This window comes from Hordeum vulgare, chromosome 3H, assembly GCF_904849725.1.
Source record: "Hordeum vulgare subsp. vulgare chromosome 3H, MorexV3_pseudomolecules_assembly, whole genome shotgun sequence".
Taxonomy (NCBI): domain Eukaryota; kingdom Viridiplantae; phylum Streptophyta; class Magnoliopsida; order Poales; family Poaceae; genus Hordeum; species Hordeum vulgare.
In genome coordinates, this window is record NC_058520.1 from 387,979,821 (window position 1) to 388,051,909 (window position 72,089).

Consider the following 72,089-nt stretch of genomic DNA (forward strand, 5'->3'; position numbering starts at 1 on the left):
TCAAAGTATCCCAAATCTCTTTTCCATTCTCAAGGCGGCTGATTTTGTTGAATTCTTCGAGGCTGAGACAGTTGAAGATGATGTCGCAGGCTTGTGCATTAAGTTCCAACATCTTTAGTTCATTAGTTGTCACATCACGATCAGGTTCATGCCCTTCTCCAAATAAGTTACCTTGCACACCAACACGAATAACAACCCAAACATGAGGATTAAAGCCAAGAATATGCATTTTCATCTTATGCTTCCAACTAGCAAAATTAGTGCCATCGAAGTATGGACCTCTATGGTGATAATTTCCCTCACTAGATGCCATACTATCCTATGTTATTAACCAATGAAATGGAGGACAAAGCTCTAATGCCACTTGTAGGATCGAAAGTATGTTTAGAGGGGGGTGATTAGACTACTTGAAAAGATAAAAAAATTTGCCTTTTCCCAATTTTAGTTGGGAGGAAGCTATGGCAATTATAGCAAGTCAAGTACACCCTACACATGCATTTCTAAGAGTGTAGCACCGGAAAGTAAAACATGCAAGTATAAAGTAAAGGAGTAAGGTAGGGAGATCAAACGCATGAGGTTGTCACATCGATTTTTGACATGGTTCCGATAGGTGGCGCTATCGTACGTCCATGTTAGTGGAGACTTTAACCCACGGAGAGTAATGACATGCAATCTCTGGCGTTAGCTAGACGATTGCTTATGACAACAAACCTTCTCCTGCAACGGCACCAGAAGAATGCTGATAGCACTCCCCAGTAATGAAACTAGAAGAATGTTGTTGACGGCCCACCAACGCGTGGGTTTGCAGCAGTTTTCGAGGGTAGAGTATTCGACCCAAATTTGTTGATTCGCACGACGGGAGGTGAGAGAATACTCTCAAGTATTAGCAGCTGAATTTGTCGGATTCAACCACACCTGAAAGATTAGTATCTGCAAGCACAGTAGTAATAGCAAAGTAGCGAGTAATGGCAGTGTCACGAGTAATAGTAGTGGCAAGGAACAGCAATGGTGACAGCAGTAGCAAGTAGCAACAGTAGCAAGCAATAGTAGTAGCAGCAGAGCAGGACAAGTAACAGCAGTAGCAACAGTAGTAGTAGCAGCAGCAGGGCAAGACAAGTAACAGCAGTAGGAACAGTAGTAGCAGCAGCAGCAGAGCAAGACAAGTAATAGCAGTAGTAGGACAAACTCGTAGGCAATGGGTCGGTGATTTGTTTGGATGATATTCATCATGCAACAGCTATAACACGAAGAGATATGTGGCTAGCTCTCGTTCGTCAATGTGATGTAGGCATGCATTCCGTGTGTCGTCATACGTGCTTAGGGAAAAGAACTTGCATGACATCTATTGTCCATCCCTCCCGTGGCAGCGGGGTCCAAAAGGAAACTACGGGATATTAAGGTTCTCCTTTTAATAAAGAACCGGACCAACGCATTAGGACTTGGTGAACACATGAACTCCTCAAACTATGGTCATCACCGGGAGTGGTTCCGGTTATTGTCACTCCGGGGTTGCCGGATCATAACACATAGTAGGTAACTACAACTTGCAAGATCGGATCTAAAACACACATATATTGGTGACAACATAATAATTTCAGATCTGAAATCATGGACTCGGGCCCTAGTGACAAGCATTAAGCATGGAAAAGTAGTAGCAACATCAATCTCAGAATATAGTGGATACTAGGGATCAATCCCCATCAAAACTAACTCGATTACATGATAGATCTCATCCTACTCATCACTGCCCAGCGAGCCTACGAATAGATTACTCACGAACAACGAAGAGCTTCATGGAATTGGAGAGGGAAGAAGGTTGATGATGACGATGGTGACGATTTCCCCTCTCCGGAGCCCAAGACGGACTCCAGATCTGCCCTCCAGATGAAGAACAGGTGGTGGCGGCGCCTCCGCATCGAAAACGCGACGAAAACTTCTCTTTTTATTTTTTCTGGGACGAAAGGGATCTTATAGACGTGAGATTGGGGGCGGCAAAGCCGTGTGGTCCCCACAAGCCTACACCACGCCACGAGGGGGGTAGTGGCAGAGCAAGGGCTTGTGGCCCACTGGCCCACCCCCTGAGGTGGAACTTGGCGCAGATATTTTTGATATTTTCCAAAACTGCTCCCCGTAAATTTTTAGGACGTTTGGAGAACTTTGATTTCTGCACAAAAATAACACCAAGGCAATTCTGCTGAAAACGGAGTCAGTCCAGGTTAGTTCCATTCAAATCATGCAAATTAGAGTCCAAAACAAGGGCAAAAGAGTTTGGAAAAGTAGATACAATGGAGGCGTATCAACTCCCCCAAGCTTAAAACCTTGCTTGTCCTCAAGCAACTCAGTTGACAAACTGAGAGAGAAAGAAAAACTTTGACAAACTCTGTTTGATCTTGTTGTTGCAACTATGTCTAACTCATAACCAGAATTTCAGCAAGATCACAAGTTAACCACAAAAGCAAATGACACAAAGGTCTCACGGCAAACTAATATCAATGGCATAATCAGCTAACGAGCAAATAATAATGATTTTCAAATACCAACCCTTCAATCAAAACAAGCATGAAGCAATATGAATAGGTGGTATCTCGCTAGCACTTTCTGAGACAGCAAAACATAAATGCAGAGCACTTTCAAAGATCAAGGGCTGACTAAACATTGTAATTCATAGCAACGAAGATCCAGTCATAGTCATACTCAATATCAATCAAAAGCAAAGCATAAAAATGACAGAGGTCCTCTCTAATTGGTGCTTATATAAGAGGAGGATGACTCAACAGGAAAACAAATAGACAGGCCCTTCGCAGAGGGAAGCATTGATTTGCAGAGGTGCCAGAGCTCAAGCTTTAAAAACAGAGATAATAATTTTGGGTGGCATGCTTTCATTGTCAACGCAATGACCAAGAGTTCTCAATATCTTCCATGCTACTCATGCTATAGGCGGTTCCCAAACAGAAAAGTAAAGTTTTAACTCCCCCACCACCAATCAATCACACTCCACGGCTAGCCGAATCCTCGGGTACCGTCCAGACTAACATCAATCCGGGGGGAGTCTTGTTTTACAGTTCTGCTTTTGATTTAAGCGTGGAACTGGGCATCCCAAATACCGGCCCCTTTCTCGTGAATGACTGTGAATAAACACATGTCGAGGATAACACTCCTAGCATGGAAGATATCAATAGCCCCCTATCACCACATGAGCGGTTCGGGCATGCAAAACAGATTTATTTCTTGAAGGTTTCGAGAATGCCACATGCAAATTTACTTGGAACGGCAGGTAGATACCGCAAATAGGTAGGTATGGTGGACTCTCATGAAAAAAAATTGGGTTTATGGAAGTGGATGCACAAGAAGTATTCCCGCTTAGAACATGTGAAGGCTAGCAAAAGACTGGGAAGCGACCAACTAGAGAACGACAACAGTCATCAAGATGCAATGAGTTTGACTAACATTGAATGCACGCATGAACAGGATATAAATCACCATGAACACGAACATCATAGAGGCTATGTTTATTTTGTTTCAACTACATGCATGAACATGCGCCAAGTCAAGCCACTTGAAACATTCAAAGGAGAATACCATCCTATCATACTACATCATAGTCATCTCAAAATCTATGTTGGCATTCAAGACAAACCATTATAAGCTCTCAGCTAAATAAACATGGCATCAGAAACTATGATCTCTAAGTTGTCATTGCAAACATGGTTCTCTCAAAACAAAGCTAAATCTGGGTCGACAAGCTAGTCATATTTACAAAAACAAAATAGATAGAGTTCATACCAGCCTTTCAGTTTCACTCACGTCATCATATATCATCATTGTTGCCTTTCATTTGCATGATCGAATGATGAAAACGATAATAAGCGCATTGGACTAAGCTGAATCTGCAGTCAAACTCAAAGGAGAAGACAAAATAATATGGTTCTTTGAAAGCTAAATAGGTAAGCATGCAAGAACCAATAAACATTGTAACCAATATCTTCTACCTTGACACAAAGAAAAAAGAAAACTATTTACACGGGAAAGCTCCCAACAAGCAAAAGAAGAACGGAAAATCTTTTTGGGTTTTCTCAAAAGGACACAAAACAAGAAAACAAGAAAACAAAAAATAAAGTAGCATGAATGATACAGTGGCAAAGTGTAAACACCGGCTAACAAAGTGAAAGCATAAGCATGAATGTAAAGTTGGTGAGAACACGTACTCCCCCAAGCTTAGGCTTTTGGCCTAGCTTGATCTACTCCCAAGGATGATCCTGGCGAAACCCAAAGTCATAATGGGTGTTATACGGGAGTGCTGCAACCACTGCCTGAATAGCTGCCTCACGAAGTCGAGCAGCAGTCGCCTCCCTCTCATACTCCTCTGCCTCTCCTATGGTTATGTAGTATCTTCGTTTTACTTGAAAGTCAAAGAAAGCAGGAGCAGGAAGGGTAATATGGAAAACACGCTGCCGGTTAAATATCAAGCGGTATATGAGGGATCCATGATCTCTCTCAAGGAACTGGTAGCGTGTTAGAGCGACACGATCAAGGTAGGCTGTACGGAGAGGAGGGTCTTCTGGACGGATGGATACTCCAAGAAAATTTGCTAAGCATGTAGCATAAACTCCACCAAAGAAATCCCCCTCAGTGGCATTTTTATTCAGCCTCCTTGCTATAATAGCTCCCATATTGAAGCTCCTGTCACCTGTTACTGCGCTCTTAAGGATACTAAGGTCGGAAGCGCATAGGTGACCATGTGCACCCTTGCCGTTAATGCACGTACCTATGAAGAGGGCAAGGTAGTGCAAGGCAGGGAAATGGATGCTTCCTATGGTGGCTTGCGTGAAATCTCTGGTTTCTCCAACAGTTATACTGGAGACAAAGTCTCTGACCGAAGACTTAGGAGGATCATTAACACTACCCCAATCGGGTATCTTGCAAATCCTATTGAAATCCTCCACATCCACGGTATATGATTTATCGTATAGGTCAAACAGTATGGATGATTCACGGCCAGCTAAAAATTTTAATCTACGCACGAAAGTGGCAGTGAGCATAGCATACTGTTCACCTTTATCTGAGTGAAATTCTTCTAACCCGGCATTGCGGACAAGTGCATCAAACACATCCTTGAAGCCTGCTTCGATCATGAACTCGTCGGAAGGACATTCACATGGTTGCACCAGTGCGTCCCTTAGTTGAAAAGGTTTGGGCTCCCGAAAGGAGAGATGAGGACCCTTCTTACTTGAGGAACCACCATGAAACTTCCTCCTGAACATAATTTCCTTATGCTGAAATTTTTGAAGTTCAAGAGAAAAGTGAATAAAGACCCACCACACCTTGTGGCAACTACTCCTACAAGTGCCTAGAGACCGTATCACGCGCTAAAACTACTTGGGACCAGCTAAAATCAACATTTCTAGCTCAAGAACAGGGTTACCAAGGTAGCAAGAATACGCGAAGGATAAAGCACTAGAGCAAAAACTAATTGGACCAATGGAGGAGTCACTTACCAAGGAGCAATTTCCCCAAAACGGTTCGAATAATGGTGCTTTGAGCAAGGAGATCGAAAATCACAGCCAAATGAGCAAGAACACGGGTTTGAGCTGCGAAACAATTTTTTCTGGAGGTGGAAGAAGAGGCTGGGAGCTGGAATGAGTGGAGGAGGTGCCTGTGGGCCCCACAAGCTTGCACCACGCCACCAGGGGGTGGTGGCGGAGCAAGGGCTTGTGGCCCACTGGTCAGGGGCCCAGGCCAGCTCTCAGGCCCAGAAATTTTCAACAATTCCAGAAAAAATCATACTAAATTTTCAGGACCATTGGAGAACTTTTATTTTCGAGGTATTTTTCTCCAAGAAGTTAAAACAGAAAACAGGAAAAACTAAACTAATTCTATCATTTTTCTTCTAAGCAAAAGAAAATAAATCTCAAAACAGAGGTATGTGACTCTTTGATTCATCCGTTTCATGGTCATCGAAAGAAATCTGTCAATGGGATTGATCAAGTCTTTATGACAAAACCTTCTCGAATCGCAAGAGAGAATGGAGAATTTTAGAATAGCCACTAAGTCACCTCAATGGGGATATGTATCTCCCCAACAAGCAAATCATACTTCATCTTGACACGAGGAATAGGGCATTCAAAGCTCCCAATGAGAATCGATGAAGTCTATTCTATAGCATTGATGCAATGTACTGGATATCGTTTCTTCAGAAAGTGCATTGTGTGCTCATTACCGTTGACATGGAAAGTGACATTGCCTTTGTTGCAATCTATAATAGCCCCTGCAGTGTTTAAAAAGGGTCTTCCGAGGATGAAAGCCATGGCATCGTCCTCGGGAATATCCAAGATAATAAAGTCTGTTAAGATAATGGTATTAGCAACCACAATAGGCACATCCTCGCAAATGCCGATAGGGAAAGCAGTTGATTTGTCGGCCATTTGCACAGAAATTTCAGTGGGTGTCAACTTATCCAATTCAAGTCTACGATAAAGAGAGAGCGGCATAACACTAACACCGGCTCCAAGGTCACATAAGGCAGGTCTTACGTAGTTTCCTTTAATTGAGCAAGGTATAGTGGGCACTCTAGGATCACCAAGTTTCTTAGAAGTTCCACCTTTGAAAGTGTAATTGGCAAGTATATCAGTTAACCGCATCTGCAGAAAGACGGGTCTTATCATCTCAACGAAGCGCTCAAAATCCTCATCATCCTTTTTCTTGGATGGCTTAGGAGAAAAGTGTTGGAGAACGTAGCATAAATTCAAAAAAATTCCTACGCATATTCAGATCTTCCTATGGAGAGACCAGCTGTCGTGGGTATAAGTCTGACAGTAGATGTGTAGGGTACGAAAGGATGGGCAGAGCCTTAGCTACGGCGAGGTTGTATGAGTTCAGGCCCCTCTATGGTGGAGGTAAAAGCCCTACGTCTCAGTGCTCTTGGGAGGTTAGTGTCGAGTGGAATATAGGATTACAGTAAATGCCAACCCCTGCACCAGTGGGGAAGAGCGGCTTATATAGAGTGCACTGCCCTCCACAACGGCCTGGTGGACAAGGGTGGAATAGTGGCGAATAAATGCCTACGTTACAGGTAACGTATGCCTTAAACGCTAATAATGGTGTATGAAAGCGTATGACCGTTGCCCTCCTGGGAGGTTACGATGTACAGAGTGAAATTCAGTCGGTACGATAAATACGCTCCGAATGCTCGTCACCGACTGGATGATGGGGGGTCCTTAGTTCAGTCGGAACTATCTAAGGGCCTTGCCCTCTATGAAGGGTAGTCCTTGGGTAGGACCTATAGGGCAGGCCTATGACCCTACCCTGGGACTATAACCCCATCACTAGTCCCCGAATGGATCGGGGTTGGAATGACGAAGTGGTCCGTGGAGTACGGATCCGACTGGTATGGATGTGACTTTGGCGTTGTTTGCCTCGATCCATTTTATCCTTTCGACCAGTGATCCGAGTGAATATACCAGTGAAACGAACCGTCAGGGACCGAGTGCTTTTGCGGAATCTTTCGATGTGACCGGTCACACTGACAGCGGCGGATTTCCTGGGATCTTCAAATTTCGGTTGCCGCGCGCTCAGCGGGGATGTCGACATCGTCATCGAGTAGTTTCTGCCGCCTCGATTACCGCGCCTTTATCTTCTCCACTAATGTCGCAGCAGCCGGTCGGGGGATAAGATTTCGGGGCCACCTGGTAGTGACCTAGTCGGAACCTTATTTAAGCCTCTCCGGTGGGGGTTTCTTGTTGCGCTGCCCTTGTTACTCGCACTCGCCCCGCTTCTCCCGTAGCTCCCTGCGCGTTCCAAGCCTTCTCCTTCCTCTTCTCCTCTGCGGATCTACTGCCTTCACCATGACGAAGGGGCAGACGAGCAAGCTCGAGTCGCAGAAGAAGAAGAAGAAGAAGAAGGCGGCCCCTGCTCAGAGGCGACAGCGAGCACTATCGGCGGGTTGGATCCAGGGGGATTTCCTCCCCTCCACGGTGAAGGCGGACGACGTGCTGGAGCTGGTGGAGCAAGGCATGATTGCCAACAAGTCGTGGAGGCTGCCAGCAGAGGGCGAGACGGAGCCGGCGCCGCAGGAGGGAGAGCGCGTCTTGCTGCTCAGCCACGTGTACAAGGGCTTTTCCTTGCCTCCCCACCCCTTCTTTAGAGGTATTATGAATCACTTCGGGGCGCAGCTCCATCATTTTCCTCCCAACGCGATAGCCCATCTCGCCGCATTCGTCACTCTGTGAGAGTGCTTTATTGGATGTCCCCCCCATTGGGGGCTCTTTAAGTACATCTTCTCCGCTAGGTCTCAGACTATCAAAAAGCTTAGCCAGTCGGACGATAAAACCCATCTCCGCCAGCTCTGCGGGGGCTTAGGCTTCCAAAAGAAAACGAAGAGTAGCTACCCCCCTCTCCAGTTGTCCGAGTCAGTTAGGAACTGGCAGTCGACCTGGTTCTACTGCCAGGACATAGCTTGTCCGAATGCTTCGACTGGGTTGCCGCCTTTTAGCCTAGACCATCCGGCTCCTCCCAGGCAACTTGCGCTCTCAAAGTTGGAAAAGATCCAGATCCAGCCTCTGGTCGACGCGCTGATAGCCGTCGTCCGCAAGGGAGTCACCGGCACGGACTTGCTGGAGACTTTTCTGGGTCGGCGCATCCAGCCGCTGCAAGCCCGACACCACGCCATGTGGCACTTTGTGGGGCCTGAGGATTCCACTCGGACTCACCCAGAGTGCGTGACCGGGGAGACGGTGACAGCATGGGTCCGCGGCATCACAGGCGCATGCGACAACCCCCAAGGAGCCCGGCGAGTGAGGCCCTTCGGCGCTGACAACCCTCCTCCGAATGAGGTGAGCGCATCTTGTCGAGTGCTTTCAATCTTCTTAGATTTATCGCTTTTCTTGTGTCGCCGCTTGGTGTCTAACGTTGTCGACTGTATTTTGTGCAGGAGTGGACCAACTGGCATTCTCCCGTCTCGAACGGGAATCCCGCTGAGGAAGAGGAGGGCAGCCAGGAGGGCAGCGTGGATAGCGTCGAGTACGTATCCGACAGTGGGGAGACGGAGGAGGAGTCTGAAGAGGAGGAGGGGGAGGTTGGGGAACAGAGCTCGCCACCTCCACCATTAGAGCCTCGAACTAAGCGCTGTCACGAACCCGCGTCTCCGCCGGCTCCTCTGGCAGCTCCGAGTGCTCCGCCTGCTTCTCCCGTGGCTCCGAGTGCTCCGCCAGCTCCTCCCGTGGCTCCGAGTGCTCGGAGCGTGAAGAGGACCAGGGACGCTGCTGCCGAGCCCACGGACCAACCGTCCAAGGTGGCCAAACCAAGTGGGTCCAAGCCTCGGAAAGCTTTGCCTCAGATGAGGATCGCTATTCCAGTTGCCTCAGCGTAAGTGTCTTGTTCTCCCATCTTCTTTCAATATTTGATTGAACTCATGCTTATCGGTCGAGTGGATTTTACTCGACAGAGCTGCTACCTCCGCCACCTCTCTATCGCGCCAGGACGATGATCCCATGGATACGGATAACGCTGCCACATCCCAGCAAGGTACGTTGTGACGACTCCGAGAGTTTGCATCATTGTTCCACGAGTGTTGTCTTTAATCTTGCCCTTTTTCTGCAACCTCATGTTGTTCAGTCAGGCTTCCTTCGGAGGTGATTCATCTGGAGGAGGACGACCAAAGGGGATCAGGGCCAACTTTGGTGCCTGTCCTTGAGGTTGTTCCATCTGCTGCTGCTCCCACCATGGACGCGCCGCTGACCGAGTCGATGCCGTCGACTGAGGCGGTGCCCCTCGTAGCAGAACCGACTGGAGCGGGACTTGGGATGCCCAAGGAGTCTTCTGTTGTGCCAGGTCCATCGACCGTCCAGTACGACGCCCGACACCTCCCGGAAGACCAAGTGGGAGCCGCCAAGGAGGCCATGGTGCAGGTGGAGTTGATGGTGGGTAATGCCAAGGGAGCGTACGACTTCATCGCATCTTTGTACAACAGAAGCTTGGAGCTCTGAGACGATATCCGAGTAAGTGCGCTAGTAAGTGTTTACCTCCCTCTTGTAACCCACTGGGGGTTTAAGTGATATACTCGGATACAGTAGGATTATTTTGCAGTGGGTTCACTCAGAGTGAACCCAGTGGGTGTAGTCCCCGAGACTTCTGTCGAGTGCTTGCACCGGCAGTTGTCTTTATATGTATTTCCCGTTATCTGAACAGATCAGAGCTGGTCTGCCCAAATATTACCAGTGGGGGCACACGGAGTGCATCCACTGGATGTAGTCCCCGAGAGTAGTGTTACTCAGGTCGGGTAATAGCATTCTCGTACATTTGTCTGTTTGTCATGGAGCTCAATAGGGCCGACCTGTTCGAGCTTCATGCTAGTGGGGTCACTCTTAGTGAACCCACTGGGTGTAGTCCCCGAGACCGCTGTCGAGTGCTTGCATCGGCAGGGGTCTGAAGAACTTTGAGCTTTGTTTGTTTTCCTTGTTGAATGTGTCTGAGCTTCCCTTTGCGCTGATTTGGCAGAAGACTTGCGAAATGGGATCCGCGTACAATGCTCTGAAGGCTGAAAAGGTTCAGCTTGCTGTGGAATTGGAGGCGGCTGTGAATGACTTGGCTGGTGTGAAGGGGGCTCTTGCTGACCGAGAGAAGTCTTTGGAGGAGTCCTGGGAGACCAACAAGGCATTGGTGGCCGAAATTGAGAAAATGGGCAAGCATAGAACTGAACTGATGGGTCAGATGAAGATGATGAACCGTCGATGCATTTCGCAGGAGAAGTATGTCAACGACTTGGCAAGGAAGATGATTGCACTGCTCGGTGGTAAGCTTTTTGCCGAGTGCTTCTTGACTTTGTAATTCATTCTGCGCTTACTTTCTGCTCGTCTTTTCTTTGCAGATTTTTGTCTGGACGCTGAGGCTAAAGTAGCCAACATTGAACGGTCGGTTGTTCCGAACGTTCCACTCGGCGATGAAGCCAATCGGGACATGCTCCGAGCACATATTCGCCTTGGTAGAGTGGGACCTTTCATCGGCCGGATCGATAAGGAGCTGTGGCCTGAAGACGATTCCCGGCAGGAAATAGAAGGGTTGATGACTCGGCTGGAGGACGTCCCGAACAGAGTGCAGGCATGGAAGAAGTCTGCCGCTCGTTGTGGTGCGGACGTGGCGCTATCGCTGGTCCGAGTGCACTACAAGGAGGCTCGCGAAGAAAAGATGAAGGCGTTGCAGGTCGCCAACACCAAGAAGCTTCGATTCAAAGATTTCATGGAGACCTTCCTGGAGACAGCCACTCGTATCGCGGACGATATCGACCTTGAGACCTTTGTGGAGCCTGCCATTCCTAGTGCCAGTCCTGATGACGCTTGGAAAACTTTACCTCGGTATGCCGAGTGGTATCTGTATCAAACTTGGGCCACTGCTGTTGGCCGTCACATTCGTGGTTCGGTGTGGATAAGCTTGATCCACACCGAGCCGACTATCGTAGATCCAACTTTGAATTCGAATCGAATATTTTGCTCTTCTTTCGCCAAGTTTTTTTTGACACAATTTAGGCTCGTGGTTTTTGTTTGGCGTTCCTTGGTGAAGCCAATGGCAAACATGCGGAGCATGTAATTGTCAGTTGTCTTCACATCCACATGAGCCTCAATGAGGGTCTGCTAAGCCTCCGAGTGGATCTCGAGGATACACTCGAAGGAAGCTTTTTACTTAGGCGATTCTGGATCGCAGCTAAGTCCCCGAGTGCGGCATCTCGTGCGCACTTAGAGTGAGTTGATACTCATGTAGTTGTCAGTTGTCTTCACATCCACATGAGCCTCAATGAGGGTCTGCTAAGCCTCCGAGTGGATCTCGAGGATACACTCGAAGGAAGCTTTTTACTTAGGCGATTCTGGATCACAGCTAAGTCCCCGAGTGCGGCTTTTAGTGCGGACTCGGAGCGAGTTTTGTACTTAGGTGATTCTGAATCGCAGCTAAGTCCCCGAGTGCGGCTGTTAGTGCACACTCGGAGCGAGTTTTGTACTTAGGCGATTCTGAATCATAGCGAAGTCCCCGAGTGCGGCTGTTAGTGCACACTCGGAGCGAGTTTGTAATTAGGAGATTCTGGATCGCAGCTAAGTCCCCGAGTGCGGTTGTTAGTGCACACTCGGAGCGAGTTTGTACTTAGGCGATTCTGGATCACACCTAAGTCCCCGAATGCGACTTTTAGTGCACACTCGGAGAGAGTTTGTACTTAGGCGATTTTGGATCGCAGCTAAGTCCCAGAGTGCGGCTGTTAGGACACACTCGGAGAAAGTTTTTTACTTAGGCGACTCTGGGTCGCAGCTAAGTCCCAGAGTGTGGCTGTTAGCGCACACTCGGCGAGAGTTTTTACTTAGGCGACTCTGGGTCACAGCTAAGTCCCCGAGTGCGGCTGTTAGCGCACACTCGGAGAGAGTTTTTACTTAGGCGACTCTGGGTCGCAGCTAAGTCCCCGAGTGCGGCTGTTAGCGCACACTCGGAGAGAGTTTTTTACTTAGGCGACTCTGGGTCGCAGCTAAGTCCCCGAGTACGGCTGTTTAGCGCACACTCGGAGAGAGTTTTTACTTAGGCGACTCTGGGTCGCAGCTAAGTCCCCGAGTGCGGCTGTTAGTGCACACTCGGAGAGAGTTTTTTTACTTAGGCGACTCTGGGTCGCAGCTAAGTCCCCGAGTGTGGATGTTAGCGCACATTCGGAGAGAGTTTTTACTTAGGCGACTCTGGGTCGCAGCTAAGTCCCCGAGTGCGGCTGTTAGCGCACACTCGGAGAGAGTTTTTACTTAGGCGACTCTGGGTCGCAGCTAAGTCCCCGAGCGCGGCTGTTAGCGCACACTCGGAGAGAGTTTTTTTACTTAGGCGACTCTGGGTCGCAGCTAAGTCCCCGAGTGCGGATGTTAGCGCACACTCGGAGAGAGTTTTTACTTAGGCGACTCTGGGTCGCAGCTAAGTCCCCGAGTGCGGCTGTTAGCGCACACTCGGAGAGAGTTTTTTAGACCGGTGTCTACAAACGCGGAAGAATTTTGGACCTGCAAAAAATCAGTCTGCTTTGTATTACTTCCATCATACTTGTTCTTTACATTGCCTCCATCGGCGGTCACGTGTAGAAGCGCTTCAAGAGATCTCCGTTCCATGCTTGCGGCTCGTCCGTTTCCCTGTCGAGGTTGTAGAATTGATATGCTCCGTTGTTCAGCACCTTAGAGATGATGAAGGGTCCTTCCCAGGCGGGAGCCAACTTGTGAGGCCTCTGCTGGTCCACTCGGAGCACCAGGTCGCCTGCTTGGAATGTGCGACTCCTGACGTGCCACGCGTGAAAACGCGGCAGATCTTGTTGATAAATTGTTGAGCGAGTCAGTGCCATCTCGCGCTCTTCTTCTAGTAGATCCACTCCGTCTTGCCTGTCCTGCTCCGCTTCGGCTTCGGAGAAGAGTTCGACTCGTGGAGAGTTGTTAAGCAAGTCACTCGGAAGTACTGCCTCTGCTCCAAAAACGAGGAAGAACGGGGATCGCCCTGTAGATCTATTCGGAGTTGTGCGGAGGCCCCACAACACCGAAGGCAGCTCGGTGACCCATGCGCCGGCGGCATGTCCAACTTCTCGCAGGAGTCGAGGCTTCAACCCTTGAAGAATAAGTCCGTTCGCCCGCTCAGCTTGCCCGTTGGTTTGAGGATGCGCCACAGATGCAAAATCCACTCGGATACCTTGGCCTATGCAAAAACCGTTGAATCTGTCCAAGTCAAAGTTTGTGCCATTGTCAGTGATTATGTTGTGCGGGACTCCGAATCTGGAGATGATGTCTCTGACAAATTTGATGGTCGTAAGGGCGTCGAGCTTCTTGATGGGCTTGGCTTCAATCCACTTGGTGAACTTATCGAATGCTACCAACAGATGGGTGAATCCCCCTTGGCCTGTTCTGAATGGACCGACGGTATCCAATCCCCACACTGCGAACGGCCAAACAAGAGGGATTGTCTTCAGCACAGACGTTGGCTTGTGGGATTTGTTCGAATAGAACTGACAGCCTTCGCACCGGTCGACCATATCCTTTGCCATTTCATTTGCCTGCAACCAGAAGAAGCCAGCTCTGAATGCTTTGGCGACGATTGCTCTTGAGGAGGCATGATGGCCGCAGGTTCCCGAGTGAATTTCTTCCAGGATTAACTGTCCCTCCTCAGGGGAGATGCATCACTAAAGGACTCCTGAAACACTTTCCTTGTACAACTGGCCATCAATGACGGTGAAGGACTTCGACCTGCAGACAATCTGCCTCGCTTGGACTTCGCCCTCTAGTAATTCTTGCCTCAGGATGTATGCACTGAACGACACAGTCCAATCGGGGATGATAGCAAGAATCTCCATGATTAAATCAACCACACCGGGGACCTCGACTTCAGTCGGATCTGTTGAACTCTTCGGTTGTACCGGTTCCTGTGTAAAAGGATCTTCTTTCACCGAAGGGAGATGTAGGTGCTCGAGGCATACATCACTCGGGACTGGTCTCCGAGTGGATCCGAGTTTTGCCAACTCATCAGCTGCTTGGTTTTTCAGTCGCGGAACATGGTGAAGTTCCAGACCTTCAAACTTCTTCTCGAGCTTCCTTACTGCGTTGCAGTATGCAGTCATGGTGGGGTTCCTGACATCCCACTCCTTCATCACTTGATTAACCACCAAATCTGAATCGCCATAGACCATCAGGCGACGGACGCCGAGTGAGATGGCCATGCGCAATCCATAAAGGAGAGCTTCATACTCTGCCTCATTGTTGGAGGAATAGAAATGTATCTGCAACACATACTTAAGTTTATCACCTTTTGGTGATATGATTACTACGCCAACGCCGGAGCCATTCAACATCTTGGACCCATCGAAGAACATAGTCCAATGAGCCGAGTAGATGTGAGTCGGTTGCTGCTGTTCTACCCATTCTGCTATGAAGTCAGCCAGAGCTTGAGACTTTATAGCCTTCTTGGCTTCGAAATTGATGTCGCAATATAACATCTCCATAGCCCACTTCGCCACTCGGCCTGATGCGTCTCGATTGTGGAGGATTTCCGACAACGGAGCATCAGAAACGACAGACACCGAGTGGTCTTGGAAATAGTGAGACACCTTCTTTGCAGTCATGTAGATCCCATAAATAAGCTTTTGATAATGGGGATACCTCTGCTTGGAAGGAGTCAGGACTTCGGAGACATAATATACTGGTCGCTGAACCTTGTACGCTTTGCCTTCTTCTTCACGTTCGACTGTGAGAACAGTGCTCACGACTTGATTTGTAGTCGCGATGTACAGAAGAAGGGGTTCTTTACTGAGCACGGCAGTAAGAACCGGCTGGGTGGAAAGCAGGGCTTTGAGGTCGTCGAATGCAATCTGGGCTTCGTCTGTCCACTCGAAAGTATCTGATTTCTTGTTGAGTCGATACAGAGGCAATGCCTTCTCGCCGAGTCGAGCGATAAACCTTCTCAAAGCCGGTAGGCAACCTGTTAGCCTTTGAACATCATGTATTCTGGGCCGCTCCATTCGGACGATGGTCCCGATCTTTTCGGGGTTGACATCGATTCCTCGTTCGGAAACGAAGAAACCGAGTAACTTTGCGCTGGGAACACCGAATGAACACTTAGGGTTGAGCTTGATATCGTACCTATGAAGGTTGGCGAATGTTTCTGCCAAGTCAGTCAGCAGGTCGGAACCTTTGCGTGACTTGACTATGATATCGTCCATATATGCCTCCACATTTCGACCGATCTGGTCAAGGAGGCATTTATGGATCATGCGCATAAAAGTTGCTCCTGCATTCTTCAAACCGAATGGCATAGTGATGTAGCAGAAACACCCGAATGGGGTGATGAAGGTTGTTTTTAATTCATCCGGACCATACAGACGGATCTGATGATAGCCCGAATAGGCATCAAGGAATGATAAATGCTCGCAACCCCTAGTCGAATCGACAATTTGATCAATGCGGGGGAGCGGGAAATGATCTTTCGGGCAGACCTTATTGAGATGCTTGAAGTCGATGCACATACGGAGGGACTTGTCCTTCTTGGGCACCATGACAACATTGGCGAGCCACTCGGAGTGGTGTACATCGCGAATGAAGTTCGCTGCCAAAAGTTTAGCCACCTCCTCTTCGATTGCCTGCCTTTTGTGCGCGGCGGACCGACGCAGGTGTTCTCGGACGGGCTGAGCAGCAGGATCCACATGCCGTCGGTGCTCAGCCAACTCCCTGGGTACACCTGGCATGTCAGCGGGCTTCCATTCGAAAATGTCCCAGTTCTCACGGAGGAATTGAATGAGCTCGGCTTCCTATTTTGGATCCATGGTGGTGGAGATGTTCGTCGGGGCGGCGGTGTCGTCCGTCGGGTGGATGCTGACTTTCTTCGTGTCGCCCGCCGACTAGAATGCGGACTCCGAAGCTGGCTTCTTCGAACGCATCAAGTCAGCGGGGTCGGCTGTCTTCTTGTACTCATCCAGCTCGAGGATAGCCATCTGCTGATCGGCAATCCGCGACCCCTGCTGTAGACACTCTTCGGCCCGCTACCGATTGCCTGTGATCGTGATCACACCTTTGGGACCCGGCATCTTCAGCTTCAAATACACGTAACATGGACGGGCCATGAAACGCGCATACGCCGGACGGCCCAGAATTGCATGGTATGCACTCTGGAAGTCCACCACCTCGAATGTCAGCTTTTCCTTGCGGAAGTTCTTGTCGGAGCCGAAAACGAAGTCCAACGCGATTTGGCCGAGTGACTTGGCCTTTCGTCCTGGGACGACTCCGTGGAACTGCATGCTGCTCTCGCTAAGTTTGGACATCAGAATGCCCATCCCCTTGAGAGTGTCAGCGTACATGATGTTCAAGCCACTGCCGCCGTCCATGAGGACTTTGCGCAGTCGGACTCCTTACACCACCGGGTCGACGACCAGAGCCTGCCTCCCTGGGGTGGGCACATGTGCTGGATGGTCCGACTGGTCAAAGGTGATCGCAGTCTGAGACCATTTGAGGAACGTGGGGTTGGTTGGCGTTGCCATGTTCACCTCTCTATTCACCAGCTTCAATCGACTCTTGCTTTCCACGTCAGCAAAAATCATCAATGTTGCATGGACTTGGGGGAACGGATCCTCCTTGTCCTCGTCATCCTGCTCGTTGTCCTTTTCACTCGGTTGCCCTTCACCGAACCCTTGGATCAGGAGGCGACATTGCCGAGTGGTGTGCTTCGGGAATATGGCGTTGCCTTCTTCATCCATCCTCGTGTGGATTGGACATGGCTGATCCAGGATGGAGTTCCTGAACTACTTCTTCTTGGGGGTGTACTGAGCTTTCCCCTTGCCCTTGAACTTGGCATTTGTAACGGCAGCTGCCTCTGCCTGCGGAGTGGACGGAGCTTTCTGCTTTTGCTTCCGGTTGATGTTCACATCTCCGTCGGCGACTGCCTTGTGCTTGCCGCTACGTATGCGGTCCTCTTCTTCGCCATTCGCATAGCGTGCGGCTATCTCCATCATCTTGCTCATGGAGATGTCGCCTGTCCGACCGAACTTCAGGTACAGATCTCTGTACCGCACGCCTGCCTTGAAGGCGTAGACTGCTTGATGCTCCGTGACGTTCTCCACCGTGTGGTAGAGGGTCGTCCAGCGCTGGATGAAATCGTGCAGGGGCTCATTCTGCTTCTGGACGCAGTGCTGGAGCTCCACGAGACTAGTAGGGCATTTGCACGTGCCCTCGAAGGTCCTGATGAACACTCGGGACAGATCTGCCCAGCTGTAGATGCTTGATGGAGCCAACTAGTTCAGCCACGCTCGTGTCGAGCCATCGAGCATCAGGGGGAGATGTTTCATGGCGACCTGGTCATCTCCGCCACCGATCTGGACCGCCACTCGGTAGTCGTCCAGCCACGTTTCTGGCTTGGATTCTCCTGTGAACTTGCTGATCCCCGTCGCCAATCGGAAGTTGGGAGGGATGTCAGCTGAACGGATGGCCCGACTGAAGCACTCGGGGCCAGAGACGATGGTCCTGCTGCCACTCGGACGGTCTCTATCGTGACCATCACGGTGGGCTCGACTCCTGTCGACCTTCCTCTCGGCGATGTACCCTCTTGCGTCGGGCCTTAGATCATACGTGTCACCGACTGAACGCCGATCATCGTGATGTCGGGGCCCGTAAGGCCCACCCCGCGGAGGGGTGCATGAACAGCGACGATCTTTGGGATTCGTGGAACGGCTGCCCCCTCTGCGTCGCTGATGAGAGTGGGGGCTGTAAACCGACCGATGCGATTTCGCGTGAACACAACTATTGTGGATCATGTTGTGCGACTGGGAGACCGCCGAATTCTGCTGTTGCGCCGTGTGCAACAGGGCACGAATCTGCTCGATCCCTCTACCAGCCTCTGAATCAGTCGGTTGGAGGGAATCGGCTATCTTGGCAGCTGCAGCTAGGTTGAGGACGGGTGTGCGGAACACCTCGACGTTGCTCTGACGAGTGCGTCGACTGGCAGAACGGTGGGGTTGGCGGCGAGCGCCGAATGACTCGCCGACCTCGTGCTCGTTCCGACCAGTCCGGCGGGGACTTTCATGGGAATTGGCCATGACAACTTCGGCTGTAGGTCCGCGACCCAAGTACTCGGAAGGTAACTCAGTCGGAACTGAGTCCAAGCACTGGGACGGCGGCGCGACCACAACTGACTCGAGGACCGCCACTTGAAAAGACGCGCTCTGTCGCGCCTGGGCGTGTCGCACCCAACGCTGAAGCCGCAGACGGCGGGACCGCTTGTTGCGGCGCGTGACGGGGGCAAAGGTCGACACCGGGGCCGACTACTGGAGAAGAAGGACGCCGTGGGCACCGGCACGGAAGTACGTAGCCCCGCGACTGGGGAGCTCCTCGACGTCGAGAGATGCATCCCGAAGCCATGCCGAATCGTCGACGATGAAGGAGAGTGCGTCGAAGAGGATCTGACGACCCATGCAAAATCTGCGCCGAACGACATGATGAAAAGGTGAAGTTGCAAACTCGCAGGAAGTCGCTTAGACGCCTGCCTCACGGTGGGCGCCAACTGTCGTGGGTATAAGTCTGACAGTAGATGTGTACGGTACGAAAGGATGGGCAGAGCCTTAGCTACGGCGAGGTTGTATGAGTTCAGGCCCCTCTACGGTGGAGGTAAAAGCCCTACGTCTCAGTGCTCTTGGGAGCTTAGTGTCGAGTGGAATATAGGATTACAGTAAATGCCAACCCGTGCACCAGTGGGGAAGAGCGACTTATATAGAGTGCGCTACCCTCCACAACGGCCCAGTGGACAGGGGTGGAATAGTGGCGAATAAATGCCTACGTTACAGGTAACGTATGGCTTAAATGCTAATAATGGTGTATGAAAACGTATGGCCGTTTCCCTCCTGGGAGGTTACGATGTACATAGTGGAATTCAGTGGGTATGATAAATACGCTCCGAATGCTCGTCACCGACTGGATGATGGGGGGGTCCTTAGTTTAGTCGGAACTGTCTAAGGGCCTTGCCCTCTATGAAGGGTAGTCTTTGGGTAGGACCTATAGGGCAGGCCTATGACCCTACCCTGGGACTATAACCCCATCACTAGCAACGAGAGAGGGGTGAGTGCATCTTCATACCTTTGAAGATCGCTAAGTGGAAGCATTGCTAGAACGCGGTTGATGGAGTCGTACTCGCGGCGATTCAGATCGTAGTGTGATTCCGATCTAGTGCCGAACTACGGCACCTCCGCGTTCAACACACGTGCAGCCCGGTGACGTCTCCCGCACCTTGATCCAGCAAGGAGGAGGGAGAGGTTGGGAAAGATCTCCGGCAGCACGACGGCGTGGTGTCGATGGAGAGACGAGGTCTCCCGGGAGGGCTTCGCCAAGCATCGGCAAAGAGGAGGAGAAAGAAGAGAGCAGGGCTGCGCCGAGGGAGAGGAAGATTTGTGTCCCCAACAGCCCAAAAGTGCCCACTATATATAGGGGGAGGGAGGGGCTGTGCCCCCTTGAGGGTTTCTCTCTCCTGGGAGGGGCGGCAGCCCTAGATAGGAGGAGGTGCGGCGGCCAAGGGGGAGGAGGGGTGGCGCACCCTTCTGGTGGGCCTTAGGCCCACCTGCGCTAGGGTTCCGCCCCTTCCCCTCTTCTTGCGCCATGGGCTGAGTGTGGGGGGCGCACCAGCCACCTAGGGGCTGGTTCCCTCCTGCACTTGGCCCATCTAGCCTCCCGGGGTCGTGGCCCCCTTTCGGTGGACCCCCGGGGCCACTTCCGGTGGTCCCGGTGGTCCCGGTACGTTACCGGCAACGCCCGAAACACTTCCGGTGTCCAAAACCATCCGTCCTATATATCAATCTTTACCTCCGGACCATTCCGGAGCTCCTCGTGACGTCCGGGATCTCATCCGTGACTCCGAACAACTTTCGATAAATTTGTTTAACAATTCCCTATAACCCTAGCGTCATCGAACCTTAAGTGTGTAGACCCTACGTGTTCGGGAGACAGGCAGACATGACCAAGACACCTCTCCGGCCAATAACCATCAGCGGGGTCTGGATACCCATGGTAGCTTCCACTTGCTCCATGATGATCCCATCGGATGAACCACGATGTCAAGGATTCAATCAATCCCGTATACAATACCCTTTGTCTGTCGGTATAGAACTTGCCCGAGATTCGATCGTCGGTATACCTATACCTTGTTCAATCTCGTTACTGGTAAGTCTCTTTACTCGTTCCGTAGCACGTCATCGTGTGACTAACTCCTTAGTCACATTGAGCTCATGATGATGTTCTACCGAGTGGGCCCAGAGATACCCCTCCATCACGCGGAGTGACAAATCCCGATCTCGATTCGTACCAACCCAACAGACACTTTTAGAGATACACGTAGTGCACCTTTATAGTCACCCAGTTACGTTGTGACGTTTGATACACCCAAAGCACTCCTACGGTATCCGGGAGTTGCACAATCTCACGGTCGATGGAAAAGACACTTGACATTAGAAAAGCTTTACCATACGAACAATACGATCTAGTGCTATGCTTAGGATTGGGTCTTGTCCATCACATCATTCTCCCAATGATGTGATCCCGTTATCAATGACATCTAATGCCCATGACCAGGAAACCATGATCATCTATTGACTAACGAGCTAGCCAACTAGAGGCTTGCTAGGGACACATTGTGATTTATTTATTCACACATGTATTACTGTTTCCTGTTAACACAATTATAGCATGAACAATAGACGATTATCATGAACAAGGAAATATGATAACAACCATTTTATTATTGCCTCTAGGGAATATTTCCAACAAAAAGGGCATAGGTCTCTGAACCCATGGCTCCCTTTCTTTACAATGCTTCCTAGCAGTGAATTCATTCTTATCGTATCTCTTAGGTTGTGGATTATCAGGATTAACCGTAGGTTCAATCTCCACATCCTCGTCATGGCTAGGTTGAGCATTATTATGAACATCACTGTTCATATTGTCACCAGGTTCATGTTCATCACCAGATTGTGTTTCTGCATCAGACGCAGAAATATCATTAGGTTCTTCAGGTGTGACAGTATTTGGTGAACTAGCGTGCAGGTTTCTATCATCCTTCTTCTTCTCCTTAGGATGACTAGGTGTATCAGCATTGATTCCTTGAGAATCTTGATCAATTCTCTTAGGATGACCTTCAGGATACAAAGGTTCCTGAGTCATTTTGCCTCCTCTAGTAATGACTCTGACAGAGTTTTCATTTAGTTCATTGAGCAAGTCATTCTGAGCTTTAAGTTCTTGTTCTACCTGAGTAGTAATCATAGAAGCATGTTTACTTAGAAGTTTCAGAGCATTGACATTTCTTTCTACACAAGCACTTAAATGGCTAAGCATACGAGTACTTTGTTCCAAATGTCTGCTAACATAATCATTGAAACTCTGTTGTTTGGCAACAAAGTTGTCAAATTCATCAAAGCATAGGCTAGCAGGTTTATCAAAAGGAATATCACTCTCATCAAACCTACGCAGATAATTCACTTCCACTACCTATATCGGGTTGTCGAGACCGTGGATCTCTTCGATAGGTGGTAGATTTTTGACATCTTCAGATCTAATGCATTTCTCTTTCATAGATTTCTTGGCTTCTTAGATATCTTCGGGAATGAGGAATAGAATACCTCCCTTCTTAGGAGTTGGCTTAGGAGGTGGTTCGGGAATAGTCCAAGCATTATCGTTGATCAAGAGGTTATTCAGTAGAGTCTCAGCTTGTTCTACAGTTCGTTCCCTACAAACACAACCGACACAACTATCTAGGTGGTATCTAGAGGCATCGGCAAGTCCGTTATAGAGGATATCAAGTATCTCGTTCTTCTTAAGAGGGTGATGTGACAGCCCGAGACCGACGTTCTAGAAGATCCCCCTTTCTTTCTGTCTCCGTCGTGTGGTTATTTTCGTTTGTTGCATCGTCATGTAGTTTGCATCATCGCACCATGCATGGCATCATGTCAACCGTGTTTTGTCGGTGTTGCCTGTTACTCCGTGTTGTTAGGTGTTAGTGCTTCGTGAGTGGCGTCGATTGTTGGCATGATGAGATTGCGTGCGTGAGAGCCACCGCTAAACCCTGTTGCACCGAGGACCTAAACCTTCTTCCCTCATCTCCTCTCTTATTTTTTTTTGCGGTTGCTAAGATTTTCCGTTTTAAACCTCTATTTAAAAAAAGGGTTCGTCTTTTTCTTTTCAATAAAAGGGTCCTTTTATTAAATTTGGGGGCAACCCTTGGATTTTCTTTATTTTTTCCTTTTGTTTATTTTAAATCCGTCTCATTTTCTTTTCCTCTTTAAAGAGCTTTATTTTAATCTTTAAATAGAAGAGGTTGTATTTTGTTCTCCTGTCAAAAGGAGTTTGATTTTATTCTTTTGTAAAAAAAAAGGGTTTTAATTTTATTCTTTAAAAAAGGTTTCATTTTTATTTCTTTAAAAATGCCCAATCTATTTTATAGTTGGGGTTTGTTTTAAAGGAGTCAAAATGCATTTTTTTTATTTTGTTAAAAACCTTTCTTTTGTGGTTGTATTTCTGTTTTAAAAAAAACCAAAAGTGCAAGTGGGGGAGGAGCCAGCCTAGGCCAGGCCAGCCGGCCCAAGGCCCAGCTTCCTCCCCCGTGACCTAGCCCGTTCTCCCCCTGCGTCTCGTCCCCCTCCTCGCGCCGTCATCGTCCCCTTCCTCCCAGTGCCCTCGCTCGCGCAGGCCCGATCCCCAGCGCCCCCTTCCTGCCGCCGCCTCCTCCTCCCGCGTGCTGCGCCGCCGCCGTGCCGCCCCGCATCACCGGCCTCAGCTGGTCGTTCGAGCCTGGTCTTCCCCGCCGCGCCGCCTCGTTGCAGGCCCCTGCGTACCGAGCGCCCATCCCCGCCGCGATGCTCGGCCCAGGTCGCCGCTCGATCCCTCGCCTCCGGTGCGCCGCCCCGCCGTAGCTCCCCTGCCGGAGCCCGTGCTCGCGCCGCCCCGCCGCAGCTCCCTTGTCGGAGCCCGTGCTCGCACCGCCCCGCCGTGCTCACCTCCCGCGGCCTCGTCCCGAGCACGCCGCCGCCTTGTCCTCCCGTCGCCAGCGTGCCGCCTTGCTGCTCGCCTCCCCGCGCCAAGTCCCTCCAGACCGTAGTGCTGCGTTGTTGCTGCCGACAGCTGTTGTTGCTGTCGGCGTTTTGCTGTTGCTTGCCTGCTGCCGTAGTGCTGCGTGCTTGCTGTTGTGCTAGCTGCTGGTTGCTACCGGTTGCGTGGCCTGATGATACATGCTCCTTGCTGCTGCCTGCCGCTAGATGTTGCTGCCAAGCCTTGCTGTTCGTGTTGTTCTGTAGATGCTGCCGCTATGCTGTTAACGCTTGCTGTCGCTGATGTTGTTGCGTTGCTTGCTGCTTGCGTTGCTGATGTAGCTGCTGCTTTGCCTGTTTTGCATGCTGCTGCTGCTTGCTGTTGATGCCATGCTGCTTAGCTGCTAGTCGCTGGTGATGTCGCTGCTTTGCTCATGCTGGTGCCCTGTTGCTGCTACTGGCTGTAGCTGCCAGTTAGTTGTTGTTGCTTGCCAGCAATGCCTTGTCGTGGCCGATTGCTGTTACTGCTAGTGTGCTTGCATGCCGTACCTAATGATGCTTGCTAGCTAGCTTGCTGCGATGCTAGTCGAAGCCTGCTGGTGCTAGATGTTGCCGCTTTTCGTTGTGCCGCCGATGCACGTTTGTTGTTGTTGTTGCGACGCTTGCCGTCGCCGCGTGCACCAACCCCTCCTTCATGGAACCGACAAGACCCGAGTACCACAACGCCCTCGACGACCCAAGTAAACGAGTTCGACTTCCTCGACGTCGCCGAAGAGCCGTGATCGACTACCGACGCCGAAGACCGGGAACCACGACGCCGAGCGAACGACTACCGTCGACGAGACCGTGTACCACTACTTCAACTACCGGCGCGTGTACGACTACTTCCACGACTACCATGACGTCCACGACGATCGTTGATCCCCTTCACCGAACCGATCCGCTTCGTATCGCACGCGTCGAAGGTATAACGATGAGACGTGGCCGAGAACCGTATGCATGTGATGTATGAGTTGTATGTATGTTGCACCGTATGTTTGACCGTTGCACGTTGTCCCTCTATGTTGTGCTCGACACATGGGAACCCGATATACGGGATCACCCCATTCTTTAATTACCGTTCCCGCACACACTCCCTAATCGGTGGCACTTTATCTCGACGAGTTGTCGTGATAGGAACGTTGTCGTGGCATCGTTTCCGATTTGCCGCCATGGTTTCCTCTCGCTCGCCGTGGCGACACCTTGCTTCTTTCCCTTCTTGGCGTGGTGTGATGACTTGCATGCATGACGCATTCATGGCATATATATCATGTGTTGTATGTTCCTTGTGTCGTAGCTCCGATCTTAGTTCCGCGAGTTAAACTATCTAGGATGTCACGTAGGATCATCGTTTCACCCTTGCCATGTTAACAACAATTTAATATTGTCGTGTAAATAATCGGGAGTGAATTAAATCATTAGTCGTGGAGTTTCGTCGATATGCGACCCGTTGCATATCGAGCTTCACTTAATGTGTAGAGTTTGCGTGAGATGAATTGCCATGCCATCCCCTGCATTTTGATCTAATCATGCATCATATTAGGGTGTGCATCATGTCTTGCATTTGCCGTGGTGAATATCTGTGATGATGGTTGTTTTCGGTTTGCTCTGTCTCGATAGAGTTCCGCAAGCGTGTCGGAATTTGAGGACCCGTTCGACTACGTCGGTTCGCCTGCTTCACGGAGTCATTCTTCTTCCAAGCGGGATCTCAGGCAAGATGATCATTTCCCCAGATACTATTACTATCATTGCCATGCTAGTTTTATCGCATCTATCGTTTATGTCTCGTTGCCTACCACATGTTTCCATATCAGCCTCTCAACAATGCCATGACTACCCTCAACCTATTCGACCTAGCAAACCACTGATTGGCTATGTTACTGCTTGCTTAACCCTGTTGATAGCGTTGCTAGTTGCAGGTGCAGTTGCTTCCATGTGAAAGCATGGGTTCCTTGTTATATCACCATATTAAATGCTATTTATTTTAATGCACCTATATACTTGGTAAAAGGTGGAACGCTCGGCCTTTTCTAGCCTTGTGTTTTGTTCCACCTTTGCCCCCTTAGTTTCGGCTACCGGTGTTATGTTCCATAAACGAGCGCTCCTAACACGATCGGGGTTGTTAAGGGGACCCCCTTGATAATTCGTTTTAGATTAAAGCTGGTTTGGCAAGGCCCAACTTTGGTACTACATTTTCCTAATAACTAATGAACTGCATAGGGAGTAATTAACCCGAGGAAATTTAATCAACCCCCGGGCCAGTGCTCCTCATGAGTGTTGGCCCCACCTGAGCGATGTCCGGCGCCCCTCTGGTCACCCGGAGGTTTAGCGATCCCGACGTCTAGCTCATCCGTCGTGTCCTGAGAACGAGGTACGCGACTCCTATCGGGATCGTCGACACGTCGGGCAGCCTTGCTGGATTAGTTTTACCTTTGACGAGATATCTTGTGCATCGGGATTCCGGTGATGCTTTGGGTAATCTCAGAGTTGAGGTTTTCCACTAGGAAATCCGACGAGATCGCGATCTTCGTGATTGAGGATTTCTATGCGGCTTGTGGTAATTTGTGACGGACTAGTTGGAGCACCCCTGTAGGGTTAAATCTTTCGGAAAGCCGTGCCCGCGGTTATGTGGCAATGTGGAAGCTTTGTTTAACACTGGTTCTAGATAACTTGAAGTTAACTTAATTAAAATATACCAACTGCGTGCGTAACCGTGAATGTCTCTTTCGTGAGTTCCTTCTCCGATCGAGGACACGGTGGGGTTATGTATGACGTAGGTAGGTGTTCAGGATCATTCATTTGATCATCTGTAGTTCGCACCCGTTATGCGTAGATCTTCCCCCCCCCTCTTATTTCTGGTACTCGTAAGTTTAGCCACCAAATATATGCTTAGCCGCTGTTGCAACCTCACCACTTAACCTTACCTCACCCGTTAAGCTTTGCTAGTCTTGATACCTTTGGAAATGAGATTGCTGAGTCCCCTGTGGCTCACATATTACTACAACACCAGCTGCAGGTACATGTAAGCCAATTCTATGTATATGTAATGTACTGATGTGATGTAATGTACTGATGTGACTCTAATGTAGCTTGTGGCGAGTGTAAGCCAATTCTATGTATATCTCATCTTTTCAGTACATGTACTTGTAACAATATCCATTCTTGCGACACGACGAGATGCGCTTCTATCCCTGACGAGGCCCTCGTGCCTAATTGAGGATAGGGTCGCATCTGGGCGTGACAGGTGATCAGGCAAAGCATTTTGTAGCTGGATGAGCCTCCCCCAAGCTTGTGGAAGACTCTCTTCTTGGAGTTGAGAAAAGTTGTATATTTCTTGCAAGGCAGCTTGCTTCTTATGGATAGGGAAATATTTCTCACAGAAGTAATAGACCATCTCCTGGGGACTACGCACACATCCAGGGGCAAGAGAGGTGAACCAGACTTTAGCATCATCCTTTAGAGAGAAAGGAAACAGCTGAAGGATATAGTAGTGGCGGATCTTCTCCTCATTAGTGAAAAGGTTGGCTATTTCAGATAGTTTGGAAAGATGGGCTATGACCGTCTCAGACTCATAACCGTGAAAAGGATCAGATTCGACTAGAGAGATTATCTCAGGGTCGACAGAGAATTAATAATCCTTATCGGTGACAAAGATAGGCGAAGTGGCAAACTTCGGGTCATTTTTCATCCTAGCTTCCCGAGATTTTTCCTTCCACTTGAGAAGTAATTTCTCAGCGTCATAGGCATCCTTACACGCAAGAAAATCCTCAACTATTTCTCCCTCCAAAATGTAACCCTCAGGTATATCAGGAAATTCATATCTAGGAGAGCTAGATCTAGCAGGAGCAAAAGCAGGTTCTATCTCAATAGTATCGGTAGTTTCAGAAGCATCACGAGCATTGGCAGTAACTCTAGCAATATGAGCATCAAGGAACACCCCTAGTGGAACATCAGGCAAAGGAGTATTTCTAGCAGTATCAAGCATGGCATCATCAGGCAAAATAGCATCTCTAGCATCATCAGGCAAAGCAGCATCTCTAGCATCATCAGGCAAAGCAGCATCTCTAGCATCATCAGGCAAAGCAGTATCAAGCATAGCATCTCTAGCATCATCAGGCATAGTATCAAGCATAACATCATCAGGCATAGTATCAAGCATAGTATCATCAGGCATAGTATCAAGCATAGCATCTCTAGTAGTAGTATCATAAGCATCATCAAGCACAAGCGACATATCAAGATTTCTAGCAGGAGGTGATGTCGCAAACTTACTCATAAATGAAGGTGAATCAAGTGCAGAGCTAGATGGCAATTCCTTACCTCCCCTCGTAGTTGAGGGCAAGACTTTGGTCTTGGGTCCTTCAGATTCTTCATAGTGATCAGCAGATATAAATCCCAGGTAACTCAGAGAATATAGCAATACCTCCCCGGCAAAGGGCCAGAAAAATGTTGATCTGCAATCTCTGGCGTTAGCTAGACGAATGCTTATGACAACAAACCTTCTCCTGCAACGGCACCAGAAGAATGCTGATAGCACTCCCCAGTAATGAAACTAGAAGAATGTTGTTGACGGCCCACCAGCGCGTGGGTTCGCAGCAGTTTTCGAGGGTAGAGTATTCGACCCAAATTTGTTGATTCGCACGATGGGAGGTGAGAGAATACTCTCAAGTATTAGCAACTGAATTTGTCGGATTCAACCACACCTGAAAGATTAGTATCTGCAAGCATAGTAGTAACAGAGTATCTGCAAGCATAGTAACAGCAAAGTAGCGAGTACCGGGCGTGTAACGAGCAATAGCAGTGGCAAGGAACAACAATGGTGACAACAGTAGCAAGTAGCAACAGTAGCAAGCGACAGTAGTAGCAGTAGAGTAGGACAAGTAACAGCAGTAGCAACAGTAGTAGCAGCAGCAGCAGGGCAAGACAAGTAACAGCAGTAGGAACAGTAGTAGCAGCAGCAGCAGAGCAAGACAAGTAACAGTAGTAGTAGGACAAACTCGTAGGCAATGGGTCGGTGATTTGTTTGGATGATATTCATCATGCAACATCTATAACACAGAAAGATATGTGGCTAGCTCCCGTTCGTCAATGGGATGTAGGCATGCATTTCGTGTGTCTTCATACGTGCTTAGGGAAAAGAACTTGCATGACATCTATTGTCCATCCCTCCCGTGGCAGTGGGGTCCAAAAGGAAACTACGGGATATTAAGGTTCTCCTTTTAATAAAGAACAGGACCAACGCATTATTACTTGGTGAACACATGAACTCCTCAAACTATGGTCATCACCGGGAGTGGTTCCGGTTATTGTCACTCCGGGGTTGCCGGATCATAACACATAGTAGGTAAGTACAACTTGCAAGATCGGATCTAAAACACACATATATTGGTGACAACATAATAATTTCAGATCTGAAATCATGGCACTCGGGCCCTAGTGACAAGCATTAAACATGGCAAAGTAGTAGCAACATCAATCTCAGAACATAGTGGATACTAGGAATCAATCCCCATCAAAACTAACTCGATTACATGATAGATCTCATCCTACTCATCACCGCCCAGCGAGCCTACGAATAGATTACTCACGAACAACGAAGAGCTTCATGGAATTGGAGAGGGCAGAAGGTTGATGATGACGATGGAGACAATTTCCCCTCTCTGGAGCCCAAGACGGACTCCAGATCTGCCCTCCAGATGAAGAACAGGTGGTGGCGGCGCCTCCGTATTGAAAACGCGACGAGAACTTCTCTTTTTATTTTTTCTGGGACGAAAGGGATCTTATAGACCTGAGATTGGGGCGGAAGAGCCGTGTAGGCCCCACAAGCCTACACCACGCCACCAGGGGATGGTGGCGGAGCAAGGGCTTGTAGCCCGCTGGCCTACCCCCTGAGGTGGAACTTGGCGCACATATTTTTGATATTTTCCAAAACTGCTCCCCGTAAATTTTCATGACGTTTGGAGAACTTTGATTTCTGCACAAAAATAACACCAAGGCAATTATGCTGAAAACAGCGTTAGTCCAGGTTAGTTCCATTCAAATCATGCAAATTAGAGTCCAAAACAAGGGCAAAAGAGTTTGGAAAAGTAGATACGATGGAGACGTATCAGGTAACGGCTGTGAGAGTCCACGGAGGGCTCCACCCACGAAGGGTCCACAAAGAAGCGTCCTTGTCTATTCCACCACGGCTTCCGTTCACGAAGGACTAGCCTTACTCATGGTAGATCTTCACGAAGTAGGCGATCTCCTTGCCCTTACAAACATCCCGGTTCAACTCCACAACACGAAGTAGGAGGCTCCAAACAACACCTAACCAATCTAGGAGGCACCACCCTCCAAAAGGTAATAGATGTGGTAGATTAATGAAGGCCTTGCTCTTGTGCTTCTAAAGATAGTCTCCTCAACACAAAATCACTCTCTCACAGAATATGCATGGGTAGGAGAGGTTGATTTGGTGGAAAGCAGTTTGGGAGGCTAGAGATCAAGATTCGAATGATTTGAGTTGAATATCTTGGTCTCAACACATGAGTAGGTAGTTCTCTCTCAGAAAATGGATCTGGATATGAAGTGTGTGTTATGAGTTCTTCTACCACGAACGAGAGGTGGGTGAAGGAGTATATATAGGCAGCAGCCAAAATACAACCATTACACACAAAGTGGAAAACTCGGTGGTACCGATTAGCACAAAGGTGTGAACTTTTTAATCTCGGTGAGACCGATATATGAAAGTTGGTGGCACCGAAAATGTAGCTAACGGTCAAATGGCCAAACTCGGTGGCACCGATACTCAAACTCGGAAATTCCGATTTTGTGTACCGAGGCACCCGAAAGTTGGTCACCCAAACTCGGTAGCACCGATATGGATTCGGTTGCACCGATTTGGTGGCAGTGGATAGGGTTTCTATTTGAGGTCAAACTCGGTGGGTCCAAAATATGAAAGTTGGTGACACCAAATTTGTGTATGTGCATTTTGACAGAATGGTTATGTAGGTAAAATGACTGAGTATTTTGGTGGCTGACTTAGAGCACTTTGAGCAATCAGTTCATTTTACTACCTCCCCCCTTTTAATAGTATTGGCTTTCCTATGGACTTGAATGTGATTTATCAAAAATATAAAATGAAGAGTCTTCTAGCTTGAAGCTTGAGATAATATTATTCCTTTCTTGCATCAAGGGGCATCTCCACATAAACCTTTAGCGAAAGCATCTTTTGAACTTTTGTGAAATATACTTGAAAAACATATTAGTCCAATGATGCATATGTGTGATCAATTACCACCCTAGGGAGAAATTGTGCTTTCAGAAACAAGCACCTAAGCAATGGCATGAGAAGTTTGAAAGAATTCTGACTTCTCCGGGATTTGTCATTAACGAGGCTGATAGGTGTGTCTACTATCGCCATGGTGGTGGCAATAGTGTCATATTATGTTTGTATGTGGATGACATATTGATCTTTGGTACAAACATTGTTGCAAACAATAAGGTCAAGTCTTTCCTATCAAAGAGTTTCAACATGAAAGATCCGGGAGAATCTGATGTGGTCCTAAACATAAAACTTATTAAGGATGAAAGTGGGATTACTCTAACGCAATCTCACTATGTTGAGAAGGTCTTGAGCCGTTTCGGATTTATGGATAGCAAGTCTTCTCCAACACCTTATGATCCCAGCGTGACACTTAGAAAGAACAAGAAAGAAACAAGAGATCAATTAAGATACTCTCAAATTGTCGGTTCACTCATGTACCTAGCTAGCGCTACAAGACCAAACATCTCTTTTGTTGTGAGCAAACTGAGTAGGTTCATGTACAACCCGGGTAATGATCATTGGCATGCACTAGAAAGGGTCTTGCACTATCCGAGAGGTACTATGAGTTATGAAATTCACTATTCAGGGCATCCCACTGTGCTAGAAGGATATAGTGATTCAAACTAGATCTCCGATGTTGATGTACTCTACGCCACAAGTGGGTATGTATTTACTCATGGAGGTGGTGCAGTGTCATGGAGATCTTGCAAGGAAACCATATTGACAAGGTCAACTATGGAAGCAGAACTAACTGCTTTAGACACAATCACTGTTGAGGTAGAATGGTTGCGTGAACTCTTGATGGACTTGCGTGTCGTTGAAAAACCTGTACCGGCTATTCTTATGAATGGTGACAACCAAACGGTTATCGCTAAAGTGAATAGTTCTAAGGATAATGCAAAGTCATCAAGACACATGAAGAGACGTTTGAAATCTGCCAGGAAGTTGAGAAACTCCGGAGTAATAATTGTTACGTATATTCAAACAAACAAAAACCTAGCAGATCCTTTTACGAAGGGACTATGACGAAATGTGATAGATATTGCATCGAGGGAGATGGGTATGATACCCATAGACGTTGCACCATAGTAGTAACCCAACCTTTGTTATGGGAGATCCCGTGAGTTAGGACCTGGGAAGAACAAGCTATTGGTTAACAAAGGGGCGTAATAAGTGACCGTCTCTAAGTGAAGATGCAAAACTCTTAGAGTTGTAAGGCTTAAGTGTTATAAGGCAGGTTGGCAACATGACTTAATGTGATTCTATTGGCTATTATAGCAAAGATGATGTCCTACAAAGAAATCTTGAAAGAACACACCTATATGAGCCCTAATTATAAAACGTCGCAATCTAGGAGATTTGGGTAATCTCTAGCAAGCTCACGAAGAGACGAGGGAGTACGACACATATGGTCCAAACCGTGGGGTAGCCTACTGGCAGCCATGTACAGGTTAAGACTTTGGGTGAAACCTATTCACACAAAACTAGCAATTGAAGGCATAGTCCATTGTCAAGTTGTGGATGGATGTAGCTTAAAGTTCTAGGCAGAAGTTCAACTTAACAGTCTCTGCTGAAACACTGGTCTATTAAACAAGTGCAGAGAAAAGGCAAATCTCTAAATGGGTATTTGAGATCTGGTGGGGATTGTTAGAATTAATGGGCTTGGCCCATTTACAAAATTCTAAAATCTCAAATGAGCCATGAATGAAATGGAAAGTGGTGGTGTGGTGGTGCAAAAGTTTAGTCCCATACCGCTAGTTGAGGAAGAGTTGAACCTCTTTATATAGTGAGTTCTCCCCACCACTCTAAGTTTGTGTTGAGAATAGAAAGGAGAAGACCACACACGCGTGCTCGCTCACCTCGCCTTGCTAGGCCGGGCGGGGCGGCGCGTACGTGCGACATGCGCGTGAATGGTCCGCCAAATTCTGGTCCGTTGCCTTGCGAGGGTACGACATCCTTTTGCCATTTTATTTTTTATGTCTTGGCAGACAAGTTGAGAATTTCTTGTCTGGTAAGTATACGACTTGGAAACCAAGTCGGTTTGAGACGTGATCACGACACGGAACCGACCTTGGTCCTCCTATATATACTGCTTACCGTGGTCGGCCAAAGATAGACCGAAAAACAACTAGGGTTTTGCCTCGTCTCACCACTTTCGTCGCCGTCGTAGTCTACCTCATCAAACACCGGCGTGCATTGACGTGCAAGAGGGCAGGTCTCCGGAACCGTTCGTCTTTGCGATCCTGCACTAGGAGAAGGAGAATTAGGTTTTTAGGAAGTGCTTTGCGCGACTACTCAAATCCTTCACCACGGGTCGTCTACCGTCCAAGTCGGGCGGTGCTACTCATCATCGTCTTCATCGCCATCAATAGAAGATCGTCACCGACATCATCGTTAACACAGTCGTTCCTGCTGCAACTAACGAACAATACGTTACTCATAATCTGTTAATGCTCTTCGTTGTAACTGCTACTTCGTGTGCGATGATGATCTGCATGTTCGGTTGCTCTTCTAGATTGATAGGGTATTGTATGCTATCTTCTGTTCTAGTCATCAATTATTTATTGGAATTAATCATGAACTTGCCTAGTCTTCCAACATCTCTCTCTCTCTTTCTCTATCCCTTTCTCTCCCTCCCTCTCCCTCTCCCTCTCCCTCTCCCTCTCCCTCCCTCCCTCCCCTCTCTCTCTATCTCTCTCTCTCTCTCTCTCTATCTCTATCTCTCTCTCTCTGGTCACTTTGATCAACGTTCTTTTTTTTTTGTTTTCTGATATAATATCGATTTAGGTCGTCCGCCATCACCATCGACCACTGTGCCTCTACTCCTACATCAGCATGACCACCCGACCTTTTCTTCGACCCAACGGCCTCATGCGATGCGACGGTCCCTCAAAGTCGTCGCCCGCGCGTCTTCTCGCCCATCGCCATGCGTCGGACGTTGCCACCCTGCTTTGTTCGAGACCACTTCATCACCACTCACCTCCGTTGCTCGCCCTCGCCAATTTGGGATACTCGGATCTAGGGTTTTCGTCGGAGCAACGCGAGTGGTAGAAGGTGGCTACAATGGTGATGCCATGAACAAGTTAACGACGTGTAAATGCCGCCATCGCGTGCCATGATCGTAGTCGAAGCTCCGTTTTCACTGGTAGCCATGCCTCCCCAACTCATCGCCGGGACTAGATGTGGGATCAAGATCTGCTATAACCAGACGGCCGACCAACTCCAGCGGAGGAGTAGGCCGCCACCGCCATGCCCGGGCCGCTACCCGAGGCTTCCTCATGTTGCGGGACTAGCCCAAGAGCACCTCCGCGTACCATCATTGGAGCCATTGAGATGCAGAAGGGGCAGCCACGTGTAGGTCGCGACCCGCTCACACCAATCTGGGCCCAAATCGGGACCGCCTGCACCACGCCGCAGCCACCCACTGCCGTCTACATCACTTGGCGCCGCAAGCATGCCGAGTCGTGCTGGCCGCCGCCACCCTCAGCACTGCCGGCGCGGTCCAGATCATCGCAGGAGGAGACCCGCCGCCGCCGCGCCACACAGGCTTTACCCGGCGATGACCCCGGTGGCGGCGGGAGGAGAGACAGGAGGGGAGGACTGTTGGTGCCCGGCGGTAAGAGCCTTGGTGCGAACGTCGTACTGAAACCAATGTTGAATGAAAACTTCATGAAAAACATATTTTAAAGTTTTAAAAAAATCTGAAAAAAATTCTGAGATGTTAAGAGGGTGATGTTTTATTGCCATACAAAATTTCAGCTTGAAATACATTACGGCATACGAGCTAGGGAAAAGACAAATTTTCACCATGAAGAGTGATATTACTATTTGGAACTATTCAATGCTGCTTTTGTCTTTTTCATAGATCACATCTCGTAATGTGTTTCAATTTAAATTTTTGCATTGATAATAAAACATCATCCTCTTAACATCTCATATCTTTTTTAGATTTTTTCGAAACTTTAAAATATGTTTTTCTCGTGGTTTTTACCGGTTTCCACCTAATGTTGGTTTCCATATGACATTCTCCCCGGCCGTGACTCTCTTAGGGCTGTTTAAATCAGTTATGATTTAATGTCCAAATCTTCATTTACATGGTTGTATAGCTCAATTTATATTTACAAAAGGATGTGTTTAGGGCACATCTTGATGTGACATAGTTATTACACATCTAGATGACTAAATAAAGCATAAAATGGAAAATAAAAAAGCAAAAGAACATATCCATACAAATCTTCACGTAAAATCAATGATATAGAATTTAAATGTGCAATACTTATGTCACATATAAATGTGATTTAGCAAAATCGTTTGTAAAACTAGTGGTTATTTGTCCCTTTCACCTCATGAAGATTCGAGTGGAACTCTTCACAAGAATTTATAAGCTGCAAATAGGGCAAGATCTCAAGATGTTGAAGTTTCTTTCCTTTTTGCTTGTCTGTTATCTTGAGGGGTAACCAACCCATGGTATCCTTGTCAACCTTTCCTCCCTCTCATCATGGTCCTCACAATTCCTTCAAACAAAATCTTTGTAATCCAACTCGAAGATAACAGATGCGGACATAACAGGCAATGCTATTACCGGTCCCGCGTGGAAATCTAGCTGTCCACTTGTATTGAGCCTGGTAATCCAGTTGCTGTCAGGCCATGTCGCATGCCTCGGCAACCCATTCTGATTCGGTAAACGCAAAATCAACCATCCAATAGATACTTTTTTCACCTCGGTTGAGATGATCAGAATGAATGTGCTCATGATTTTATAAATTTATTAAGGGCACTAGGATATGAAGTAATAAGGCTTAGTACACCAACTCGAAAATAAAATACTCCCTCCTTTCCTAAATACTATAAGTCTTTTAAGATATTTCACTAGTAGTCTACATACGAAGCAAAATGAATGAATCTATACTTTCAAGTATGATTATATACATCCGTATATAATCCATTAGTGAAACCTCTTTAAAGACTTATATTTAGGAACGGAGGGAGTAAAAAACAACGTACTGCATTGTATAGACAATAATTTTCTTTATAGTAAAAAAATGTACACAGGCTGATAACCAAAAGAAATGTGGACTTCACCCCAAAAAAAACCCGAAAAGAAATATCCCAATCCAACCCAATCCAACCAATATCCCTAACAGGAATGAGCATGCATTGATATGATGGAGAAGCAACAGTGATCAGCCCAATTAGAAGAGAGTGAAAAAGAAAAGAAGAACTTTCCAACGGTTAAAAACTTTACAAATGTCCTAAGTACTATGGAACCTGTCTCCTGCCATGGCTACTGCTGCTGCTCTTGTCTATGCTCCTGAAGCTGCTTCTCCTCCTGCTGCTGCCTCCTAACGCTGCTACTCTGCTTGTTGTTGTGCATCCAGACCTTGAGCGCCTGCCTCCGGACCCCGGCCTGCGCGCAGAAGCGCTCCACCGACGCCTCGTCCTGCCGCTGCATTCTCCACCCGACGCGCTCCGCGAACGCCAGCATCTGCTCCTTCTGCTCCCGCGTGAACGTCGTCCTGGAACGCTTCCGCGGTGCCGGCGATGGCCCACGCCGCTCCTCGCTGGAGGACTCGGTCGTCGTGCCGGTGCCGCCGCTGGCCGCGAGGCCGTAGGGGAACGGCAAGCGCTGGTGCGGGTGCTTGCTGGCCGCCGGCGGGAGCAACAATGGTGCGCGGGCGTTGGCTGCCAGCAGCGGCAAGTGGGCGCGCCCCGGCGAGGGGTCGCGGCGGTGGAAGCTGCGGTGGCAGCCGCAGGCCGCGCATGCGAGTGGCTCCTCGGGGGAGGCCGGCATGAACTCGCAGCATCCGTCCACGACGTGCCCGCCCGCGGCCGCCGCGTGGTTACGGAGGCACTCGTGGTACTGCCGCCTCGCCTCCGCTTGCATGTTGTCTGCTGGCCCGTTTGCGGTGGCGCTGCGGTGAGGTGGTGCCGCGGGCGGGGCACCGTCGCCCACGTCGCTACCGTCGCCGTCCTCCTGTCCCCTGAATTCCATTGCGCGTATCGAAATAGAGCGCGCGCGTGTGCTTGTGCTTGTCAAGCTGCCGCACGCCAAGGCTGACGATTACGTTTTCTGTGTGGAATAGTGCGCCAACGTTGTGCTCGCGGTTGCGGTCATGCCTTGGGATATTTCTGGGAACCGTCACGCGAGGTTGGGTCAGGCGCGTCTATATTTCGCTCTCAGCGAACCGGAGATAGAGTCCGCCTCTGCACTAGCTTCGCATGGGCCGGCCCATTACATTTATACATTGCTAAAAGGAAATTTCAGTCGTTGGCGTTTTATATTTGTACGGTTTCCTCGGCTTTATTTTCTTACCATATTTATTTGACTTTTCGACTTCATTATCTTATGCGTTGCAACGGAGATAGGCTTAACATATTGTACAACCTCAAATCATCTACATGTCCGTGCCGTCAAGAACAACTCCTGTCATTGTTGGTATTAATGAAAAAATGCACATAAATAATGAAAAAAGCTAAAAAAAAATTGACGACGTGTCGGGACCCCGATCCTAAGTCATAAAGATCTAGCATGTAACATAACATATAGCTTTGCGGCCTCACGCACGGTACTCAACGATTGCCACCTTACCTTGGCCGGACCTTTTGCGCCTTTTGCCTCACGTATATAATTATGTCGCTATCATCCATATGTCAAAGAACTCGGATCGACATGACTGGTTATAGACCCAAATGACACAACCGTACAGGGACATACATACATAACCGAACAATGCAGGTGTCGGTCAACAACGTGTGTAGACGAGTCGTAGCAGGCTACAAGGATTACATTACACCGCATGCCATTTCCCCTTAGGGACAAACACAACAACAAAGAAGTATACATGTCGGTCAATCATTGTATCCGGAGCAGTATCAAAATACCAAGACTCGGTGGGACACAAATAGGCATTTTCCCGTAAAGAAGGCTACTAAAGGCATACAACTAGGTGTTGAATCCCACACATACAATGCATTTCAAAGCATTCACATAATATGCATGATTTGTGTAAATACAACATGGCATCACAACATAACTCTACGACTCAAGTATTTATTGAACACTCATAAGAGTCAAGATAGTGTGATATTACAAACAGCGATCACAAGACCCAACGCTCAAGTTATACAAGTAACAAGCGGAAGCAAAACATGTCTCGGTACACACATCTGAAAATTAAAAGGCTGAGAAAGCATGTTTATCTACAAGACCCTCCATAGGAAGTAGACCTCTGTCTGGGATTCCCAACTACTCGGTCAACATCGACCTTATCGTTGAAACCACTAGCGAGACTGGAGTTTCCTCTGCAAAATAAATAAATTAAGCAACAGTGAGTACAGAGGTACTCAACAAGACTTACATAAGAACTAACTAGATATGCATCAGTATGAACAAAGGGGGTTGGGGGGTTTGATGTAGCAAGCCAGCTTTGACTCGGTGTCTATCATGTACTATGACTACGAGCAGTTTAATAAAGTGAGAAAGCGCACATGAGCCCACTAGCTAGTCACCACAACAGTACACCACTATGGATCCACTCCCGTCTCCCTACAAGAAGACCATCCATAGCACTCACACTTATCTTGCGAATTTTATAGTATCCACTTCAAGTTTTCTATGACCATATAAGTCTTCAAGTAGTCCATATCCGCGGACACGGGTATTGCAGTAGATAATTAGCCTGCAGGGGTGTACTTCACACATGCTCTCAGCACTTATCACCATATGCACGTCATGCATCTCGGCAACCTGTGTGGGCGTCGGCCATGACTTGACTAACCACCCAAGACTCTAGTCCACGTTTATTGCCTATTTGAGACTGAAACCACAAGGAAGTTCGGCCGAAGTTTCCTTTACGGCCCCAAACGATGTGTTGGTACCCAAGCCCACCTCGACGGATGGTACTATGCGTGGTACACCGGGCTACGATACCTAGTCTGTCCCAAGCCCACGTGTATGGGGTGCCACTCGATAGATTACTAGCATGACATACAAACACCAGAAACAAACTGCAACTCCTCGACAGAGGTCAAGGCGATTAATAAGTCGCGAGAGTCAACTAAGGGTCCCAATGTGCGGTAGTAGCTAGTCTTGGATAACATACACATGACTCAGTTCTTCAGGACGGTCTCATTGAGACAACCCACCATGTACTCCTACATGGTCTCTCATCGCTACCTTTACCAAATCGGGTTCACACACTTAGCTTTCATCATTAGGACATGATCACATTCATTCCAAACCATCATCCAGATGGGTTAGACCTGACACAACTCTAAGCATGGCAGGGAAATGGCACAACATGGCTCAAGCATCTATGAGGTAGGCTAGGTTGCCTGGTTCAACTATTTACTCTGACAATGACAAGTCATGCAGAGCAATGGGTTGAACTACCGAACATGTAACAATTGAAGCATATTGTCCTAATGCAATAAACGAGAGCAAGACCGAGAGAGTGGGATTGTATCAGAATGTACAAGGGGGTTTGCTTGCCAGGTAAAACACCAACACGTTACTGCTCCTCAGATGGATACTCGACCGTACCCTCCGGAATAGGACCTAACACGAAGGAACAACCACCGAAGCGGAACAAATCAATACATATCAAATGCAACAACATGATGCATGAATATGACATGGCAATATGATGAGGTTTGGGCTAATTCACCTAGCAACAGATTTAAATGAAGTCGGTTAACCCACGGGTCACTTCAACTCCATAGGTGAGGGTACATATTGCATTTTGAACAAAATGTCCAAATTCTCCTATTTAGGTTGCTCTATGATGGATGAAAATAGTAAAGATAGATTCTTTGAATTTTTTTGATAATTTTGCATATATAATTTATTTCATTCGGAGTTACTGTTGAATTTATATGAAATTTACAAGTTTTAGCAATTTCTAGAATTAATTTAAACCCAGAAATGCAATTACTGCGTCAGCTATATGTCAGCATGATGTCATGTAGGTCAACTAACTGTTTTAGGTCAAATTTGACCAGTGGGGCAAGCTGGTCAGTGGCCCGGGGCTAAGCACGACTAATCCCCGCGCTGACCACGGGTTTGACCCAAAGTGGGGCCCGCTGTCAGCCTTTGGGGAGGTTAATTAAGCACGGGGTTAGCGCTAATGATGAAGCCACGTCAGCCACGCCGCAGTTAGCCGATGGCGACCAACCCGACGATGGTTTCCCGTCGGAGTTGCACCTCCGGGGACCATTTGGTGTGTAGGACGCCGCGTTTGGAGGCCGCACCGATCATTTGGGGGGGGGAGCGGACACTGGGGAGAAGCCGCTTCCATTCCATCAGGTGGGACGACGCGGGGTGGCCCGTAGCGTTGCCCGCGACGATGGCTATGGCGACCGGGGCTCGGGTCAGATCGGGCTCGAGACCAGGGCACCGGGAGGAGGAGCTGGTGGTCGGGGAAGCATCTACGGACCCTATGAGCACGCCAGAGTGCGCAAACGAGTAGGGCAAGTGCTCTGGCCACGACGGCCATGTCACCGGCGGCAAGAGCTCTCGGGCTCGGCGGCTAGTGGGGTTATAGGATGGAATTAATGATGGGGCTAGGTGGAGAAGAACCGGGGCCTCACCGCTGAGCTATTGGCGCTGACGGCGGGGTCAGGGCGTGTTGTGGCTGGCGAATCGATGACGGCAACGTCGGGCGCCGGAGCTTGAAGACGACAGAATCAGGGCGATGTAGGGCGTCTGAGCCTGCGTGGCTTGACTTGGATGTAACTCACGGCGAGGCGGAGCGGCTAGAGATGGAGCAGGGCGAGGAAGATGGTCGGATCTGGGTGTGGCCGCGATGAAGCATGGCAACGCTCTCGAGAGAGAAAGAGAGCGAACCAGAGGAGGAAGAGAGGGCCAAGGAAGGAGAGGATGGGGACAGGGAAGAGGAGAAGACGAGCAAAAGGTGAGGGCGTCGCATTGGCGCTCTCTGCATCCTCTAGCAGCGAGCACCATGCAGGAGGTGGTCGGGCGGGTGCGAGCGTGCCACAGCCACACGCCAAGTCCTCCTCGCGGGAGGTTGGGGGTGACTGGCAGCTGGGCTGCTCGGCCGGCCCCTTCGTGGGCCACAGGTGAGTTTCTTCCTTATTTATTTATTTGTTCTATTTTTTCTATTTTGTGTAGTTTAATTTGTTTTAGTTAGACACTAAAACATTTAATAAAAATTATGAAATTTTTACAAGGCACTAAATGAAATATTCCGAAGGCCCTGGCCAAGTTTCAAATTTATTTGAGCTATAAAATATTTATAGCATTTTATAACTCCAATTCAAATAATTATTGGGTTAATTCAATAAACAAAAATGGCATGGAAAAGTATGCTTCATCACTGGTTGATGTTTCCACATTTTTCCGAAGATGGGGAACATATTTGGAGAGCCATTCTTGTTCATTGAAAATCATTTTAGGTGAATCTATTAGAATTCAAAACGTGCGAGGGTTTTGATCATCCCCATTTCAGATTTTAAGAAAAAATTAAACATGATGCAAACACAACCATGGACTTTAGTGCATGCTAAAAGTAGGGATGTGACAACTCACGCCCACTTAAAAGAATCTCGTCCTGAGATTCAGGAGTCGTTGGGAAGAGGGGCGGGTACTCAAATTGAAGATGGTCTTGTCGTTCCCACGTAGCTTCATTCTCAGAATGATGGGACCACTGAACCTTACAAAACTTGATGTCTCGACGCCGAGTGAGACGCTCAGCTTGATCGAGAATACGAATAGGATATTCTCGGTAGGTGAGCTTATCTTGGAGATCAAGCACTTCGTGGTCCACTTCCCGGATAGGATCCTTGAAGCAACGCCTAAGTTGAGAAACATGGAAGACATCATGAACTTACGAAAGCTGAGGGGGTAGTTCTAATTGGTAGGCAACCTCTCCTCGTTTAGCAAGAATGCGAAAAGGACCAATGTAACGAGGAGCCAACTTTCCCTTGATACCGAATTGATGGGTACCCTTCAAAGGAGTAACCCGAAGGTAAGAGTTTTCGTCAACCTCATAAGTTACTTCCTTATGATGGCAGTCATACTAGCTCTTGTGACGAGACTGAGCTGTCTTGAGATTCTCGTGGATAATGCGAACTTGCTCTTCTACCTCCTGGATCATATTTGTTCCACATAATTGTCTTTCACATGCTTCTGACCAGTTCAAAGGTGTTCGACATCTTCGTCCATAAAGAACTTCCAAAGGAGATTTCCCAAACTGGATTGGTAGCTATTGGTATAAGCAAATTTCGGCAAATGGAAGGCACTTCTCCAAGTACAATCCAAATGAGATAACACAAGCTCTGAGCATATCTTCGAGAATTTGATTGACCTTTCGACTTCACCACTTGACTGAGGGTGAAAAGCAGTGCTAAATGAGAGATGAGTTCCCATAGCATTCTGAATTTTTTCCCAAAATCGAGCGGTGAAAACACTTCCACGGTATGAATTGATTTCCAATGGAACACCATGCAGGGACACTATTCGAGAGATATATAAATCAGCCAAGTGACTAGCAGTGATACTCTATCGGATACAAATGAAATGAGCCACTTTGGAAAGGCAATCAATAACCACAAAAATAGCAATGTTCCCTTTCTTGGTCCTAGGAAATCCAGTGATGAAGTCCATTTCAACTTTATCCCATTTCCACTCAGGAATATCTAAAGGCTGAAGGGTGCGAGAAGGCCTTTGATGCTCTGCCTTGACATGACGACAAACGTCGTAGTTAGCAATGAACTTAGCGATTTCGCTCTTCATTCTGGTCAACCAAAACCTTTTGGCGTAGGTCCTGATACATCTTCGTGCTTCCAGGATGAGTTGTGAGAGGATATTCATGATCCTCCTTAAGGATCAAATCTCTAAGTTGTTGCTTCTTAGGGACTACCAAATGGTTCCCAAAGTATATTGCACCTCTATCATCCATGGAGAAACTACCAACAACTCCCTTTTTAATATTATCCTTGATCCAGGTTTTACCTACATCATACTGCTGGCTAGCTATAATTTGATCCTCCAGGGTAGGTTTCACCACCAAAGTAGAAGGGGATCTGCGAGGAACAATGTGAAGATTAAGCTTGCAGATTTCCTCATGAAGAAGTGGTTGACCTTGTTGCAGCATAAGATTGTTGCAGTAGGACTTACGACTTAACGCATCAGCCATGACATTGGCCTTGCATGGGGGGTAAGTAATTCCTAAGTCGTAACCCGTAATTAGGTCTAACCATCATCTTTGTCTGAGATACAGATTTGTCTGGGTGAAGTTATACTTTAGACTTTGGTGATCAGTGTAGATCTTGCAACGATTACCAAGAAGGTAATATCTTCATGTCTTCAGTGCATGGACTATTGTTGCAAGCTCAAATCATGTGTTGGATAATTTTTCTCATGTGGACACAATTGTTGGGATGCATAGGCGATCACCTATCGATCTTGCATACTAACACATCCAAGTCCTTGTCGTGAGGCATCACAATAGATGACAAAGTCCTTGGAGAAATTTGGCGGCACAAGTACGGGAGGAGAGGTGAGACGTATTTTCAGTTCCTGGAAACTATGCTCACATTATGGCATCCACTCGAACTTCTTATATTTCTTGAGGAGTTCTGTCAGGGGCTTGACAACTTTGGAAAATTCTGAACGAAACAGCGGCAATAGCTCGCTAAACCAAGGAAACTCCTAACTTTCTTAACTGTTTCATGTGGAGTCCAATCGAGAATGGCCTAAACTCTCTCGAGGTTAACTGCAATGCCCTTACCGTAAATCACATGGCCTAGATAGTTCACTTCTGGTAACCAAAATTCACATTTGGAGAACTTGGCATAAAGACAATGCTCTCAGAGTTTTCCTAACACAAGTGTGAGATGCTCAGCATGCTCCGCTTCATTCTTTGAGTAAATCAGTATATCATCTAGGTAAATCACGACAAACTTATCCAGATACTCCAAGAAGATTGAGTTCATCAGATGAGAGAATGTGGCTGGAGCATTGGTTAGACCAAAATAAATTGACTGTGTACTCATATTTTCCATCACGAGTGACAAAAGCTATCTTGGGAATGTCTACATTCTTGATTTTGATTTGATGGTAGCCTAACCTCAGATTCATTTTGGAAAAGACCAAGGATCCAGCAAGTTGATCATACAGATCGTTGATCCTCGGAAGTGCATACTTATACTTTATTGTGACCAGATTGACGGGTTAGTAATCTACAACCATCCTATCCGTTCCATCCTTCTTCTTGACAAAAAGAACATGACAAGCCCAAGGAGAGGAGCTAGGACGGATGAAACCCTTTTGCAAGGACTCATCAAGTTGTTTCTTAAGCTCGTCTAGCTCCAAGGGTGCCATCTTATAGGGTCATCTGGAAATTGGAACAGTTCATGGGATGAGATCTATCACAAACTCTACATTCCTGTCAGGAGGAATGCCTCATAATTCTTATGGAAATACATCCAGAAAATATTGAACTACTAGAATATATTCAAGCTCAAGAAAAGGGTTCGCATTGAGTGAATAGAGATGGCGCTCTTCAACTCGTGTTGAGACATTGACTACCTTGCTAGATGGGTGCGTAAGCTGAACGGACCTGGTGGAGAAATCAATCTAGGCGTGATGAGCTATCATCCAACCCATACCCAAGGTGGTGTTAATATCTGAAGACTTGAGAGATATCAACGAACCGAGGAATACCATTCTATCAGCAAGAATTTCATTTCCATAGCTTATTCTTGTGGTCTGTCATCTAGACCGTGGAGTATGAATTTCAAGAGCAGTTGTCATATCACAAAATGACATGTCATCCAACCGGGAATAGCTTTCCGAGATGAAAGAATTTGATGCCCCAGTATCAAACAAAACTGATGTTGAATGACAATTGACAAGGAGCATTCCAAGGACGACATTTGGATCATCATGAGCTTCTTCGGTTGAGACGTGATTCACACATCCATGTTCACTGATCATTGGCTTGACATGGTTCGTTTTGACTGATGGCATGTCATGACCAATAGACTTCCCAGACCAAGTGCCGTTTCGAGCGACGTGTCCTGGCTCTCCATACTTGTAACAAATCACTTGGGTTGAATGTGGAACCGCATTGACAGACGGTCCACCAATAGGCTTGGGTGGAGCATACAATGAAGTTGGACGAGGCGCCACACAAGAGGACCTCGGTACATATCCAGGTGGAAGTGATGAGTTTGGAACCCAAATCCGGCGCTTCTCAGAACCACAATCAGAAGAAGAACCATTGTCACGGGTGTGCTTACGAGACTTTTCATAAGTTGTGTGAGCTGTCTCTGCATTCAAGGCCTTGTTCACCAGAACTTGGAAGGTAGCGCAATCGTGTAAGTGAAGCTCACGACGCAATTTTGGGTTGAGACCCCTTTCTGAACCTAGCTTGCTTCTTGGCATCGGTGGACACTTCTTCTGTGTCGTAACGAGGAAGGTTTCCATACTCTTGATTGTAAGCATCAACAGTCATCGTACCCTGGGTGAGATCATAGAACTCCTCCGTCTTGTGATCAATAAGACCCTGAGGTATGTGGTGCTCGCTAAAAGCCTGAGAGAAATCTTTCCAAGAAGTGATCTGGCCAGCTGGACGCATAGCCTCATAGTTTTCCCACCATGTGTTAACTTCTGGATGGTATGCGGCAAAGGTGACCTTGTCAGACCCAGCCACGTTCATGGAACACAACTTATGTGAGATGTTACGGAGCTAGTCATGTGCATCTAGTGGCTCAATGGAGTGATGGTAGGTTGGTGGGTATATCTTGAGGAGGTCATTGATGGTCACTGACTCATTACGTTTATGTGCGGTATTCTCCTCAATACGTGCCAACAAGCGGTTGGAATCACGCTTATTCCTCTCAACGTCTAGCATAAACTGTGGCAATGAAGGTGAATCAGGCAGAACTTCAGCATCTTTGGTTCCACGTCTCTGACCCTTCTTGCGGCCAATGGCAACTTGGGTAGTGTGTGACATCCTGGCGATCAGAAACTAGGATTAATCAGGGTGAAAAACCATATAGATAGAAAGGAATGAAAAATAATTAGATCTTCATGGAAATCCAAGGACAAATTACAGCATAACGGTTGTGAATGCTCAAAAATGAGACATCTTGCAAAAGATTTAGGTGGCACAACGCCTTATCAGCACAATCTCAATATTCTGATCATACTAACAAGCTACACAGAAGACACTCGAAGATTGTTATGCAAATTAGATCAACCACTCCTATAAATCTACGGAATCATAACTCGAGATCCTGATAGATAGATAAGAAGCCTAGTTCTTAATCCCCATAGAAAAGAAGAGGTGACTCAGAATCAGAATGACATGGGAAAAGGAGTAAAAAGAGTCTTAGATTCCCTCCCACAAACAATTCCCTTATATAACTAAAGAGTTACTATACTCAACATCGACGATTTTGGCTTGGTAATCCTACAGTCAGTCAAGCTCTGGTACCAATGTTATCGGCACCCCGATGCTAAGCCATACAAATCTAGCATGCATATAGATTTGTGGCCTCACGCACGGTACTCAACGAATGCCACCTTACCTTGGTCGGATCGTTTGCGCCTTTTGGCTCACGTATATGATTATGCCGATAGCATCCATATGTCAAAGAACCCGAGTCGACATGACTAGTTATAGACCCAAGTGGCACAATAATACATGGAAAGACATACATAACCTAGCAATGCAGGTGTCAATTATCAGCGTGTGTAGACGAGTCGTAGCAGGCTACACGGACTCCATTACACCGCCTGACATTTCCCCGTAGGGACAAACACAACAATAAAGAAGGATAATTGCTGGTGAATCATTGTGTCTGGAGCAGTGGCAAGTTACCAAGACTCAGTGGAAGCACAAAGAGGCATTTCCCCGTAAAGAAGGCTACAAAAGGCATACAACTAGGTGTCGAATCCCACACATACAATGCATTTCAAAGCATTCACACAATATGCACGATATGTGTAGATACAACATGGCATCACAACATAACTCTACGACCCAAGCATTTTAAGGCATTCACACAATATGCATCATTATGTGTAGATACAACATGGCATCACAACATAACTCTATGACCCAAGTATTTATTAAAGACTCATAAGAGTCAACATAGTGTGATATTACAAATAGGGGTCACAAGACCCAACTCTCAAGTCATACAAGCAACAAGCGGAAGAAAAGCATGTCTCCGTACAGACATCTGGAAAGTAAACTGATGAGAAAGCCTGTCTATCTACAAGACCCTCCATAGGAACCAGACCCCTGTCTGGGATTCCGAAGCTACTCAGTCAACATTGATCTTATCGTCAAAACCACTAGCGAGACTGGAGTCTCCTCTACAAAAACATAAATTAAGTAACGGTGAGTATATGGGTACTCAACAAGACTTACATCAGAACTAACTACATATGCATTAGTATCAACAAAGCGGGTTGTGGGGTTTAATGGAGCAAGCCAGCTTTGACTCGGTGGCTATCATGTACCATGACTACCAGTAGTTTAATAAAGTGAGAGAGTGCACATGAGTCCACTAGCTAGTCACCACAACAATACACCACTATGTATCCACTCCCGGCTCCTTACGAGATTGCCATCCATAGCACTCACAATTATCTTGCACATTTTATAGTATCCACTTCAAGTTCTCCATGACCATATAAGCCTCCAAGTAGTCCATATCCGCGGACGCGGCTATTCGAATAGATAATTAACCTGCAGTGGTGAACTTCTTCACACACGCTCTCACCACTTATTACCATATGCACGTCATGCATCTCGACAACCTTCAAGGAGAAGCACTAGCGTGGGAGTCGGCCATGACGTGACTAAACACACAAGACTCTAGTCCTGGTTTATCGCCTATTTTAGACTGAACCCGCAAGGAAGTCCGGCCGAAGATTCCTTTACGTCCCCAAATGATGTGTAGAGGGTTCCCAAGCCCACGTCGACGAATGGTACTACACTTGGTACACCAGGCCATGATGCCTAGTCTGTCCCAAGCCCACCTGCACGGGGTGCCACTCGGTAGACTACTAGAATGACATACAAACACCAGAAACAAACTACAACTCCTGGACAGAGGTCAAGGCGATTAATAAGTTGAGAGAGTCAATTAAGGATCCCAATGTGCGGTAGTAGCCAGTCTTGGATAACATACACGGTTTTTAAGGACGGTCTCAATGAGACAACCCACCATGTACTCCTACATGGACTCCCATTAGTACCTTTGCCAAATCGGGTTCACCCAGTTAGCTTTCATCATCAGGACATGATCACATTCATTCCAAACCATCATCCATATGGATCATTCCTTACAAAACTCTCAGCATAACAAGCATAGAAGGGAAATGTCACAACATGGCTCAAGCATCTACCAAGAATGCTAGGTTGCTTGGTTTAGCTATTTACTGTGACAATGAGACGTCATGCAGAGGAATGAGTTCAACTACCGAAACAGGTAACAGTTGACGCGTATTGTCATAATGCAATAAATGAGAGCGAGAGCAAGAGCAAGAGAGTGGGATTGTATTGGAATGTTCAAGGGATTTTGCTTTCCTGATATAACGTCAACACGTTACTGATCCTCAGATGGATACTCGACCGTACCCTCTGGAACAGGACCTAACACAAAGAAACTGTTTGGGAATGTTGCATGGAAACAAAAAAATTCCTACGTACACGAAGACCTATCATGGTGATCTTCATCTACGAGAGGGAGATCAGACCCAAATACCCTTGTAGATCGCTAAGCGGGAAGTGTTAATAAATGCGGTTGATGTAGTGGTATAGCTTCGTGATTCAAATCACCGTCGTCCCACGATCCATCCCACGATCCGTTCCGATCGAGCGCTAAACGGACGACACCTCCGCGTTCAGCACACGTACAGCTCGATGACGATCTCCGCCTTCTTGATCCAGCAAGAGAGACGGGGAAGTAGATGAGTTCTCCGGCAGCGTGATGGTGCGTGCTACTGCAACAAAAGACCTTCCAACGGCGCCATAAACAAGCGTGCTGACGGGGGACTATTCATGTCTTGATACTCCTTAGCAACGACACCATGAATCCATCTGCTACGGCTATGCCTTTAGGGACTTCCTAGGCAAATATGCAAAGGATTCCCCCGTGGCCTTGGAGCCTTGCGTTGGTGTTCCCTAGAAGCGGAAAGGGTGATGTAGCACAGTGGTGGTAAGTATTTCCCTTAGTTTTGAGATCCAAGGTATCGATCCACTGAAGGAATATCACAAGTACCTGCACAAACACAAAGAGCTTGCTCCCAACGCTGTGAAGGGGTTGTCAATCCCTTATAGATTGTTTTCCAAGTGAGAACTGAAAGCAAAAAAGAAACAAAGCAAAGTAAAAGCGAAAGTGGAAACGATAGGTGTGAATAGACCCGGGGCCGTAGTGTTCACTAGTGGCTTCTCTCATGAAAGCAAGTAGACGGTGGGTGAACGAATTACTGTCGAGCAATTGATAGAACCGCGCAAAGTCGTGACGTTATCTATGGCAATGATTATATCTATAGGCATCACGTCCAAAACAAGTAGACCGATACTTTCTGCATCTACTACTATTACTCCACACGTCGACTGCTATCCAGCATGCATCTAGTGTATTAAGTCCAAAAGAACAGAGTAACGCCTTAAGCAAGATGACATGATGTAGATGGACAATCTCATATCTACGATAAAAGCCTATCTTGTTACCCTTGATGGCAACAACATGATGCGTGCCTTGTTACCCTTTCTGTCACTGGGAAAGGTCACCACACGGTATGAACCCAAAACCAAGAACTTCTCCCATTGCAAGAATCATAGATCTAGTTGGCCAAACAAAACCCAAGACTCAGAGAAACTTACAAGGATACCAGATCATCCATATAAGAAATCAACAAAGACTCAAATATATATCAAAGATAATCTGATCACAGATCCACAATTCATCGGATCTTGACAAACACACCGCCAAAGAGGATTACATCGGATAGATCTCCATGAAGATCATGGAGAACTTTGTATTGAAGATACAAGAGAGAGAAGAAGCCATCTAGCTACTAACTACGGACCCGTAGGTCTGAAGTGAACTACTCACGAGTCATTGGAGGGGCGATGATGTTGATGAAGAAGCCCTCCAACTCCAAAGTCCCCTCCGGCAGGGCACCGGGAAGGGTCTCCAGATGAGATCTCGCGGAAACGGAAGCTTGCGGCGGCGGAAAAGTGTTTTCGTGGACGCCCTGATTTTTTCTTGATTTTTAGGGAATTTATAGGCCACAGACCTAGGGCAGGGGAGCGCCAGGGGGGCCACAAGCTTGGTTGCCGCGGCCTCCCCCCTGTCCGCGGCAACAGGGCTTGTGGGCCCCCCTGGGCCCACTTGCTTGGCCCTCAAGCCTCCCGATCTTCTTCCGTTCTGGAAAAATTCATTTCGGGGATTTTATTCCGTTTGGACTCCGTTCCAAAATTAGATCTGAAAAGAGTCAAAAACACAGAAAAACAGGAACTGGCACTTGGCACTTAGTTAATAAGTTAGTCCCAAAAAAGATATAAAAGGTAAACAAAACATCCAAAGTTGACAAGATAACATCGTGAAACCATCGAAAATTATAGATACGTTTGAGACGTATCAGGCATCCCCAAGCTTAACTCCCGCTCGTCCTCGAGTAGGGAACTGATAAAGAATGAACTTTTGATGCTTTCATGCTACCTAGCATAGATGTCCTTTGTAACTCCTCTTATGTGACGTGAATGTTTAGATCCATTAGATTCAAAACAATAGTTTTCTATTGACGTGGAGACAATAATAATTCAAGCAAACTAGCAAGGTAATCATGAACAAAATAACAAGGCCAAAAGAAAGTTATCCCTACAAAATCGTATAGGCTGGCTATGCTCTATCATCATTGCACAACGAATTTAAATCATGCACAACCCCGGTATTGGCCAAGTAATTGTTTTCACGCCTTTACTTTCTCAAACTTTTTCAACTCTCACGCAATACATGAGCGTGAGCCATGGTTTTAGGACTATAAGTGGTGTGGAGTGTGGTGGAGGTTGCAAGACAAAACAAGGAGAAGATGATCACATTAACTAGGCATATTAATGAGGTGTGAAGATGCTCATCAATAGATATCAATGTGAATGAGTAGGGATTGCCATACAAATGATGCACTAGAGCTAAGAGTATGTGAAAGCTCTTAAAGAAAACTAGTGGGTGTGCATCCAACTTGCTTGCTCACGAAGACCTAAGGCAAATTTGAGGAAGCCTATCATTGGAATATACAAGCCAAGTTATATAATGAAAATTTCCCACTAGCTATATGGTGGTGGCAAAACAAGAGACTCTCAATCATGAAGATCATGGTGCTTAATATGCACAAGTGTGGAAGGATAGTAGCATTGTCCCTTCTCTCTTTTTCTCTCATTTTTTTGGATGGGCTCTTTGGCCTCTCTTTTTTGGTGGGCATCTTTGGCCTCTTTTATTTCCTCACATGGGACCATGCTCCATCAATGACGATCATCACACTTACAACTCAAAACTTAGAGCAACGATGACTCTATATGAATGCCTTCGGTAGTGTACCGTGACAATGATCTAGCATGGCATGGACATTAATGGAAACATCATGTTAGCTATCTTACAATCATGCAATGGCAATGTAGACGTGGTGGCACATGTCATGGTGGTAGTTGCATGGCAATATATCTCGGAATGACTTTGAAAAAGCCATAGTAGGTAGGTATGGTGGCTGTTTTGAGGGAGGCTAATGGTGGGTTTTGTGCACCGGCGAAAGTTGCACGGCACTAAAGAAGATGGTGATGGTGGAAGGTGAAAGTGCATCTAAACCGTGGACTAAAAATTAGTCATGAAGAACTGATATACTTGTTGCAAAAGTTTTATTAGTAATCGAAACAAAGCATTCAACGCATACTCCTAGGGGAAGGGTTGGTAGGTATAAACCATCGCGCGATCCCGACTGCCACACAAAGGATGACAATCAATAGACTAATCATGCTCAGACTTCATCACATCGTGGTTCACCATACGTGCATGCTACGGGAATCACTAACTTCAACACAAGTATTTCTAGATCCACAAAACCTTACTAATATAACTTCAATATTACCCTAACCACAACTCAAAACTAGCTGAGATGAATCAAACTTCTCTAACTATTCAATGCACATGAAGGTGGAAGTTTTCATATCCCTTTGGATAACTACCCCTTTTGAGACTACTTTCGTAGCATAGATCAACTACCAAGCCACGCACCGCCGTGCTCTAAAAGATATAAGTGAAGCACATGTGAGCTGAATTGTCTACCAAAGGATATAAGTGAAGCTCGACAAAATCACGGTGAGTGCATGTCTCTCTCTCTAGGTGTGCAGCAAGGATGATTGTGACACAACAAAAATAAAATACTCCTATGATACAAGACGCTCCAAGAAAAAGACATAACATGTGGTGAATAAAAATATAGCCCCAAGTAATGTTACCGATGCATTGAAGACGAAAGAGGGGATGCCTTCCCGGGGCATCCCCAAGCTTAGGCTTTTATGGCATCCTTGAATCATGTTTGGGTGCCTTGGGCATCCCCAAGCTTGAGCTCTTGCCACTCTTTATATTTTTGTCCATAAGAACTTCACCCAAAACTTGAAAACTTCACAACACGAAACTTAAACAGAAACTCGTGATAATATTAGTATAAGAAAGCAAACCACCACTTCCTTAGGTACTGTAGCAAACTTAAATTCTACTTATGTTGATGTTGGGTTACTGTATTTTCAATCTTCCATGGCTAATACCCCCCGATACTATCCATAGTTTCATCAAAATAAGCAACCAACACAACAAAAAACAGAATCTGTTAAAAGCAGACCAGTCTGTAGCAATCTGTATACTTCATATACTTCTGGTACTTAAACAATTCTGAAAAATTACGACAGTCTGAAGAATTTGCGTAGCAATCATAAGCAAAAAGAATCAACTCAAAAGCTCTTACAAAAAAACATGAAAAAGAAATTCATGAGCAGAAAGTTTCTGTCTTTTCCAGCATGACCAAACGATCATCCCCAAGACTAATCATAACGGTTTTGCTTGGCACAAACGCAAAAAGAAACACAAAAAACACAATCATAACAGAATTATGAAAGTGTGGAAAACACAAAACAGAAAGAAAAAGGATAGATTCGTTGGGTTGCCTCCCAACAAGCGCTATTGTTTAACACCCTTAGCTAGGCAAAAGCTGATGGAATCACGTATAGTCATCTTTAGTGCTCAAACCATAGGTAGCCCTCATCATAGATTCATAAGGCAATCTTATTTTCTTTCTAGGAAAGTGCTCCATGCCCTTCTTTAGAGGAAATTGAAATTTAATATTCCCTTCCTTCATATCGATGATAGCACCAATAGTCCTTAGGAAAGGTCTACCAAGAATAATGGGGCATGAAGGATTGCAATCTATGTCAAGTACAATGAAATCCACGGGTACATAGTTCTTATTTGCAACAATAAGAACATCATCGATCCTTCCCATGGGTTTCTTGACAGTAGAGTCCACATGATGCAAATTAAGAGAACACTCTTCAATCTCATGAAAACCAAGAATATCACATAAAGACTTTGGAATCGCGGAAACACTAGCACCCGAATCACACAAAGCATTGCACTCAGAGTTTTTGATCTTGATTTTGATGGTAGTTTCCCACTCATCAGGAAGTTTTCTAGGTATAGAGACTTCTAGTTCGAGCTTCTCTTCAAGAGATTTCATCATAGCATCTACGATATGCGCGGTAAAGGCTTTGCTTTTGCTATAAGCGTGTGGAGAGTTTGCAATGGATTGCATCAAAGAAATGCATTCAAACAAGGAGCAACTATCATAATTGAATTCCTTGAAATCCAAAGTGGGAGTTTCATTACTACCCAAAATTTTGATTTCTTCTACTCCACTCTCCACACCTTTATCATCAAGATAGGTGGACTCCGAATCATTGGGGCGTTTTTCAACCAAAGTGGATTCATATCCAGCCCCTTCATCAATAGGTTTGACATGCGAAAACAAAGATTCAAGAGGAGTCACACCAAGCACTTTAAGATCTTCGTGATTTGCATCACTAGAACACACCCTTTTAAACCATTCATGCCTAGCGCGAATTTGGGCGGTTTTTTACTTTGCTCTCATTCATGGAGACACGCATAGCTTTCAAAGTTTCATCCAAGTTTACCTTGGGAGGAGCACATCTAACTTTCAAAGCATCAATATCACAAGACATCCTATCAACGCTCTTAGTCAAATCATCAATTTTGATTAGTTTTTTCTCTTTGGACGCATTGAAAATCTTTTGAGAGTTGATGAACTCTTTGATATTACTCTCTAAATCAGAGGGTAATTTGTTGTGATTTCCATAAGTGTTGTTGTAGAAATTGCCATAATTGTTAGAGGAGTTACTAGGAAAAGGCCTAGGAACATAGTTTCCTCTAAAAGCATTGTTGTTGCCAAAATTGTTCCTACCAACAAATTAACGTCCAAACTAGCGTTGCTACTCTCAATCAAGGAAGATAGTGGCATGTTATTAGGATCTAAAGGAGTGTTTCTACTAGCAACCAAATTCATCAACTCGTCCATCTTAGCACTAAGCGAGTTAATTTCTTCTATAGCGTGTACCTTTTTGCTAGCAGGTGACCTTTCAGTGTGCCACTGAGAGTAGTTGGTCATGATACTGTCTAGGAGTTTTGTAGCGTCTCCTAACGCCATTTCCATGAACGTTCCACCTAAGGGGGAGTCCAAGATATTGTGAGAGGCAAAATTCAAACCAGTGTAAAAGATTTGTATAATCATCCACAAACTCAAGCCATGAGCGCGACAATTTCTAATCATTAACTTCATCCTCTCCCAAGATTGTGCAACATGTTCATGATCAAGTTGCTTAAAATTCATGATATCGTTACGTAAGGAGACAATCTTAGCCGACGGAAAATACTTGGATATGTAAGCATCTTTGCACTTATCCCAAGAATTGATACTATTTTTAGGCAAAGAAGAAAACCAAGTTTTTGCGCGATCTCGCAACGAGAAAGGAAAAAGCTTCAACTTAATCACGTCATTATCCACATCTCTTTTCTTTTGCATATCGCAAAGATCAGTGAAGGTATTGAGATGGGATGCGGCATCTTCACTAGGAAGGCCAGAGAATTGCTCTTTCATAACAAGATTCAGCAAAGCTGCGTTGATTTCATATGATTCCGGACTAATGACGGGAGCAGTCGGAGTACTAATAAAATCATTATTATTGGTACTCGAGAAGTCGCAAAGTTTGGTGTTTTCAGCCATGATGACTTCAACAAACAAACAAGCACACAACAAAGCAAGAAAACCGGCAAAAGGCAAAAGGCAAAAGAAAAAGGCAAAGGAGAAAGGCAAATGAAAACGACAAATGTGAAGTGGGGGAGAGGAAAACGAGAGGTAACTGGCAAAAAAAGTAAATGCAAGAGATGAGTTTGTGAGACCTACTTGGATAGATCTCTCCTTCCCCGGAAACGACGCCAGAAATACTTCTGCTACTGCAACAAAAGACCTTCCAACGGCGCCAGAAACAAGCGTGCTGACGGGAGACTATTCTTGTCTTGATACTCCTCATCAACGGCACCAGGAATCCTTCTGCTACGGCTACGCCTTTAGGGACTTCCTAGGAAAATATGCAAAGGATTCCCCCGTGGCCTTGGAGCCTTGCGTTGGTGTTCCCTCGAAGCGGAAAGGGTGATGTAGCATAGCGGTGGTAAGTATTTCCCTCAGTTTTGAGAACCAAGGTATCGATCCAGTGAAGGAATATCACAAGTACCTGCACAAACACAAAGAGCTTGCTCCCAACACTGTGAAGGGGTTGTCAATCCCTTATAAATTATTTTCCAAGTGAGAACTGAAAGCAAAAAAGAAACAAAGCAAAGTAAAAGCGAAAGTGGAAACGAAAGGTGTGAATAGACCTGGGGGGCGTAGTGTTCACTAGTGGCTTCTCTCATGAAAGCAAGTAGACGGTGGGTGAACGAATTACTGTCGAGCAATTGATAGAACAACGCAAAGTCGTGACGTTATCTATGGCAATGATTATATCTATAGGCATCACGTCCAAAACAAGTAGACCGATACTTTCTGCATCCACTACTATTACTCCACACGTCGACCGCTATCTAGCAAGCATCTAGTGTATTAAGTCCAAAAGAACAGAGTAACGCCTTAAGCAAGATGACATGATGTAGATGGACAATCTCATATCTATGATAAAAGCCCATCTTGTTACCCTTGATGGCAACAGCACGATGCGTGCCTTGCTGCCCTTTCTGTCACTGGGAAATGTCACCACACGGTATGAACCCAAAACCAAGTACTTCTCCCATTGCAAGAATCATATATCTAGTTGGCCAAACAAAACCCAAGACTCGGAGAGACTTACAAGGATATCAAATCATGCATATATTAAATTAGCAAAGACTCAAATTTATACAAAGATAATCTGATCACAAATCCACAATTCATCGGATCTCGACAAACACACCGCCAAAGAGAATTACATCGGATTGATCTCCATGAAGATCATGGAGAACTTTGTATTGAAGATCCAAGAGAGAGAAGAAGTCATCTAGCTACTAACTACGGACCCATAGGTCTGAAGTAAACTACTCATGAGTCATTGGAGGGGCGATGATGTTGATGAAGAAGCCCTCCAACTCCAAAGTCCCCTCTAGCAGGGCACCGGGAAGGGTCTCCAGATGAGATCTCGCGGAAATGGAAGCATGCGGCGGCGAAAAAGTGTTTTGGTGGACGCCCTGATTTTTTCTGGATTTTTAGAGAATTTGTAGTCCAAAGACCTAGGACAGGGGAGCGCCAGGGGGGCCACAAGCTTGGTTGCCGCGGCCTCCCCCCTGGCCACGGCAACAGGACTTGTGGGCCCCCTGTGGGCCCACTTGCTTGGCCCTCAAGCCTCCCGATCTTCTTCCGTTCTGGAAAAATTCATTTCGGGGATTTATTCCGTTTGGACTCTGTTCCAAAATCAGATCTGAAAAGAGTCAAAAACAAAGAAAAAACAGGAACTGGCACTTGGCACTGAGTTAATAAGTTAGTCCCAAAAAAGATATAAAAGGTAAACAAAACATCCACAGTTGACAAGATAACAACGTGAAACCATAAAAAATTATAGATACGTTTGAGTCGTATCAGTGCGCCGGTGGTGGTGATGATCTACTCCTGTAGGGCTCCGCCCGAGCTCCGAAGAAATCCGATCTAGAGGAAGAACTACGTGGTATAGGTTTGAGTTGCACATGGCAAAGTTGTGTCTCAAAAGCCCTAAAACCACCAATATATATAGGAGGAGGGGAGGGGCTAGCTTTGGGGCTCAAGGGAGCCCCAAGGGCGCCAGCCGAAGGGAGGAGATGGACTCCCACCCCAATTCGGTTTGGGGCAAGCAGTCCACTCCTTCCTTCCCACCTCCCTCTTTCCTTTTTTTCTTTCTTTTGGTATTTTCTCTTGTGGCGCCATAGCCCTCTTGGGATGGCCTCACCAGCCCACTTAGGGCTGTTGCGCCACCCTAGGGTTACTGGGCTCACTCCCGGGTGGGTGGGCCCCTCCCGGTGAATACCCGGAACCCATTCGTCACTCCCGGTACACTCCCAGTAATGCCCGAAAACTTTCCGGTGACCAAATGAAACCATCCTATATATCAATATTCGTTTCCGAACCATTCCGGAAACCCTCTTGACATCCGTGATCTCATCCTGGACTCCGAACAACCTTCGGTCACCAACACATATAACTCAACTATACTAAATCGTCACCGAACCTTAAGTGTGCAGACCCTTGGGGTTCGAGAACTATGTATACATGACCCGAGACACTGCTCGGTCAATATCCAATAGCGGGACCTGGATGTCCATATTGGATCCTACATATTCTACGAATATCTTATCGATGGAACATCTGTGCCAAGGATTCATATAATCCCGTATAACATTCCCTTTGTCCTTCGGTATGTTACTTGTCCGAGATTTGATCGTCGGTATCCCTATACCTATTTCAATCTCGTTACCGGCAGGACTCTTTACTCATTCCGTAATGCAAGATCTCGTGACTTACACTTGAGTCACATTGCTTGCAAGGCATGTATGTGATGTTGTATTACCGAGTGGGCCCCGAGATACCTCTCCGTCACACAGAGTGACAAATCCCAGTCTTGATCCATGATAACTCAACGAACACCTTCAAAGATACCCGTAGAGCACCTTTATAGTCACTCAGTAACGTTGTGACATTTGATACACACAAGGTATTCATCTGGTGTCGGTGAGTTACATGATCTCATGGTCATAGGAATGAATACTTGACACGCAGAAAACAATAGCAACAAAATGACATGATCACATGCTACGTTCATAGTTTGGGTCTAGTCCATCACATGATTCTTCTAATGATGTGATCGAGTTATCAAGAGACAACACTTGAATATGGTCAGAAAACCATAACCATCCGTGATCAACTGGCTAGCCAACTAGAGGCTTGCTAGGGACATTGTTTTGTTTATATATCCACACATGTATCTACACTTTCATTCAATACAATTATAGCATGGATAATAAACGATTATCTTGAAACAGGAAATATAATAATAACTATTTTATCATTGCCTCTAGGGTATATTTCCAACAGAAACAACCATCAACGGGGAACAAACCAATACATATCAAATGGAACAATATGATACATGAATATGACATGGCAATATGACGTGGTTTGGCCTAATGCACCTAGCAACAGATTTAAATGAAGTAGGTTTGAATCCAAGGTTCAAATTCAACTCCATATGTGAGGTTACATATTGCATTTTGAACAAATTGTCCAAATTATCCTATTTAGGTTGCTTTATCATGCATCAAATAGTACAGATGGATTCTTTGGATTTTTCTGATAATTTTTCATATATAATTTATTTCATTTCGAGTTACGGTTGAATTTCTATGAAATTTACAAGTTTTAGAAATTTTTGGAATTATTTTAAACCTGCAAATGCAATTGCTACGTTAGCTATACGTCAGCATGACGTCATCTTGGTCAGCTGACCGTTTCAGGTCAAATCTGACCGGTGGGGCCAGCCGGTCACTGACCCGGGGCTAAACAAGGTTAATCCCCACGCTGACCAAAGGTTTGACCCATAGCGGGGCCCGCTGTCAGCCTATGGGGAGGTTAATTAAGCACGGGGGTTAGTGCTAATGATGAGGCCACGTCAGCCGCTCGAGTTGGCCGGCGGCGACCAACCCAACGGTGGTTTCCCGCAGGGGTTGCGCCTCCGACCACCATTTGGCACGCAGGATGGCGCGTTTGGAAGCGGGGAGCAAGCCGCTTCCATTCCCATAGGTGGGACGACGCGGGGTGGCCCATAGTATTGTCGGCGATGACGACTACGGAGGCCAGGGCCCGGGTAAGGTCGGGCTCGAGACCAAGGCATCGGGAGGAGGAGGTGGTGGTCGGGTAATCATCTACGGACCCCTACGAGCACGCCGGAGTGCTAAAATGAGCAGGCCAAGTGCTTTGGCCACAACGTAGATATAGCGTGTGGCAAGAGCTCTCGGGCTCTGCGGCTAGCAGGGTTAGAGGAGGGGATCGATGATAGGGCTTGGCGGAGAAGAACCGGGGCCTCATCATGGAGCTGTTGGCGCTGACGGTGGGGTCAGGGGCATGGTGTGGCCGACGAATCAATGGCGACGACGTCGGGTGAGGAATCTTGAAGACAATGGAATCGGGGCTATGAAGGGCGTTCGAGCTCGCGTGGCTTGCCATGGATGCAACTGACGGCGAGGCGAATCGACTAGAGGTGGAGCAGGGGCGAGGAAGGTGGCCAGAGCTGGCTGTGGCCGCGACGAAGCACGACGGCGCTCTCTGGCGAGAGAGAGATAGAGAGAGCGAACGACAGGAGGAAGAGAGGGCCATGGGAAGGAGAGGATGAGGACTGGGAAGAGGATAATATGGGCACGGGGCGAGAGCGTCGCGCTAGCGCTCTGTGCGGCCTCCAGCAGTGAGCAAGAAGGGAGAAGGTGGTCGGGTGCGTGCCGGCGTGTCGCAGCCACACGCCCAATACTCTTGGTAGGAGGTTGGGGGTGAATGGTAGCTGGGGTGCTGGGCCGTCCCTTTCCTGGGCCGCAGGTGGGTTTCTTCCTTTTTTATTTATTTGTTCAATTTTTTTATATTTCCTATAGTTTAATTTGTTTTAGTTATACACTAAAACGTTTAATAAAAATAATGAAACTTTTTCTGGGCACTATATGAAATATTCCAAAGGCCCTGGCCAAGTTTCAAATTTATTTGAGCTATAAAATTATTTATAGTATTTTATAATTCCAATTAAAATAATTATTGGGTTAATTCAATAAACAAGAGTGGCATGGAAAAATATGCTTCATCACTGGTTGATGTTTCCACATTTTTCCGAAGATGAGGAACATTTTTGGAGAGCCATTCCTGTTCATTGAAAATCATATTAGGTGAACCTATTTGAATTCAAAAAGTGCTAGGGTTTTGGTCATCCCCATTTAAGATTTAAAGAAAAATTTAAACATGATGCAAACACAACCATGGACCTTAGTGCATGCTAAAAGTAGGGATGTGGCACGATGTTAAAATGACGGTATTGAATGGGTTCGATTACCTTCTATATTAGTCGTCCGAAAAAAACAGTTACCATTGACCGCACATGATGCCCCCATCGTCTTCCTCCTCTCCCTGTCCTCACCATTCATGGTCGGGTCACTGTCACGCCCCCTCGATGCCTCCTCCACATCACCCGTCTCGTCACACACACCTTCGTCAATGAAGCCTCAACCGACAACATTCTCCCGTCGTAGGTTTGGGGCTTGCACGTCCGTAGAATCAAGTGAACATACAATTACTTTTTCCCATAACACAACAATAACCCATGATACATATTGGGAGAGGCTTGATAGCTGCACAGGCCAAGCTACCATATTCGAGTGAATTCACGCTAAAGAAGCGGTACTCATGTCAAGACATCCAACCCTAAGCACAACTAGTTACTGTTTATGCCCCTACTACTCAGCCCCACAAGAAATGATTTCCAAGAGAAGTACTAATCTGAAGATTGAAATTGTCCATACCCTCTAATCTTGTTGGAACAAAAACAAACATATAATACACAAAAGGACAGAACATTTTGTCTGATCTGAATTGAACCACTTATCTCCTCTAAACTAAACGATGAAACTTTCAAGCAGGGAAACATAATACACAAATTAAAACAAACACTTTTTTTGTAAATGAACTGAGCTAGCTTCTATTACTTAGAGGGAGGATAATAATTTGTCTGATACAGGTGACCAGCTGAACCGGAGCATCCAAACGCCACGCCCTCTAGTTAGTTAGAAGCAGAGGTAGCTTTGCACACAAATGTGCACAAACATTTCCCTCTGTATGAATGAAAGACAGAGTAAAAGAAAGTAATCCTTGACTAAGCATATTGGTTTCTTTTAGGATTGTCATCATTAACTCTGATCTAGCGTTCCACAAATTCACCATTATGTGGCAGTCAGATTCAAATGCGAGCTCCCTCTAGCCTTCTTGAATTGCAGTACGCATGCCATTCCAGAAGGCTAATGTTTATGCCTTCAGTGGATTAAGAACATACTCTGAGCTGCTGCTAGAACAAACTCCCATGTAGTGCATCTAGAAGTGATCCCGGTCGAGGCTTATCGTCCTCTCAGTTTTCATATTGAGTTGTAAGTAAATAAAAGTGTGATGATCATCATTATCAGGGCATTGTACCATTGAGGAAATAGAAATGGGGGAGGCCAAATGAGCCCACCGTAAAAAATGAATGAGATAAAAAGAGAGAATGAACTTTGCTACTATCCTTTACCACACTTGTACCTCAAAATGGCCCCTTGTTCTTCATATCGAGAGCCTCATGTTATATCATTGATATGCTAGTGGGAATAACCTTTACATAAACTTGGCATGTATATTCTGATGACTGCTTCCTCAATTCCCGAGGTCTTCATGAGCAAGCAAGTTGGATGCACACCCCACTTAGCTTCAGTGGAGCTTTCATACACTTATAGATCTTGTGCATCATTAGCATGGCAATCCCTACTCCTCACATCGATATAAATCGACGGTCATCTCCTTATCTCGTTGGTATGCCTAGTTGATGTGAGTATCTTCTCCACTTTTGCCCCTTTGAAACCTACCACCATATTCTATTCCACATCTATGGTATGTCCAATGGTTCAGGCTCATGTATTGCGTGAAGAATAAAAATTTGATGCATATTGAAAAAGTATGATCCAATTGCTTGACTTGGACACCGTGGTGGTTGACATTTGTATTAATGTCATTGATACATCTCCATCGTATCTACTTTTCCAAACTCTTTTGCCCTTGTTTTGGACTCTAATTTGGATGATTTGAATGGAACTAACCTGGACTGATGTTGTTTTCAGCAGATTTTCCTTGATGTTATTTTTGTGCAGAAATTAAAGTTCTCCAAACGTCCTGAAAATTTACGGGGAGCATTTTTGGAAGATATGAAAAATATCTGCGCCAAGTTCCACCTGAGGGGGTGGGCCAGTGGGCCACAAGCCCTGGCTCCGCCACCCCCCTTGTGGCGGTGGGCAGGCTTGTGGGGCCCACACAGATCTGCCGCCCCCAACTCCAGCTCTATAAGTTCCCTTTTGTCCCAGAAAAAAAGAAGTTTTCGTCGCGTTTCCGACACGGAGGCGCCGCCACAACCTATTCTTCATCTGGAGGGCAGATCTGGAGTCCGCCTTGGGCTCCGGAGAGGGGAAATCGTCGCCATCGTCATCATCAACCTTCTTCCCTCTCCAATTCCATGAAGTTCTTCGTCGTTCGTGAGTAATCTATTCGTAGGCTCGCTCGGCGGTAATGAGTAGGATGAGATCTATCATGTGATCGAGTTAGTTTTGATGGGGATTGATCCCTAGTATCCACTATGTTCTGAAATTGATGTTGCTACTACTTTGCCATGCTTAATGCTTGTCACTAGGGCCCGAGTGCCATGATTTCAGATCAGAAATTGTTATGTTGTCACCAATATATGTGTTTTAGATCCGATCTTGCAAGTTGTAGTTACCTACTATGTGTTATGATCCGGCACCCCCGGAGTGACAATAACCGGAACCACTCCCGGTGATCACCATAGTTTGAGGAGTTCATGTGTTCACCAAGTGCTAATGCGTTGGTCCGGTTCTTTATTAAAAGGAGAACCTTAATATCCCGCAGTTTCCTTTTGGACCCCGCTGCCACGGGAGGGATGGACAATAGATGGCATGCAAGTTCTTTTCCCTAAGCACGTATGACGACACACGAAACGCATGCCTACATCACATTGACGAATGAGAGCTAGCCACATATCTCTCCGTGTTATAACTGTTGCATGATGAATATCATCCAAACAAATAACCGAGCCATTGCCTACGAGTTTGTCCTACTGCTGCTGTTACTACTGTTGCTACTGCTGTTACTTGTCTTGCTCTGCTGTTGTTACTACTGTTGCTACTGCTGTTACTTGTCTTGCTCTGCTGCTACTGTTGCCACTACTATCTGCTACTGTTGCTACTTGCTACCGCTGTCACTACTGCTGTTCCTTGCCACTGCCATTACTCTCTACTTTGCTTGCAGATATTAATCTTTAAGGTGTGGTTGAATCTGACATATTCAGCTCCTAATACTTGAGAGTATTCTCTCACCTCCCGTCGTGCGAACCAACAAATTTGGGTCGAATACTCTACCCTCGGAAACTGCTACGATCCCACGCGCTGATGGGTCGTCAACAACATTCTTCTAGTTTCGATTGCCGGAGAGTGCTAGCAACATTCTTCTGGTGCCTTTGCAAGGGGAAGCACAACTGACATCAAGCATTTTTCTGGCGCCGTTGCCGGGGAAGGTCTGTTGTCACAGTATCAGCATTTTTCTGGCGCCGTTGCCGGGGAGGTATTGCTATATTCTCTGAGTTACTTGGGATTTATATCTGCTGATCACTATGAAGAATCTAAAGGATCCGAAGACCTCAACTACGAGTGGAGGTAAGGAATTGCCATCTAGCTCTGCACTTGATTCACCTTCAGTTATGAGTAAGTTTGCGACATCACCTCCTGCTAGAAATCTTGATATGTCGCCTGTGCTTGATGATGCTTGTGATGCTACTGCTAGAGATACTATGCTTGATACTATGCCTGATGATACCATGCTTGATACTATGCTTGATGCTACGCCTGTTACTGGCTTGCTTGATAATGTTAGAGATGCTATGCCTGATGATGCTATGCTTGATACTGCTAGAGATGCTACTTTGCCTGATGTTCCACTAGGAGTGTTCCTTGATGCTCATATTGCTAGAGTTACTGCCAATGCTCGTGATGCTTCTGATACTGCCGATACTATTGAGATAGAACCCGCTTTTGCTCCTGCTAGATCTAGCTCTCCTAGATATGAATTGCCTGATATACCTGAGGATTACGTTATGGAGGGAGAGATAGCTGAGGATTTTCTTGCGTGTAAGGATGCCTATGACGCTGAGAAATTACTTGTCAAGTGGAAGGAAAAATCTCTGAAAGCTAGGATGAAATACGACCCGAAGTTTGCCACTTCACCTATCTTTATCACTGATAAGGATTATGAATTCTCTGTCGACCCTGAGATAATCTCTCTAGTCGAATCTGATCCTTTTCACGGTTATGAGTCTGAGACGGTCGTAGCCCATCTTGCCAAACTACACGATATAGCCACCCTTTTCACTAATGAGGAGAAGATACGCCACTACTATATCCTTAAGTTGTTTCCTTTCTCTCTAAAGGATGACGCTAAAGCCTGGTTCACCTCTCTTGCTCCTGGATGTGTGAGTAGTCCCCAGGATATGGTCTATTACTTCTGTGAGAAATATTTCCCTGCCCATAAGAAGCAAGCTGCCTTGCAGGAAATATACAACTTTGCTCAACTCCAAGAAGAGAGTCTTCCACAAGCTTGGGGGAGGCTCGTCCAGCTACATAATGCTTTGCCTGATCACCCTCTTAAGAAGAACGAGATACTTGATATCCTCTATAACGGACTTACCGATGCCTCTAGAGACCACCTAGATAGTTGTGTCGGTTGTGTTTTTAGGGAACAAACTGTAGAACAAGCTAAGACCCTACTGAATAACATCTTGATCAACGATAATGCTTGGACTATTCCTGAACCACCTCCTAAGCCAACTGAAAGGATCGATACGGTTGACTAGAGGGGGGTGAATAGGCAGCGGCCACTTTTTAACTAATCTTAACAAGTTAGGGTAAGCAACATACGGGTTCACTAAAATAGCAACAACGAGGTGAACATATATGATGCTAACAACAATAACAACTAACACAAGTAAGAGATAGACAACAACATAAGCATACATGAAGTAAAGGTTAGAGATAATCACAAGTGGTACCAATGAAGACGAGGATGTGTTACCGAAGTTCCTACCCTTTGACAGGAAGTACGTCTCTGTTGGAGCGGTGTGGAGGCACAATGCTCCCTAATAAGCCACTAGGGCCACCGTATTCTCCTCACGCCCTCGCACGATGAAGGTACCGTGATTCCACTATAGGTGCCCTTGAAGGCGGCGACCGAACCTTTACAAACAAGGTTGGTGCAAACTCCACACAAAGCTTGGAGGCTCCCAACAAAACCACGAAGCTTCACCACAATGGAATGTGGCTCCGAGGTGACCTCAACCGTCTAGGGTTTTCAAACACCCAAGAGTAATAAGATCCGCAAGGGATTGGTGGGGGAATCAACTTTTCTCTTGGTGGAAGTGTAGATCTAGGCCTTCTCAACCAATCCCTAAAGAATCAACAAGTTTGATTGGCTAGGGAGAGAGATCGGGCACTTTTGAGCTTAGGGAGCAACAGTGGAGCTTGGGAGGGTCAAAGGTAGGGTTCTACAGCAAGAAGAACCCCTTATATAGTGATAATATTAGCAAATCTCAAATCCAAGTTTAAAGCAAACACGATAAGATTAGCAAAGCTCAAATCTCAAATCCAGCTCCTAGACTCTCTCCCCCTTTGGCACAAGACACCAAAAAGGGGCACACCTAATGACACAGGTGGTCACTCCTCATCCTCATCAGCCCCAGACTTGTTCGTGGCATCCGGATTGTCCTGCTCCTCCTCATTGTCCTCCTCAGATGCCTCCTCCTCTGCATCAGACCACTGATAACCTTGAACCCGCATCCAAGCAGACTCTGGAGTGATGTCGTCCTTTGAGCCGCTGGAGATATCAACATCAAGTGTCCTCAGGACACGCTTGTGCCTCTGACAGTTCTCCTTCTGGGCCACATGAGTCTGATACTATCCCTTGGCCTACATACAGAAGAGAGTCTTCATTTTATCCTTCAGTTTCACTGCCCAAGATGGCATAGCAGAAGATTGGGACTGAGAAGCGGGGCCTCTTTCAGCAGCAGTCTCTGTGTCAGTGTCCATGTGTTGAGGCGAAGTGGATGGGTTGGCCCATTTGTCCTTGATGCGAAGCCTGATAGGATCATGCACAAAGTAATCAGCTTGAAGGTGGAACTCCTCAATCAAATAGACGTTGTGCCACCTCTGCGAATATAGGCAAACAAGTAGGGCCCGTAGATGGGAACCTTGCGGTTCATGATGCAGTTCCAGAGCTCATTGAACATCACGTCAGAAATATCGAGAGGGGCAGATTCCTTAGGCCTAGCCTCCTCACAAAGCAGAATCATATCAGCTAGATAAACATGCACCTCATCAAAGTTGCCAATGCGAGGAAAGAGAGTGTTGTGGAAGATCCGATGCATGATATCCAGATGCTTGGGGAGCACACCTTTCTTCACATAAAGTTGTTGCAGCGTGTCCTTGGGGGTGGTAGTAGATGAAGATGGAGCATGAGGATGCAGCCCAATAGGACTATCAGCTCCCTGAAAGTCGACCTTGAGAAACTTCATGAATTCTAACCAAGAACCTGTCATCTTCTGAGTACCAGTCATCCAAGTCATGGTGCGCTCTTCATCACGCGAGAAGTGAATAGTGGCATAGAATTGGGCAACAACATCTGGATCAAAGTCGCGCTTGAAGGTGATTATCTCCTTAATGCCAAGCTTGTCAATCAAAGAGAAAGCCTCACCAAAGTAATCCAGGTTCCGCTGAAGGTGAGCCAAGTCAATCCACTGAACTGGAACAAACATCTTCTTGAAGTGCTTGATGATGTCGCGATAGATCCTGCAGTGATCCCATGACCAAACATGCTCGACATCCTTGATCTGAGCCTTCTCTTCTAGATAGTGATTGCGGGTGCGGAACCGCAGAAAATCCTTAGGGGGCATAGTGCGAACGTTGACCCCCTTCTCCTTGTGAGCAGTCTTCTTGAAATACTTCTTTTTGGGAGGTATACCAGAAGTGGCAGAGCCCTCTGGAGCATCTTGAGTGCAATACTGCTTCGGCTGGGTGTCCCGTGGGGATTCGAGCGGCGAGCACCACCTGTGACACACAAGACACACACCGAAAAAGAGAGACCGGAGGAGTCAAGGCAATGAACAAAAAGAGGCACAAAAGTAAACTCACATTGCCAAGAAAATGGAAAAGAAGAAAAAATATCCTCCTGGCGGTAGTACCGCTGGGGTCCTAGCGGTAGTACCGCTACCCCTGGCGGTAGTACCGCTGGGGTCCCAACGGTAGTACCGCTACCCGTGGCGGTAGTACCGCTCGGGGGTTGACTTTCAGATCTGAATAGAAAAAGACCCATAGGAACGACTAGATTGGATTTACGAGGGCCATGGGTACTGCATATAATCACTACAAAAACTACCATAGCCCTAAACACATGAGGATCTCAAGAATCATCTAGATAAAGACATGCCTAGTCAAGGGGATTGAAGGTTTAGATCTAATCCAAAATAAGAGAAGAAGTGCTTGATCTAAAACATGAAGAACCTAGAGCATGTAAATATAAACACAATGAATCATAGGACCTACACTCCCCTAGAATATCTCCTTCGTTCCATCCAAGAACAAAGCACAACACCATAGCCATGGATCCAAATCACCAATGCTCCTAACCCTAGAACAAGAAAACACCAACCAAGAGAATAAAGGGAGGAGCTTTACCGGAGTCCATGGCACTTGGTGGAGGAAGGAGGAGTGGAGCAAACCCTCCAACTCAACGGAGAGAAGGGGCTCCATAGATAGAGATCCAAATAGGGGGAGTTCGGGGTTGGGGAGGGAAGAGCCACGAGGAAGAAGAAAGAAGGTAGGAAAAACGGGCTCCCGCTCCTTTATATAGTCCAAGGGGTACGGGACAGCGGTAGTACCGCTGGGGTCCTGGCGGTAGTACCGCTGACCGTGTGGTAGTACCGCTGCCTGTAGCGGTAGTACCGCTGGGGGTCCTGGTGGTAGTACCGCTTCCCCTGGCGGTAGTACCACTCCCCCTTGAGACAACCCTAAAATCCCTAGTCAGGTCGTGGTAGATTGGGGTCCTGGCGGTAGTACCGCTCCAAATGGTACAACGAGACATAGGATTGCATGAGAAAGACGTGGGCAAATGACAAGTCAGTGTAATAGGAAGATAACACCAGCAAGATATACTGACTCGTCATTTTGTATCCTTTCTTCCATATGAGAGAAAGGTGGGGGCAGTGGCCGAGGCCACCTATGTTTGATACAAAGGTATGACACCGCGAAGAATTATCCTTGGGTTCATGACCAACGCTCGTCTTTGAAGCACAAGTGCCATTTGGTAATGGCTAAAGTGAAAGACTAGATCAATTTATGCATAATTGGGGGAGGAAGAGTTCATTGAGAGAACAACACTCCCCCTATGTCCATGCCTACATCTAGAACAAGATCGAATGCATAGTGAGGTGCAAAGTGCCTAGCTTCAATCCACATTACTTGAATCAATGATATTTAGCTCATGCCTTAACTCCCGGAACCTTGCTTCATCTAGGGGCTTATTGAAAATATCTGCAAGTTGCTCTTCAGTGTGGATGAAGTGAACCTCAATATCACCAAGCTTGATATGTTCACGAATGAAGTGATGGCAAATATCAATATGCTTGGTCTTGCTATGTTGCACTGGGTTGAGGGAAATTTTGATAGCACTTTGATTGTCACATAGAAGAGGCACTTTGTCACAAGTGACACCGTAATCCTTTAAAGTTTGTCTCATCCATAGCAATTGTGCACAACAGCTTGCAGCTGCCACATACTCAGCTTCGGTGGATGATAGTGAGACACATTTCTGGTTCTTCGAAGACCAACTTACCAGTGAGCGACCAAGGAATTGGCATCCTCCAGAAGTTGACTTCCTCTCCACACAATCTCTTGCCCAATCTGAGTCAGAATAGCCCACTAGGTTGAAGTTTGCTCCTTTGGGATACCATAGACCAAAGTTTGGGGTATCAGCCAAATATCAAAAGATTCACTTAACAGCCATATAATGACTTTCTTTTGGTGCGGATTGAAATCGTGCACATATCCCTACACTCAACATAATATCTGGTCTAGATGCACAAAGGTAAAGGAGGGATCCAATCATGGAGCGATATACCTTTCGATCCACTGCTTTACCATTGGGATCACTGTCAAGCTTGCATCTTGTTGGCATGGGGAACTTGACCGGCTTTACATCTTCAAGGTCGAACTGTTTGAGCATGTCTTGAGTGTACTTGCCTTGTTTGATGAAGGTCCCTTCTAGGCCTTGTTTAATCTCGAATCCGAGGAAGAACTTCAACTCTCCCATCATGGACATCTCAAATTTCTCGGTCATTAGTGCAGCAAATTCTTCATTGAAGGAAATGTTAGGAGAACCAAAAATGATAGCATGAACATATAGTTGGCATATGAACAAATCCCCTTTAACTCTCTTAGTAAAAAGAGTGGGATCTATCTTCCCAATTTCAAACCCACGATCTTGTAACAACTCAGTAAGATACTCATACCACGCACGTGGGGCTTGTTTAAGGCCATAGAGTGCCTTATTAAGTTTGTACACATGATTGGGGAGCTTGGGATGTTCGAATCCCGGGGGTTGTTTGACATAGACCAACTCATTTAAAGGACCATTAAGAAAGGCACTTTTCACATCCATTTGTTGTAATTTGAAATTATGATGAGAAGCAAATGCAAGCAACATGCGAATAGATTCTAGACGAGCAACAGGGGCAAAGGTTTCATCATAGTCGATACCCTCGACTTGGGAGTAGCCTTGAGCCACCAATCTTGCCTTGTTTCGAATCACAATCCCATTGGCATCTTGCTTGTTTTTGAAAATCCATTTGGTCCCGATGACATTATGTTCCTCCTTTGGTCTTGCACTAAATCCCAGACTTGATTACGCTCGAAGTTGTTAAGTTCTTCATGCATGGCCATAAGCCAATCCTCATCATCGAATGCTTCCTGTACCTGTTGAGGTTCACAATACGAAAGATATGCGTGATGCTCACAATAATTCCAAATCTGTTGACGGGTGGATACTCCCTTTTTTAAACTACCGAGTACATTCTTCATAAGATGTGACTTTACTCTCAGCTTGTTCGCAATCTTGGCTGCTCGACGCTCCAAGAGTTCTTCATTGGATAACTGGGGAGCATCGACTTGTTTACTTTGCTTGCCCTTGCGTCTTGAACCTCCCTTGGCACCGGCTATTGGTGCTGTAGACGGGAATTGCAAGACATTATCCTGATCATCTTAACTTTCGACTTGAGCAGGTGCACTTGTTTGTCCTTGTACTTGTGGTTGCTCTTGATCTTGATCTTGTGCTTCTATTTGGTCTGGATCTTGTGGTTGCACTTGATCTTGATCTTGAGCAGGTTCAGAACCTTGGGTAAGTGCTTGAACATCATGGGACACATCACCATCGTTGGGCAATTGATCTTGACCTTGAGCTTGTTCATATTGTAGAGAGTCTTCTCTTTGTTCATCGGAAGCGTGTGGGGCTTGTGGGGGTGATGGCTCCACTTGAGTAGAGCATTGTCCTTCTCCTTCGGCCACAAGGGATTCCTCAATGGGGAGTATTTGACCAATCCCCATTCTTCTTATGGCTTGTGGAGGAATTTCATCACCTACTGTTGGAAATATGCCCTAGAGGCAATAATAAATTAGTTATTATTATATTTCTTAGTTCATGATAATCGTTTATTATCCATGCTATAATTGTATTGATTGGAAACACAATACTTGTGTGGATACATAGAGAAAACACTGTCCCTAGTAAGCCTCTAGTTGACTAGCTCGTTGATCAAAGATGGTCAAGGTTTCCTGACCCTAGGCAAGTGTTGTCACTTGATAACGGGATCACATCATTAGGAGAATCATGTGATGGACTAGACCCAAACTAATAGACGTAGCATGTTGATCGTGTCATTTTGTTGCTACTGTTTTCTGCGTGTCAAGTATTTGTTCCTATGACCATGAGATCATATAACTCACTGACACCGGAGGAATGCTTTGTGTGTATCAAACGTCGCAACGTAACTGGGTGACTATAAAGATGCTCTACAGGTATCTCCGAAGGTGTTCGTTGAGTTAGTATGGATCGAGACAGGGATTTGTCACTCCGTGTGACGGAGAGGTATCTCGGGGCCCACTCGGTAATACAACATCACACACAAGCCTTGCAAGAAATGTGACTTAGTGTAAGTTACGGGATCTTGTATTACGGAACGAGTAAAGAGACTTTTCGGTAAACGAGATTGAAATAGGTATGCGGATACTGACAATCGAATCTCGGGCAAGTAACATACCGAAGGACAAAGGAAAATGACATACGGGATTATATGAATCCTTGGCACTGAGGTTCAAACGATAAGATCTTCATAGAATATGTAGGATCCAATATGGGCATTCAGGTCCCGCTATTGGATATTGACCGAGGAGTCACTCGGGTCATGTCTACATAGTTGTCGAACCCGCAGGGTCTGCACACTTAAGGTTCGACGTTGTTTTATGCGTATTTGAGTTATATGGTTGGTTACCGAATGTTGTTCGGAGTCCTGGATGAGATCACGGACGTCACGAGAGTTTCCGGAATTGTCCGGAAATGAAGATCGATATATAGGATGACCTCATTTGATTACCGGAAGGTTTTCGGAGTTACCGAGAATGTACCGGGAATGACGAATGGGTTCCGGGAGTTCACCGCGGGGGGGGGGGGCAACCCACCCTAGG

General features: G+C 46.6%; 1 protein-coding gene across 1 annotated transcript; it reads right to left on the reverse strand.

Moving 5' to 3' along the window:
- Positions 1 to 36,066: 36,066 nt before the first annotated feature.
- Positions 36,067 to 37,248, reverse strand: LOC123440007 (zinc-finger homeodomain protein 5-like). Its single transcript, XM_045116601.1, has one exon. It carries the CDS (start codon positions 36,856 to 36,858, stop codon positions 36,151 to 36,153), a length of 708 nt encoding a protein of 235 aa, XP_044972536.1. The 5' UTR covers positions 36,859 to 37,248; the 3' UTR covers positions 36,067 to 36,150.
- Between the last annotated feature and the right edge of the window lie 34,841 nt (positions 37,249 to 72,089).

Coding starts and splice junctions, on each gene's coding strand:
- LOC123440007 (XM_045116601.1), bottom strand. CDS start 36,858: ATGGAATTCAGGGGACAGGAGGACGGCGACGGTAGCGACGTGGGCGAC.